At 39.5% G+C, this 71,492-nt stretch overlaps 3 protein-coding genes across 5 annotated transcripts; 2 read left to right on the plus strand and 1 right to left on the minus strand.

The window, feature by feature from the left end:
• Positions 1-1,484: 1,484 nt before the first annotated feature.
• On the minus strand, positions 1,485-32,598 carry PTDSS1 (phosphatidylserine synthase 1). Of its 2 annotated transcripts, none has more exons than XM_062568336.1 (13): positions 32,391-32,598; positions 27,933-28,024; positions 26,335-26,379; positions 23,903-24,027; positions 20,423-20,581; positions 16,829-16,980; positions 14,714-14,855; positions 13,755-13,867; positions 12,131-12,196; positions 7,007-7,106; positions 5,751-5,819; positions 5,143-5,212; positions 1,485-3,782 (listed from the first exon to the last, which is right to left on the minus strand). In XM_062568336.1, the coding sequence occupies exons 1-13, from the start codon at positions 32,567-32,569 to the stop codon at positions 3,673-3,675; spliced, it is 1,422 nt and encodes a 473-aa protein (XP_062424320.1). In that variant the 5' UTR covers positions 32,570-32,598; the 3' UTR covers positions 1,485-3,672. The 2 variants fall into 2 exon arrangements, with proteins under 2 accessions (XP_062424320.1, XP_062424319.1); XM_062568335.1 differs by having other exon boundaries at positions 1,485-3,785.
• A 301-nt stretch (positions 32,599-32,899) lies between these two features.
• MTERF3 (mitochondrial transcription termination factor 3) lies at positions 32,900-51,282 on the plus strand. Of its 2 annotated transcripts, none has more exons than XM_062568338.1 (8): positions 32,900-33,006; positions 33,519-33,876; positions 36,066-36,218; positions 37,234-37,423; positions 43,284-43,431; positions 44,479-44,550; positions 47,383-47,544; positions 49,752-51,282. In XM_062568338.1, exons 2-8 carry the CDS (start codon positions 33,543-33,545, stop codon positions 49,944-49,946), a joined length of 1,254 nt encoding a protein of 417 aa, XP_062424322.1. In that variant the 5' UTR covers positions 32,900-33,006; positions 33,519-33,542; the 3' UTR covers positions 49,947-51,282. The 2 variants fall into 2 exon arrangements, with proteins under 2 accessions (XP_062424322.1, XP_062424321.1); XM_062568337.1 differs by having other exon boundaries at positions 33,522-33,876.
• A 307-nt stretch (positions 51,283-51,589) lies between these two features.
• Positions 51,590-57,887, plus strand: LOC134136638 (cytochrome b-c1 complex subunit 7). Its single transcript, XM_062568553.1, has 5 exons — positions 51,590-51,612; positions 52,304-52,446; positions 53,661-53,732; positions 56,438-56,604; positions 57,647-57,887. The coding sequence occupies exons 1-5, from the start codon at positions 51,590-51,592 to the stop codon at positions 57,722-57,724; spliced, it is 483 nt and encodes a 160-aa protein (XP_062424537.1). The 3' UTR covers positions 57,725-57,887.
• The last annotated feature ends 13,605 nt before the right edge of the window (positions 57,888-71,492 follow it).

Consider the following 71,492-nt stretch of genomic DNA (forward strand, 5'->3'; position numbering starts at 1 on the left):
CTATCAAATACATGGTTACACCTGTGACCTCTTGTGATAACACAGTAAAAAGCAAGGTATTAACTGTTGGAACATCAAATGACTATCTTCACAAAAGACTAACCAAAGAACTATTTGAAATCACACTCCAAATATTTGATTAGATACTGTATATGATCTATACAGTAACTTTAATACTGGAATCCAGTACTCATGGCTAGCTCTTTATACCTGCACCTTAACTCTCCATTTCTACTTAATTCACAACTTAAAGTTCTTGCCACCACCCTCTGCTTATGCCATGCTGCCCTGAATTAGCCTCCCTTCAATGACTGACATTATTGATGGACAATCTCTGGAAGGCAAATTCAGATCTCTCGGTAGCAGAGGGGGAGATCACAAGAGGACAGAGACAGAGAAAACAACATTAGAAGCAGAAAAGTAAGGCTAAGAAAATGCAACAGAACACGTAGGTGAAAAGAGGACAGTGCCTCTGTGACTATTATAAAATATTGTTCAAATAGCAGAATTCATACATGGATGCTAGTTACTAAAGAGCTCAGTGATTTGTCATTTTAGGTGTTACATACATACAAAATTCAGCAACAGTGCAGCAAATGATAAAACTGGGATCACCTTAGATTTACAGCAGTGATCAGAGCACCTTTCCCATGTCTACCTGTGCAAAGTTTACTTTCAAAGAAGGTGGGGCAGAAAATACAGATGTCAGCAGAGGACTTGTGAGAACACATGTGAATTTCAACCAGAACTGCTGACAGAGGACAGAAAGTGCCATTTTCCAAGAAGCACCTGACAATTTTACTTAGCTTCCCCTCTCTCTAACCCTCCCTCCTTTAAAAGCAGTAAAAAAAGAATAATTAAAAAATAAAAAAATAAAAATAAAAAAATAAAAATAAAAAAATAAAAATAAAAAAATAAAAATAAAAAAATAAAAATAAAAAAAAATAAAAAAAAATAAAAAAATAAAAAAAATAAAAAAAAATAAAAAAAATTAAAAAAAAAAATAAAAAAAAATAAAAAAAAATAAAAAAAATAAAAAAAAAATAAAAAAAAAATAAAAATAAAAACATAAAAATAAAAACATAAAAATAAAAACATAAAAATAAAAACATAAAAATAAAAACATAAAAATAAAAACATAAAAATAAAAACATAAAAATAAAAACATAAAAATAAAAACATAAAAATAAAAACATAAAAATAAAAACATAAAAATAAAAACATAAAAATAAAAACATAAAAATAAAAACATAAAAATAAAAACATAAAAATAAAAACATAAAAATAAAAACATAAAAATAAAAACATAAAAATAAAAAAATAAAAATAAAAAAATAAAAATAAAAAAATAAAAATAAAAAAATAAAAATAAAATAAAAAAAGTAGACTATTATGGGAAATAGTTAAAAGGTGTTGTCAAACAACATTTCTTCATGGTCTGTGCTGTTGTAATAGCATTCAGAAGTCAACTTCCAACAAGACACTTTTCCTTTCCATATTTTCCTTTTTAATATTTTTAGGGTTTGATTCAGCAGTGCGAGCACTAGTCCTGCATTTACAAAATGTGAGCTTGTTCCCACTTTTCATAGGCAAGGACAGCACCTGCTGCACAGGTAAGCTTTGTATACACAAACAGTGCATATATACTTTGCAGTACAAAACAGGCTCTCACCTTTAAAAACAACAATACTTAAAATATCTAAACCTTTTAACTTCCAATCTCTTGCTTTGGTATCGAATCAATAGAAAGTTTACAATTAACCAAGACAATAAAAAAATATTAAGTTTGAATATCCAAAGAAAGCTACAAATACATTCATCAATACATAGAACACCACAAAGACAAAACAAAGGAACTGCTAATATGAATGGAAGTAGAACATTCGTAGGAAAGTCTGAAAATGTTCCTACCATTTTTCTCATGTAACATTTCATGTCACTTTAGCAACAATGATATAGCAGCTTCCACTATAAGTTAGTTCTGAAGTTGTACACAGTGTGTTTGATTGAAAGGGGGGATGGGAAACAGAGGGCCTTTGAAGAGTTCAGTAGCAACACAGTTAAGTGCATTGAAAATGTTGATAATCTGTGGCACATATGAATTTTATGGATTACATGGGCTACATTTTTCTATTTACAGTGTCATACATTTGTATAAAGTCTCTGCTGCATTATTTTTTAGCACATAATCTATGGCAAATCACAGTAACATTATTAATAGAAAAAGGAAAACCCAGTTTATTATGAAAACAAGTGACTAATGGATATTATTTATCTGTGCTTAACCTACCTCTCTGAACCCCATGAATCCCAAAAATCTAGTTGGCACAAAAGTGTTTTGATAACTAATACAAAAACTGATTGCTCTTGCATATTTACCTTTGACTTAATCACTACGTTCACTGCTGGAGAATTATCCACTTTGCTAGAGGTCAGAATTAGTACATTTCCCGAAAAATCTACACAAGGAAGTCACTTCATTGTCAGCTACCTGATTGCATGTTAGGAAATACTAAAACAACATGGTATATCACAGTAATATGCTATCTCTTAAGCACTGAACATGACAAGTCTTCACAGATTTGTTTACAGGAGTTTAGGAATTTAAGCAACTTAATTTCAGTGAAAAACTGCTCCTCATCAGGCTTAGTAGGGTATCAGAGCCTTCAAAGCAGTTTCTAAAAATCAAAGGCATTGGGATTTCTTCATTCCAGCTGATGCAGAGGCAAATCAAAGGAGAGTGGAGAGGAACTTCGCATAAAATGCAACACAGCTGAAAGAATGACACAGCTGGTAACCCGCACTTCAAGATGCAACACATACCTCAGTAAAACAACAAAAAAAACCCAACTAAATGACAGGACATCTGTCCCTGAGGGCAAGAGGTACAGCCCTCTTTAAACTCTAAAAAATATATCTGTATGAAAACCTGTTGGAAAGTAAAGAAATAGAATATGTAACAATCAAGCAGAAGGAAAATACAGAACAAAAGAACTGTTTTTGAAGATCAATCAGCATCCTTTGTGAGAAACATGGACCCGCTTCTTAGCTAGTAAAACCCTGTCACCAGATTGAAAGAGCCTTTAAATAAAAGTAAGCAGCTGCATGCAAGTATGGAATTTTTACCTACTTACTAACTGTTGAATGGAAAAGTTTAGTTGCCAGGCTGAGAAAGAAGGGCAGAGGTGTTTTTAAGTCAAAAGATCGCATACTTTTCTATATAACAACTAAACAAAAACACAATAAAATTAAAAAAAAAATCCAACCAACCATGCCAACTGCTTTTCAGTTTACTAACCTTTGTGTTTATGTCCTCAACTAAGATATTAAAAACTCTCTTACAAACCCCTGAACATAAAACAGTGTGTACCTGCTATAACAAACTTTTTCTTTCCAGCTGACTCTTCATTAGCTTCTGCTGCCACACGCTGAAGAAATCAGATTTAATTCAGTGAATGGCACATGACAGCAGGCAATGATTTGCAATACACTGGTGGCTCCATCTTGAAAGACACGAGGCCCTGTTCACTGATGGAAAGCTGGTTGCTTTCTTCAACAGCTCCTTTTCTAAATTTTACATTTAAAATCAGTCTCCCACTTGGAAATTCAGAGTCAGGTCCAATTTCCTCTGCCATCTCTAGTCACGCTGCAGGACTTCTTCAGAGACTATTCTTATTTCTTACCAATCCCATTGGTTACTTTTGATTTGGAGTGACGATTCCTCCTTCTAGATGAATGGCTTTCATTATTGACTGAATGTTTTGGTGGACTATTGTCAGCGCCTGCTGAGAAATAAATAGTTTTTTGACATAAATATATTTGACATTCCCAAGCTCTTGATTTAAAGACAGTAAGGTTTTCTTGAGCCACGACCTCTACAGTAGGAATTATCTCAGGCTAATACGAATTGGTTGATACTTGTACTCCATCTAGTGGTCTAATTAAAAAGGCAATTCTTAAGATTTTGTAAAATTCTTTTTTTCCAGAAAATATCAGAAGTTTTCCAGAGCAGAATATAACAGGGAAACATCCTCTGTTTTTAAGTGCCATCAATAATGTAAATCTCCAAACTTATTACTGACAGGCACTACCATTGGAAATTAAGAACTGTGAAAGTGCGGTCACAGATGCTGGAGTTTCTTATATGAGTACATTTCTTGCTTTCAATTTTTCATATCGTACCCCACATTTAATTTTGAGAAAGCAAAGAGAGAAAATGGGGGATGAAACAAGCGTTCAAGAGTAAAACACGAAAGAAACTGAAGCTTGCAAGTAATGAGGCAGCAGATAAAAATCAGAGAACAAAAATTTCCTTGGGTAGATTTGCCTGACCTATCAAATCTGGAAAAAAAAATACTTTGAATGAAAGCTTATTTTCTCCAAAATATAAAAATCTACTATCTTATTAAACAGAGAATAAATCAACAGCAGCATCTAGGAAAAATTAACATATGAAATACAAAGAACTCTGCCGTGTAGGTGCTTTTCAAGCATATAATAAATTGGAAATACTTTTAAACGATACAAATACATCTGGAGCATAAGCTCTGACAGAGGTAGTTTCTTGTTTTCTTCCAATAGGCAAGTCCACACTGAGGAGGTAAAAGGAGGAGGCAAACAACTTAAACGACCTCCAGCGTAAGGAGCAGAAGTCAGAAAAGCGGGCTGCCGTTGCTTAGGGCAGAGGAAGCTGTTTACGATCATCAGCACTGTGCTGCTGGGTAAGTGTCAGTAAGAATGTAAGTTGCAGGGCACATTGTTGACTGTTCCTTAACAGGCAGGAACAAAAGCATACTTCACATTCAAATGTTTACTTAAAAATCAAGCACACAATATTCAGGGAGAAAATCTGTTGAGAACTGTTATGCCATACGCAATCCCTTCACTCTGCAAGAATGGTCTGGAATAGCAGCAGAAAATGAAGTTCCTTCCTTAAAAAAATAAATACATTTTGAAGAGTCAGGAGAAAAAAATGCAGTAAAAACAGATAGCTTTATAGATTGTTTATCTCTGCAGCTGCTCCAGGGATTTTTAAGTAAAACAAGGTGTCTCCACAGTAAGTTTCTCAAGCCTCATTTCTTAGTGCTGATCCTTAATTCCAATACTACCACTTTGAGAATGTACATGTAAAGGTGCCAATACCTCTGCTGAATTTAGAATGAAGCCAGGAAGCATCTGGACTGTAAGGGCTGTCTTCACTTTCTGACAAGGTCTGCAAAAACCAAGAGGGACACACATCATTAAGATGCTGGTTCTTGTGATCAACGCTTCTCCTGCCCAGATAAAGTTTGTTATTAGACTTGGAAATTTAAACTATGGCAGAAGTCCTAATGAAACACTCAGCCAATACTTAAGTCTCTTTCCTTCCTGGTTAAGAGCTACAACATCAATGACACAACAAGAACACATAATTTGCCATGTGATCTGTTGTGTAACCAAGTGTTTTTAATATTCTTCTAGTGTTCCACCTATACAATGGGGACATTAGCTAACTATTCATCTCTGAATGCTTTGCTAAAATTACAGCCCCATTTTGAGTAACTAAGAAGACAGCATTCTTTAGAAGCCACAGTGTAATTTGGGATCTGTCCAATGCCTGCTGAATTCAGAGTTCTTTCCACTGAATTCAACTGGACTCTGGACCATCCCCCTCTCCCCGTGTACACCAGCTTTGGTAAAGAATTTAAACACGTAGAAGCTTTGTAGTTAATCTCCTACATAAAACAAAAACAGGCTTCCTAATAAAGTACCTTTTCTCGGTGGCCGTAGTATTCCGCATACCAAACCATACCATATAAACACAGGAAAGTTGTAAAGGCCTAAACAAGGGAGAAGGAAAATAAAAAAAGTCTGTAAAACATTTTACAAATTCTTTGCTCATTCAAGGTCATTTGAGTCTCTGAAGATTCAGCATTCGGGGACTTTCGTGCTTTGTTTCTGTCTTGTTTCTGTCTGCACCTTTATCAGGATGAGACAGACCTGTGCTCCAGGTTCAGGGTACGTATACACAGTGCCACCTTGGGGCATGCAGACCAGATCTCATCAGGAGTGTGAGAATTCATACAAACCACTCACATCATACTGACAGTGGATCCTGTATGTTTTTTTGCCCTCCCTTTCCCCCCACCCCTACCCCAGTGTACACTAGTCACCTATAAAAGCACTTGGTAACCAGGTTATCAGGAACACCAGGCTGTAAGGAAGAAAAAAAAAAAAATCTCCTTCCCCCTGCCCCATGCGTCACGCTAGAGTACATATTTAGTTTTGTGGGGCTCTGATCTGAGAAGCAATTCAATATTTTTTCTTCTCTGAAGTTTTAGGAATAAAATCACAATGCTAAATCATGGAACAATAAATTCCAACTCCCTGTTCAAACTGTCTACCTAGCTAGAAGAGAGAAATACTTATTTGTCAACCCACTGTAAATGCCTTATTTTTCACTGACCATTAAAAATGTGTTTGGTATCAGTTACATGTCTGGCAAAACAAACATACATTTACTATTACGAAATGGGCATTTCATGCTACATTTGCAGTAATCACACTGAAGTACAGAAAGCTGCAGGCTGAGCAAGAATAATTTGCCTGATAAAACAAGGTTGTTTATGCAATTTTAAGACGTCAGTATGAAACAACATACATTACTTATTAGTGCTACTCATTAGCACCAACTGGAAAGAAACCAGAGTTACTGGAAGCATCTCCAAAGTTATCCTCAATTGAACTGGTATTTTCTTTCATAAAGATAAAAGCTCTGTAAGCAGCATTTGTTTCATTGCTACCTTCCAAAGCACCGGTATATTCAGCTATGTAAAGAGAGGAGAAAATAAAGTTATTCTAGTTACTTCAAAGCTGTTTTAAATGATCTCACATTTGCTTTTTCTAGGGCGTGCATCTTTACCAGCATTCCCCCACAACGGTCCCCTGCTGTCATTGTTCCAAGTCATTTAGAACCTTTCAACTCTTTTGCTGCACTTTACGTTTCACATGAAAAAATCTCACTTACCACACAAAGAAGCCAAAACACAACATACAGTATTTGTGTTTTGGAAAAAAGATCTTGTCCAAATTTTATGCACACAATAGCTTCAAGGAAAGCAATAACCCTGTGGGTAAAGGAAGGAGAGGAAAAAAAGAAAGGTTACAAACACTACAGATGTAAAGCACACATGCACAAGTCAAATTCCAGATTGTCAGCTCTAAACAAGCACTACTCTCTAATGAAGCACTAAGTGAAATTCCTTGGGAAATTTATTTTTCTTTTTACACTTCAGCATAAACTGCATACAAAAAGCAATCAACTGGCAGTCCATAACTCTACGAGCCTCTACTTGTCCAGGGAAGAAGCAGGAGTGCATGTGCAACAGCAAAAGGTTTCTGTTTTCACCTACTACTATGCTTCAGCCCTCATGAGGTTTAAATCTCATTTCCATGCTGAGCAACCAATCGACTCCCTGTTGGGTCAACTAAAAAACTGATTTGAAAATTTTCAGTCAGATATAACCAACTTTTTTTACTACATATATTTACATATTTACTACATAGGCCTTTTGATGGTAGCTACTCTGGTCACATTAGATAGAATTAAGAAAGAAAATTAATGTGAAATGGCATCCCAGATCTCTGAGATCCCACACATGTGATCTGGTTTACTTGTAAAACCCAGGCTGGCCCTACAAGAACAGAGGATTTTTGAAATTTGAAAGGAAAATTGCAGTACTTACTTTCTTATCTGGCATTATAAGAATCAAAACAAGTATCTCCAGCCCTTTGATATCACCAGATAAATATATCTGTTGATATCAGTGGCATCTCTCTGATACCACCAAATACTTGCATCTTTGCAGGCTCAAAGATATGGACAAACATGTCCACATCTTCAAGTGGAATGGAAAGTTACAAATCCAAAGCTTCCATCTCCTGCCATGGATATATTCAGTCTGTATAGGTCTGTATAGGTCCTGGATTTAACATAAACTCTAGTACAATGTTACTTACTGGTGCAGCAGAAGTGTAGAACACTGACTCCTCTCAAGCTGAAGCAAATTATAAAGAAAACTACTTAACTTGAACTTAATTGACTTCAAAGTTGTACGTAACACACACATGTACACTCCCCTGCAAATCTGTGCACTTGCCACCAGTGCAAGTTTCCGGGTCTCCCCAGCTAGACACTGGAGGACACATTCCCTACCAGCACTCTCCACAACCAGGGAACTGCCTAAAGTAGCTCTACTGCTTAGCAGACAAGCCTCAGCTCTCTCTTGGTGGAAGAGGTATAAAAAAAAGTACATGTGACAACTACTAGTATGGTATAGATAGTCCCGAAGCAAGTAATACACTGCAGCTATTTTTGTGCTATTTAATACAAATTGCAGCATGCTCAGTGGGGCCTCAGGGAGGACCAGTGAACTCTCAAAAATGCCAGCTTCCAATCTGGTACGCAAACTTTGTCCTCACTGAGCAGAGAACTGGAATTACTCAACACAGCTGCCCTGGTAGTCTGCTCTTTTAATGGCTCTGAAGTACAAGACTGATGGCCCAATATGCAATGAAAGACAACTTCTGAATCTCAGTTTCCTGTGTGTTTATCTAGGATAAAAGCTATGGGGCATATTTTAAATTAAAATAGATAAATCAGCACAGACCACACAGACCTCCAGGGTTACAAATTTATAATAGCATAATCCTCCTTAAAAGCGGATTATTGAAGAAGAATGGAATTATTAAGTTCTACTTGTTTTACCATCTTATTTCCTTGCAAATGAGAATTCAGAAGAATAATTTTAAAGCCTCTTATTAAAAAGGTTAGGACTACCCGGAAATTTTAAAGAAATTTATACGTGTGAAATGCTGACTTCTACCGTCTAATATTTGTTAGAGCTTGAAGTTACCAAGGCTGAAAGTTAGAACCACCTTTCTGTGTTGTAAAGCTTTTCATAAGACATTTTAAATTATTCTTTCAAGTGCTTCTTGCCCAACTTTTCCCTCATGAAAACCCTTTCATACTACAAATCAAAAATAGAGCAGTGCAAATAGATCCAGAGGGGACTACAGAAAAACACTTTAAAATTGTGAAAGTAATACCTAATTGACCAATACTTCAAATTACTGAGTTGTATATTAATAAAGACTTGACAGCTGCAGTACTCTGTAGGGTCACCAGTTATTTTCCTTTCTTGGTTTTATATTATTTTTACTGATCTAGCTGATGAGGAAAACAAACAGTTAAACTAAAGTACAGTAACAGGAACAAAAAGACCACTACCAGGAAACAAACATACATGGATATGATACACTTGGAAATAGCCTATTGTTTTGTTTATTGCTTCAACAGAGTGGCTCAAAAAATTATACATCTGTTTGTATTTATGCATTTATACAATCTTCCTTCTATTTTTGTCAAGAACACTTGGGCTTCTCACTGTTCAAAAGGAGAGGTATATACAATTAAAGAAACAGTAAATCGCAAGACAGAAGAATGCCAACAGTGAAAGGTATTAGTGTTCTACTGAAGGTTGACAGGAATCTCCACATTGCTTTAGATTCCTATGCCAGAGAACTAAATACACAAAGTTTTTATTCAGCAGAACAGGTCTTTCAAAATCCTTGCAGGCAACCCCTCTGAAAGGCTTTGTCTTAATGAAAATACTGCAGTTTCCAGCAGAACTGCTGCAGTGGTTATATTCAGGCCTTAAGTCATTTATTGTCTATCTGTTGAGAGCTATATTATAGTGTATATATGGAAGCTGCAGAGTATACAGTTTAATATTAATGAAAAGCTTTGATTTTAATTATTCCCATGATTAGGTTGTTTCAAATGCAATGTGTGCCTTTAAGTGTTTCATGATTTGAATAAGTTTCCGTATCAGTGGTGTTTGGGGAAATAATATTATATACGCTTGCTTTTAACGGCTTCATAAATTAACTATTCAGGGTAATTAAATTACTGGAAGAGTGCTATTTTCCCATGATCAGCTAAAACTCCTAGCTTACCTTTGTTTTTTCCTAGCAGATTACAGAAACAAGCAGTATCAAGGAAATTACTCCATGCTCACTTCCCACCATCAGATCATACTGTAGATCAATATTCTATTGCAGTTGTTGTTATACAATCATAAAAAGATATTTGAGTATCTATTAACTGACATATAATACACTAATGTGTTCAGTGAGAGCTTTGTATCAATGATGATGGTTGCTGTAACCCATAACAATTTTCCATAGCCAGATGGTAAACGCTCGGAATCATATTTCCCCTCATTTTGCAAAAGAATAGTTCTACATTCTTTCTCTGAGATGGAACAAAAAAAGTTTATCTTTCTTGATAGTGCAGAACTTAAACTCTCACTCCAAAATTATGAAATTACTTAAAAGGTATCTTTTATAAGACTCTAAAATTATCATCTATAGTTGAGGAAATGTTCCTTTTTCATATGAATATCTTAATCCCTTAATCATTTGAAAACAAACTTCAGTGAAATATTTGCATTTAAGTGCACTTCTCTAAAATACTAATGTAATTGATCTGTAATTTATGCACAGAATAAGGTTATTTGGGTCTAATTGTACTTTAAGTTGTCATATAAACTTTGTGACTAATTAGCCATCTTCTGTGCTAAAATCCTTAAAGATAGGTTACTCTGCAATGATCATAAAAATGGCCAGTGTGTCTTTAAGGATTATGCATGATAGAGTCTCTCTTTAGGAATCATAATGCACTCTTTTGACTCTTCGGGGACAAGGTTAGGGAGGGAAGGTTCCTCCCTAAGTAAGGAGGTTTAGGCTTACAGAAAATATTCTTAACTCCTACCAAACACCAGCAAAACTAAATAAGAACAAAGAGTTACTACCTTTTGTATGTTCATTAGATGTTACGATCACAACATGAAGACAGTAATAGATCCATCCCAGAAGGTGATATGTCAGTGAAAGAGGTGAATATTTAAGTCCAGCCAAACCCAAGGAGACATGTGCCATGTTCTCCGGAGTACATTTAAAACAAGTTAGAAATCCCTTGAATTACATTGCAGGACACACTGCTCTCATCTCTATTAACTGTTGAGAAAGGGGTGCTGTTTAAGGTAGTGTGGTGCACCTGGAAATAAGCCTTCCTGTTCAGCGCTGTTCCTAAAACATGGCAACATCCCTGAGACTAACAGTAAAGATGAAAGACAGTTTGCACTATCTTTAAAGCACTATCTTTAAATTAGATTTGAGCATTTTATGGCTCACTGAAGTGCTATTCTAATTTAAGACAGTAATAGCTTCTTCTGTTAAACGTGAAAATAGTTCAAGCCATTCTGGAGATGAGAAATACACTGAACTTGAAAATCAAATTAAAACAGCTCTGTAAACACAAAATCATGCCTATCAGAAATAAGCTTCTTAAATAGAATATTTATACACAAACACACACACACACAGAGTTTATTAAGATTTAACATCATCTACGTTTGCCCACTGTAAGCTTTCCAGCCATAAATCAAAATGGACTCTGCTATATTGCTCATTTACAAGAAGCTTTTAACATACGACAACAGCATATGCTTCTGGTTTTGAGAACAGCATATTTTAGTCAAGGAAGTCGTTACCAGATAAAATCTTGCAGTCTCTTCATTTAAACCTCTCCTCTGAGAGCCCTGTTGAAAGAGACTGCAAAGTAACCACTATTCATACTGCTTCTCTCTTTGAGAATAGAACAGGAATAGTTTGTATCTGTGGTTAGTTTCAGCGTCTTTTGTTGTGAGTCCTCTAATAGCAGTGCCTACCCTGATAGCCAGGTAAGCAATAACCTAACAGCAGGTAAGGGGTAGTTGCAAAAGCTTTTCCCTTCTCAGATGACTTGAGAATATGGGTAGCAAGGCCAATGCTTCTCTGAAGAAGTCTAGCTTTATCCAGCAGTTTCTAGTTTTTCCTTCTTTTCTTCTCCTTACTCCTACCATCACTTCTCATGTTCTACCTCCAAATTTAGGATTTTCCTTTCCTCTGAATTTGCAGAAAAATCTGTCCATACCATTCTTTATATTAAAAGCAACCACATACAGGAACTGGCTTCATGCAAATCCTGTCCGTGCACGCGACACAATATTTGCAGAAGAGCTTCAGGTTTGTACACAAGAACACTTACCCAAACACCCAGCACTGAGTTCCTACCCTCTTGCACTGCGTATCTGTGAGGTAGGCATAGTACTGCCTGCAAAGGAAAACACAAGAAAATTCTTTAATGAAGTTTTAAGTTCCCAAAATATTACATTTAGAATACTTATGTTGCAAATGGATCTATACTGAAAATAAAATGCTGACAGTTGAAATCACATACAAACATGCTGAAGGTCTACCGGATAACTTTAGTTCTAGTAGGACAGATTATCATCTCTTTTAGAGAAAGTACAACAGCTTCAAAAGATTTAGAAAATTCCTCGCTTCTTCTGCAGTTTGTCTTTTAATCCAGTAACTGCATTTTCTTGATATGTGAGTTTGAATCTTAAAAGAAACTGAATCTGGGTTTCCCACATCCTGGGCAAGTGCTCTAATCACTGACACTTTATCCTCTCAAGACCAGAGCAGAATACATGCCTTATTTTGGAATTTGTCTGGATACCATTCTGGTGTTCTTTACACTCCAAAATGTTTTGAGTCTAGTGAGAGGAATCCCATGGATGAGAAACAGAAGTTCCTTTTCAGCCTCTGTCTCTCCGATTTCAACTGATATATGGGGAAGGCAAGTGTTACTAATCCAACAAAACAATGCTGGTTTAAGGACAGAGATTTCCACAGGTTGTGAAGTACCACAACAATGCTTAAAAGCTCTTCTATACAGAAGCTTTCAGGATGTTTAAGGTGATTCAGCTAACAATGTGATATCACTGCCCATAACTCAAGAAACCAAACAGCTATAAAAGATGCTGAATTTTAGAATAAAGCAACACAAGACTGCTGTTTCGTTGTCCAAAGTAAGGTCACTTTACTCTTGAATAGGAGCTTCCTTGGCTCTTTAACTTCAGAATTGCATTCATTCTGTCTACCTTCAGCCACAACACAGAAAAGAAATTTAAGAGGACTCTACCAATGCATAACTAACAGCACATTAATGTTTCCATTACTGTATACTGAACTTTGCTGGTAAAAATATAACATAAGCTTTAGTACAATTTAACTTTAGTCAACCGTAAGAGAAAGGAAGAACAAGACAACTGGCTGTTTTAATAAATGCTAACAAGCTTGCAGTCTTAAGCAGTCCATCTGGTCCTTCTGTCTTCATCACACATTATTCTGAGTAGCAGAAAAGCATATAAAGTAATGTTCTACCTTTTCTTATAACACCCTAGTATTTCTTACAGACAAGCAGAAGTAATGATCTCAAGTAAAAAAAAAAAAAAAAAAAACCAACTCTACTTTCCCTCATCTGGACTTTTGCAAGCATTCAATCGTAAACATGTATTTTTGCAAACAATCCTCACGGATGATATATTCAGCTAATTCAAAATACGGGCAGATGCTATACAAACAGATGACGAACAGACAGGTTCTATATACCTATAAAAACAGAATTTTATACAAATTTTACCTTATTAATATACTGGGCAGGAAAAAAAGCTTTATTGAAAAGTCATGGTTGTTTCACTATGGGTATGGCAACAAAAGCATAAATTTCTTGAAATATACTTATTTACAAACTATATGAAGTTCTTGGGTGCCTAAAAGTCAAAGTACTCCAAATGTAAGAAAGAACACCATGGAAACAAAATTACCTTACAGTGGGTGCTGTGATAATTCCTATGAAGAGAATTCTCCCCCAGCTTAAAGGGTGGCTTGCTTGGAACACAAAGATGTGTTTCAAAAAGAACGTATTCAACTCAGTCAGCTAAAAAGAAAACATCAGGTAATAAGGTTATATTTTGTGCTGTGGACATTTGTGCTCCACTGATATGATTCTTACAGAATTACTATAGAAAACATGTTAAGTTAATATAGTATCTACCTAACAACAACAATGTATGCTCTACTGCAGCACTGCTGGTTGGGCTGAGCTTTTCAAGAGCCTAAAATTCCTACTCTAGGAATATACTGATAAAACAAAATTGTTTGTTTTATCTCCCCTATGCACCTCTACAAAGTATTTGGTCTATTTCCAGAAGCTTATTAAGAGGCAAGATACTAATTCAAAACTTTTACATCCTAAATCAGATGTGAATAACTAAGGCAAATTTGATAAGGAGCAGAAGAGATTATATCCATAAAATTCAAACCCTTCTGTTTCTCCTTTTAAAAACTAAACTCAGTAAATTGAAAAAAAATGTTTTTAGAGAAGTCTTTCAGCATTTGCATGACTAAGGACATAAGCAGTTGGGATGTATTACTGGAGTCTCACTGGACCAAGGTCAGAAATCTCAGTATCAGTGATCCATCCAATAGTCAATGGAAGAAAAACCTGTCTGGCAGTTTCAAAAACTGTATCAGTTGCAAAGAATAATCTCATGGCCAGTATAGCAATCTGCAACATTTGTTTTTTCCAGAGATTCTGTAATTACACTCCTGAACTATCATGTAACTCATGTGAACAATGCCCTGACTAGTTTTGTATTATCAATTCATTTAATTGTGCATTTCAATGACAGACATACATTGCATTAGAGTATCTTCTAGCCAAACACCGCCAGTAAGTAACTGAGCTGATGGCAGCTTTGATTTCACAGAACTTATTTCCTACCTGCCAGATGATCATGAAAAGGTAGACTCCAGCCACTCTTTGAAATGAAGACTTCGGGTCAAACCAGCGAACATAGGTCCAGCTGGCTGGGGTGAACTGTAATACAGCTCTTTTGATTTTCCCTGTGGTTGTGTGAATGTCCCTAGAAAAAGAGAATGCCTGGGGTGAAAACAAGGAAGATGCAAGGGAAAAAAGGCTATACCTGTGTTACCAAGGTTTTAGAACAGTTTTTCCCTGTGCAGTAAAAAATCTTGACAGATCCAGAAGCATAATCTACTAGGCATTTCAAGATGCATTCCGCATATCTTGAGTCAGTAACTAAAAACAAAACATATCTACTGTTCTTTTCATGAAAGAAGTAGTAGTAAGGACTGCAATTCTTCAAATCTCTTGGAGAATCTGAAGGATATTTTTACTCCCTAGTCGATGCTGCCATTGCTCTTATCTAAAGAATTCCTCATTTCAGAGCTCACTGACACTAATCCTCTATGGATCTGTCAGATTTGTTATTCATCAAGTGTGTACCAGGTTGCCTACTCAGGCTTGAACATGCAGTATTTACAGCATTCCCAATCTTTGCTATTCTGATATTGGATTCATCTGAATCTTTTGCCTAGATGTGATAGCACTGTTAATTCCCCACTGTTTAAATTCCCCTTGGAAAGGGAATATGAATGGCTTTGCATCTGACAGAGTATGTTACAATGCTTGCTTTAGATAACATTAACTGAGATGAGTGACAGCAGCCAAAGGACAGGGAATTTTAAGGAAAATTCAGAGTTTTCTCCTCCAAAGGAGGCATAGCAGGGATAAAAATCAATTTTCAGCCTGCTATTTCATTGGCCATTCTGGGGGGAAAAAAAAGCAGGGGGGCAGATTCAGATTTCGTACTTCTAATATTTGTCTTTTGTTTTATTTTAGTAGTGGAAGGTTAGCGGGATGCCTCCCATCTATCTTCTAATCTTTAAGAACCATATTCATTCAACAGGGAAAAAAAAAGGCAAGGAAAAGGCACAGACAAAAGCTTTCCATTCTGTGCAGATACTCTTTATATAAAAGGGCCAAAGAGTTTACATATGCATTTAAAAGACAACATAAGGAAAAAAACTTCCATAGAGATAGCAAAGACTAATACTGCCACAGATATTACAGTATCTCTCTCAATTTTCAGTGAACTCTAAAAACAGAAGGAGCATCAACTCTTTAGTGCTCATCACTCCTCTTGAATTGAGATATGGGAAAACTGAATTGAGACTAAAGGCTGGATGGCTCGGAGCAATAAGTAAACTTGTCAGTAAAGGAAGGAAGCAGCACAGAAGCTCATACAAGGTGCAGACTTGGAAGTCAAGGTTTAAGCTCCTTTTTCATCTCTGGTATTAACTTAAGGCAATATACTTTGGCAACTCCTTGCCCTTGATCCTGTTTCACCTTTGCCACTGGTAATGCGCAGATAAAATGCTAACCATCTAGTGGGGGGGGGAGGAGAGGTGCAAAAAATGACAGAAGTAGCCATAACCGGAAGAGCTAAGAATGAAAATGTTCTAGGCCACAATCTGTTGCCCTTTACAACAGCAAATGGTACTTTATTTTGCAATTGCTCCGTTTATTTTAGAGAGCTGGCAACGGAATAAGGTACTTTACAACACAGGTACAATCAGTCTGATTCCTCTTTTGCAATGACAGATTGCCACACTAATGTCTCATCAAGCTGAACCCAAGCCAAGAGTTTAAAATGCTGTATAATGAGACAACAATTAAATTAGGTTGGTTCACTGCCTACTTGAAAGTTTCACTTGTATAAAATAATTCACTGAAAATGCAAATAGCTTTACTACTTTGTACTTTCATTTGGCATCAATGCTTGTAACTTAGATCACAAAGAAAAATTATATATACATAATCATATTTAGGAATATGTGCTATCCAGTAGCATCACGATGAGATGTGATTTTAAGATTTAAAGTAAACATACAACACCATTAGCACATACAGATTTCCCACTATTTCTACCACACATACATTTTACATAGGCAAAAAACGGTCTATTTCCCAAGAAACTGAATTTAATATTATAACATTAAACATTATGCTTATCAAGCTTTAATTCAGACCTACTTGAAGCTTGCCCAGTGATAGGTCCTCATCTCCAAGAAACGACAAACTACCATGCCCAACCAGATGCCACCTCCATTACAAAGCAGGATGTCCAAAATGACTTGATCCCACCAGCATTCAGCAAAATTAGGCAAAAGATGCATGAAGAAGAGCTACAAAAAACAGCAAAAAGATTCTGGGTGAGGATCAGCACAATATATACAGAATTCATATAAAGTTACTTTTTAAGAACACATTTAAAAATTACGTTTTTTTTTTTAGTAAATTTCACACTTTGTGGACATGAACAACAACCACTGAAATGTGACAGGACTCCTTCCACTGACTTCACAATGCTTCGGTTAGGACCATGCAGGACTTGAGAAGTATCCTCCTCACTGTTCCCTACTGCCACTATGTGGCATATAAGGATTTAGTGCAGCTTTTAGCATCTAAGAGGACCAAAATAGCTGCAGTTTTTGGAGGAATGACAACGTTTGGTGCTTTTCATTTTATTTTATTTATTTATTTATTTATTGCAAATTAGTCTGAAGTTTGTTTTCTAAACCAGCAACAAGATGAGGTAAGTGGAATGTATTCACATTTAACAACAGTCAATACTAAAACACATTGGAATTCAAGACTTAAGAATTGTTCTAATTTAATGTACATTTCAAAACTCTTTTTCATTCACCATTTTAAGGGAATTTTAAAAGACTAATCTAAATCTAAAAAGACTAAGAAGTCATCAGCATTTCAGACAACACAAGCTTTGCTTTCCTGCTATCTATGATCCAGAGTGGCTTAAAAAGAGGACATGCCACTCTCCTTTCCTTACCAAATGTCCCTCATAAGCACTAACTGTGAAGATGCTTTTAAGATGAAGATGCTGAAAAACAGGCCAGAAGCAAACCAACAACATATTGAAGAGTTTCCACCATTTGGATCTACCTTCACATATTCAGCCCCTTAAAGATTTCTTCTGGAAAGTATACAAATTTATTTTTGAAGCAATCTGTTCCTTTCTGAACTTAATCATCACCTTAGTTGAGGAATCAGTAAATCAATTAAAGGTATTTACAAAGTGGTGAGCTTATGTTTTTGATAGAGTGAGGAGGATGACTGCCCAGATGGCCAGAGTTAAAATTCCAGAAATAGATTCAGCTCCTTTCATCCTCCTTTAAAATAAAATATTTGTCTTCTCTATTCCATAAGAAGAAGGTGGGGGGGGTGGAACATAACATATCAATTCCCAAACCAGAGATTAAAAAGTTAGCTGTGTACTGGAAACCAAGAGGGCTGTATGTTAAGCAGCCCTCAAGGGGCTGTTTAACAAAACACACCACATACTAGATAAAATTTTTACCTCCCCAAAACACATTTCCAATTTTGTCATGTGATATATTTGTGCATACACGTGCACATGTGTGTTTACAAATAAAAACAGATTTGCATCTGTGAAAGATTACTAGCAGGGTTTTATAACAGTATCTTTTTGTTGACAAATGTATGAATATAATATCCCAAAAATTCAAATGCAGGGAAAGGAAAAGGAAGAATGTTTTGGTATAAAGCAAGAGTAAATCATAGTCGATTTACAATAAACTACAGTGACTGATACTGGCAATGACATTTCCCTTGAAAACCCTTGCAAAAGCAGAAGCATATCAAAACAGCTTGTTTTTCTTGATCAAGGCTATGCAAATTTCAACCTGTAGAAAGGAAAATTTTAATTTCTTTTCAGGATCCATGCTATATACTTTATCCTGCTACAAATGGTTTCCATCACAGGGTAGATCTAATGTGAAAGGGACATTAGGCTATGAACCTCAATCTACAATAGTCCAACCATAGACATCACAAGTTACCACTAATAAAGCAGCAAAAAAAACAGAGCACAAGTGTTAACCAGACCATCTCTAAGGTGTTCACTGTTCTCAAAACAAGAGAGCAAGGTCTTCCTGCATCCCAACTTTAATCTGATAGTATGGAATGGAGTCAAGTGTCTCATTTCAGAATGAGGAGCCAGCTGAAACCCATTAACGTTAATAGGAGACGCAGGGCTAAATCCCTGTGTAATTGCCCTGGTAACTTCTCTAGGTTTCTAATGACTCTCCTGAATCAACTAATTCATTTAAAAAAAAATACATCTGAGCAGTGATAAGCCTTCTATATGTTGAACCTTACCCAACACATTGTGTATTCTGGTAATCTGTCTTTCAACAGAGAATACTAGACAACCCACGTGGCGTCAAATAGAAGACAATGGTCATGCAATGATCTACTGAATGATAAGGGTGCGTGTGAAATATATTCAAATTTAAACATGTTTTCTTGAGGGAAAAATGAGTACAATAGCTAGCAAAGTTCTTGTACTTTATGGATAGCTATTTGTGGAATACCAATTTTTAACTGAACAAGTTCAGAAAGGCCTAGAAAAAAGAGATCATCCTTGAATGTCACAGAATAAAAACATACTTTGAAAATGAGCTAGTGGCACCAATATTTTCAAACCCAGCAGTTTAATTTTAGACAATTAGATCTTTATTTATGTTTTTTGAATTATAAATTCCTTGACAGATGGGCCAAGCATCCTCAAGATAGAGAACTTCATAGAAAACTGAGATTTTAACGATATAATTCAGGTGATTACATCTATACTTAGTAATCGAAGACTGACATTTTAGAATATGCTGTCCCAAAAACTGATAAAATTTGACTTTTTTTTCTGGTCTAAACTGTGTAACTGTAGAATAGCATGAACAACAGATCTAGCAATACAGATCTGCAGTCTGAGCAAAGTCAATTAGCTAAACTAAAATAAATATCAGTAGTTATTTAGCTGAAAGAGGATTTTAAAGTGCCAATAGTCAACTGACTTAAGCATGTGCTTGGGAGAACTCCTACTAAAAATAAGGTAGTGGTCCTCCAAACCATGGTGCTGGGGATCAGTCTGCACTGCGTGTGAACTAGCTCAGATCTGGGTCTAGTAAAACCCCATTTTTGTGTCAACTGGGCTTGTTGTGCATGATTTAACAAGAGAACATGGCTATGCACTTGGCCTCAAGACCCAAAACAACATACTGCATGATGTCTTGTCATTTCATATAGTCTTCTCCTCATGGGTCCTCATGTTTTCCTCAAGGATCCCACCTCCCTTCCCCCATCCCATTTTGTGGTATAGTACATGCATGATTACCACTCTACAAAATATTTAAATGCTGTTGTATTGAGGGCAGGTAGTAGATCACAGGTATTGCAAGGCAATAAAGGGAAAAGATTTCACTAACCAGAGGATACCAGTAAATCTGAAACACGAGTACTGAGCCCCATAACAACAGAAAAATAAAGTATAGATGGCACCAATGGACCAAATTAGATTTCCCTCCTACTTCAAGTATTAGTAAGTCATCACCTGCACAACTCCTCCAAATCCTGGGTGGCTGCTCTTCACTAATGCAACTGCACCAATTACTCCCCATCTGGTTTATAGGCTTAAAACATAAATCTGTACTGAGAACTATCAAGTCATCCTTCTAGTAATTTTCACACTTCCTTGCAGAACAAGTCAAGTCTCATACATTTTCATATACTGGAGAAAAGTGGGTGGCCTACCTCAGTGAGCTCCCAGGTGATGCTAATAGTCCAACATAACCCATAGCTGCGGATCAGCAAAGCCTTCATGGCCCAGCCCCAGAAATGCCCAAAAGCAAATATATCAAAGTGGCTGAGGATTCTCTCCCAGGTGATAACATGGCAGTTCACAGCATACTCCTGTTAATGATAAAAAAAACACGTAAAAAAGACAAAAAGCCTCAATGAACCAGTAACTTCAGAAACACTAGAACAGTGAAACTTCTATCTAGTGCAACAAACCTGAAATTATAAAAGATAATAAGATATGTATTACTGCCCTTCCTTTTCCTTCTGACCAAGGAAACCAACAGTATCAAGTGTCATTATAATACAGCTCTAACATGAGAGGAGGTAGCACAGATCTTGGAACCTGGAGGAGCACATATAATTTATGTGGCCAAAGAATAGGAGGAGCACTAAAACAAATAATTTTTTTAAAAAAACAGCAAACAATAATACTCTAGAAAATAGTTTTGTCTTGTGTGTGTGCGCATGGTTGTGACTTGAAATAGCTACCTTTACTCATTTTTATGCTGTCTGGTGGTCAGATGTACTCATCAGTGGCAAATCCTCATCAGTCTGTCTGAGACAAAGCCATATATGTTATTCATATCAATGTACATCTGAATATCCTTTTTGTCTTATTTTTTTTCAACAAAGCAACTTCACAGACCACAATCGTAATCCGAAGGTTTGCTCACATGGCTGAAGTAAAAATCAAAATGAATCTGCAACTGTTCTATTACAGACGAGTGGCAGATTCCTTAAGAATATTAATTAGTATTCTAGTCATTAATATCAAAAAATGTACTCTCTCATCACATTATACAGCAAGTGCTAGAAAGTACTGCCCAATTAAAAAAAAAATCTGTATTCCATCTGAAGGTTGCATCAGTGCAGTTTTGTATTGTCACTGGGCCCAGATTAAACAAGATTATTCCCAAATGTAAATTGAGTCTAAAAAGCTCTGCTCATCACCCTCCTAAAATATACATTGCCACCTGCAGGTGACAACACAGCACTGCTTAGTGCTGAAAGGATTCTTTCAGGCCAAAACTATTGCTAATCCTGCACAAATGAACCATGATCAAGCTGAGAAAGGGATGGCAGGAAGGGAGAACGTCACCCAAATAATTCTCCTATCTCCCAAACTCCCTATTAAGGCAGGTCAGTCCCACTATGAAACTGGAAGTACCCCTTGCTGTTGGTGCTCTCTGAAGTAAAAGTATGGTGCTGCTGCTTGTACATGCCAGTGCTGATGATCATTCACAGACAAATGTATCACTTATCTTAAGGATGTCGAAACTGCAGCTTTACTGCCTGTATCCAGAGGTCTGAAACTGCCAAACTTACTCACTTTATTCCCCACAGAGCTCTGGAATGAGGTACACTTTCACAGAGTAGAGGACAAATCCACATACACTAGAGCTGTCTTCCACATTTCTGCTTCATTTGTTTCATACGTATATGCAGAAAGAGATTCAGGTTCAAACCACAGGAAGCTTTGTGTAGGACTCATTTAGGCACCATGATCTATATGCACAGTCTTACAGTCACTGTGTTTCATTTGCTGAAGAAACAGATGAGAAGCACTGAATGTACAATGGAAGGTGCCGGCTCCTAGCAGTAGCATGGTATCTGAGATTCTTCCTATATAGAGTGGACACAAAGTTGCTCTAAAACTAAAGTTTCTTTTGTGGGGCTCTTGCCTTTTTGCTTTTATTATTTTTACCATGGCTTTCCCCCCATAACTCTTCTTTCCAACTGTAGTTCTGCCAGTCATACACACATAGAAACATGTTTAACTTCCTTTAATACTCAAGCAACTTTGCTAGCCCCATGCAAGATGGTAAGGTGTAGCCTTCATTGTTGTGCGCCTTTTCCCACACAAAATTTACTCCAACCTTAAATAACAGTATTATCAGGACTGTGAAGAAGTACAGAGCAAGTTTCTGCTGAATGCTACAGTGCCTTTCTGTGCCAGCAGTAATGCTAGTCCCGCCTGACTTCAATCTATTTATTGATAACTTAAATGTCAGGAGAACCAGGCGAGACTAACTTACAAATTCAAATTCCTCCTCATGCCAGCTCCTGTTGTTGCTCAGCCACGTCACAAACCCCCATGCTCAAATTCCTTCTATAAATTTGACAAGAAACAGAACTGCCTCATCTTTCCAGTGTTTTCCCATTACTCTACCCCTAGCAATGGGTTGCACACTCCTCCTCACCACCATACACCTCCTGCAAAACAGAAGTCCCAGTGCTGTCATACAGTTGCACAGCATGTACTACTGATCAGTTGAGGTGCAACACAAGCAGCATCCAGATAAGCAATCTGCATATAGCTCTCACTGTCAAACAGTTAATGCAAGCTAACTGCACTGTAAAGATCTGCATTCTCTTTTACATGCCACAGGGCTGGAGTTTGCAGCCACTGATAATTAAGTGTTGTGCAATAGTTGTCACATGCAGTAAATGGCTATTTGCAGGAGGTGGCCAGTGTATTTCCTTACCTTTGAGACAAGAGTCTGGAAACAGCACCCTCCATACAACATGTGATTGACAGTGGCTGTTGTGTGCAGACACCCAAACCCAAGGACAAGCACGCATGCTGGTCACACGGTAGGCAGTAACTTGCTGAAAGAGAAAGCTGGCTACTCTAGTCTCCCCCTGCAGTAGTCATCCTCTGCCTTGTGCTCAATTTTTTATACCCTCTTCTACCTGCATCTAGACATACCTCACATGCTCTTCCCATGTCTCCCTTCGCCAGCTCTGCCCCTTGTGTTAGGGTCCTTACCTGAAGGGAGTTCTCTGCACTGAAATCTCTTTGCAAGCTGTTTAACAGGTAGAAGAGCAAGTCTGGCTTTCAATACCACTCAAGATCATAGTTTGTGGATCTAATTTCCCAGCAGTACCAGAACCAACTGCTTAGCTGGGTGGCTGAAAAGCAGCATATCCCTGCAGTTGCTGTTTTTGGCCTTCTACCTACTTGGCAGCATGCCAGTCACAGGCCAAGTTCAAAACAGTAAGGCAAAAACAAAGTTTTTTTTTTTTTTTTTTTTTTTTTACAACAGCACTGTGGCAAGTTAAAAAAAAAAGATCTGAGAGCCACATATCATGCAGGCCTCGTCTAGATACTACCATGACAAATATATTTCCAATATCCAGGTTCATATCTATTATTTTAGGGAATCCAAAATTCATTCCAGTTCAAATATTTCTCATGCTCCCTACTGCACACCCATTTGAAAGCCTGCATTAGAAAGAACAGAGAAAGTTGATTTTCTCGTTCATTGAATGAAAACAAATAGCAGTTGATACAAAAGGCTTGTTGACTCTATTGAGTACAAACACCAACTCGTCCTGCTCACATAAACAAACTCAGATTTATCTATTCCCACGCATGTAAATCACATGCAAAGCAACCAAAATGTGCAATACAGTGCCAAAGATACATACCATAATATCTGCTTCCCTTGTGGCATATCGGAGATTAGGGTCCAGCCAGTACATCACCGCTTTTACTTGCTCAAAGTTAAGAAAGAGCACAAACACCAGGAACAGAAAATAGAGCACACTGAGACCTGCAAAAAGACTCAGTTTCAGAAATGTGTTCACTGACAAAACTCCGTGGAACCCAAAGAGTCCACAAAGCTGCTTTCAAGCTGGAGCTCAGTATCCGCCAAGTTTTCACAAATGAGCTTTCTACATAGACTGGCTACATGCAAAAAGCTTAGACACAAGCCAGGTGGTAATCTTTAAGCATTCAGTCCTTGTATTACATTTCCTATTTCATATGATGTTATATATGTTTTAGTGTATGAACCCAGTCAAAACAAAAAAAAAAAAAAGCTAAACAATTTAGACACGAGTAGCACAAGGTAGAGCTCAGGAAGCTCTTCAGTAGGAGACACATTAGGACCCCACAATTCTACTGGCTCTATCCCCTTGTTCAAATACTGTCAGTCTCACTAAGGCAGGTCGCTAGGCCTTTACGCAGATTTCAATGCAATGATCAGGTTTATAATCCCACCTGGCAATTCTGAGCTATGTGAGAGAAAAAGAATAGTAACAAATGCACTTAATAGTGTGGCATGCTGGAGTTACTTCTGTGAAATGGAAAATCTGCTGTCTGAAGCTTTTAAAGATGAAACAGCTGATGATATGTTTTCAGATCATTTTAAGTTCTGTAACACTAATACATTTGGGGCTACACCCTCTCTCCTCCCCATATATGAATATGGATTTTCTAAACTGATAAGAAGCAAGTAAATGTCCTAGGTGTGAAACTGTGGGTAGATGAAGCTGCTATTGGGAGCACACTTTTACATCACTGGCACGTTCACAGATCAACTCTCTCTCCTCCCCATTGCAAGTCTAATATTAGAAATTCAGGGGATTCAACCAAGACTATATTTGGGAGTGGCCCATAAACACTGACACCAAATCCATATAGTCCACCATTCACACTTTCTTGTGCCCTGCAGCAATGCCATGAAGGCCAAAAGGTTAACATGAATAAGCTTATTATCTGCCATTCAAAATAGACTATAAGAATTCTAAAGAGGAATTAATACACTGTAAACAGAATCAAAGTATTATTAATCCTCAGCATATGCTAAAGAACAAGTTCTGTTCAAGTCCACAGACATGTACAGAAAGTATACGCTGTCCTCTGCAGAGCAACTTAAAATCACTTCAGGTAAAGAGATAACAAGCTGCTAGAGGCAGTACAACCTGCCAAGAAAGACACAGGCTACTTCTGCCTTTCGTCCACTGCGCAGATCCGAGATTTCAAGCATGGCAGATATCTGCCACGCCGAAGGAAAGCAAATCACAGAGGGGAAAATCTTGCTCTTGATTTCGTGTGCAGTCTTTTTACAAAAGCACAGGGGGTCCAGCTCTGAACCTATCAGCACTTTTAATTTAGTCACCGTAACTTGAAACCAGCAACAGGACCCATCTCCTAAACTTCACAAGCAGCAGGACTCCTCAGAAGAGTACTCGCTAATCAGCGCTATCCTCTCAATGTCAACAGATGAGTAACCAGCTACTTTAGGAGGCTAGCTATTTTTAGCTTTACAAGGTGATGGGAAAGAGAAGTATTCACAGTCCTTCTAAGAAGAAACCAATCGGGTTTTAAATCAAACATGCCTGATTCTCTGACAATATGCTTAGAGGCTGGCCTATACTCTGTGAGCCTTGAATTATTTGAAAAAATAAAAAAACGTTTCCTGTGTTTTTGCAACGTAGTTCTGATGTTTAATGAGTATCATTTCACTCAGTAATTTATGAAGTTAATGGAATTATTTTTCCCAATTATGAACGTAAATAATGTTTACAGTAACTTTGCTGAAAGGATAAATTAATAATATGAATAAATTCACATTAAGAATATATAAATGTATGTTAGCTATACAATCACTTTAATAGAGCAACAGTGTATTTTCACACAAAATGAAAAACAGCATCCAGTTAAACTGGACTTAGTTAGAAGTCAGTAAATATCTGCAGTAGTTATAAAAAAAATTAAAAAAAAAAAAACTTTTTGAGGTGAGAATAGATGGTAGTAGGAAGGGTGTGATGGCAGTTGGGAAGCACAAATACAAAATAGGAATAAAAAGCAGTATCAGAATGAATGCTCCCTGTCTGGTAATTTAAATTATACCATCCTGACAGAGAGGAACTCCAATGACGTTCCCAAATCTAATTAAGAACAGATTATGATCAAGTCATAATTGAGTGATCAATTATGGAGGTGGTAAGGAAGAGTTAGTTATTCACAAAGTTTTGATGTGCAGTTATGTTTCATGACAATTCCGTTCATCTGAAAAAAAATGGCCAATCCTGCAGAAGCACAGAACAAAACAGAAATACAATTTAAAGCTTACCAAAAACCATTCTCCATAATGCAGGATGAGGGCGGGTAAAAGGTCCTGTGGACAGTTAAAAAAAAAAAAAAAAAAAAAAAAAAAAAAAAAACTATTAGAGGACAGTTGACAAGAATCACAGAATCAGTTTTTAGATTTAGCTCAAACGAAGAGTATTTGACATAAACACAGATCTGTTCTCCATCAAACTTTATAACACATCCAAGGTTCTTGGGCCTTTCTTCATCTGTTTAAAAAAATGGTAACAGGAGATTTGGGAGGAGAAAGAGGGTGTCAGCAATCACTAAGGTGTAGACAAAATGTTCAATTATTTCTATGGGAGTTGTCTACAGCACAGTACTATGGTGTTTTCTCAGCAGACACCATGTCTCAAGTGTCACCTGAAAATCTCTTCATCTGGTTTCTAGACCACAGCTTAGTCTAGCATAGCTTGCTCCAAATAAGGTTATCAAATTCAAATTTCACTGTGTTGGCAAACAAACATTGTGCTTAACCTTCAGATGGCTGTGAACTGTTAGCAAACATGCATCCTGAAACTTCCAAATTGAATATCACATATCTAACAGGATGCAAGATACCAGTGCCCTTTATCATCATCAACATGTTAAATAGACAGAAAATAAACTGACTTTATTAGAATAAAAAACCTCTTATTAATGCAAACAACAGAGGAGATAACAGTCTGGTGAAAGCAAAAAAATTCAAACATGAATCATATATTATGTACTAAGAAGTGGCTGATATTTTCAGTACACATTGTGGATTGCTCTTTCATCCTAAGCATGAATTTCATTCTTCTCTCTCTGACATTCAGCTTTTCAGGGAGCATTTTGCAAAAACTATCAATTTATGAAGTTTAAACGTGAGAAAAACACTTCACAACTCAGAACTAAAAATCTACCCTAAGTATAGTTCATGTTCATCTATTCCTGAACAGTGGAAATCTTGACATGGTATAAACTTGACTCAGAAATTATATTCATTGCTGACTGCAATAAGTAAAAATTAAAAAAATAAAATAGGGAAGGCAGCATTTCATCTGCAGAATTTTAAGCATGACAAAGGCTTTGCTCTTTTCACACTTTCTGCTTTCCATACAGTTATTAAAGCTTTTGTTAAATAAATTTCTATTGAGCAACTGCAGTTTTACATCACAATGTGATTTAGATTTAGGCTCTGTATCCAACTCTGTCACTGGCTTCTGGTACAGTGATTTATGTAAGGTATTGTATCTCCAAGAATCTCTATAGAATAACACCTCTGTTTATTAATGCTTTAAAGGAATCTTCTTCAGTGTGTTTTAAAGCACTAGACATCATCATTACTTCACAATTTAAGCCACAACTGTGAGCCTGCAAATAGAGACACTGCGATTTTGAAGGCCTGACTTTCTTGTTAGATACAAACAAGCTATAAATAACTGGCATTTTACAGATATCTCCACTCAGTATGATTTTAGGCCGTTCCTTAACAATAATGGAATGCAGTAAAGAAAAAATAATGCATTTAAAAAGGGTACTTAAAAAAAAATCAAAATAAATATAGTGACAATAAAGAGAAATTTACATGTGAGAAAGTGAAGTATGAACCTTACTCACCATTAGGAAAAGCTAGAACACTGATGATTAGAAAGAAGAAAATCACAGAGAGGATACCCCTCCAAATATTATCCTCTGGGACAGAATCATCCCTGAAGAGACAGACAATATCAAAGCATTAAAGCATCATTTTGAGGATGAAGTCAAAAGGCTGTCAAGATATCATATTAATTAAATAAAGACTACATGGAAATAAGTATAGGAAATAAGCATGCTGGTTGTATATCAAATCAGAATAGTTATTGCACTGAATGGTTTTCCCTCTGTACTTCTGGATATTGTTTCTTACAGGAAGGGAATTAAACATAATATAACCTATACATGCAAGCCATGAGCCGTGACAGTTCAACAATGATTATAACAACATGAAAAATGATCCTATTTTAATGTTTACAGAAACATCATCAGAAAGTACTTTTACCTATCAGAGAGAGACATAGACAGAAACTCTGGAAGCCCGGATGCAGGGGATAAGGGAAATGATTCCAATTAGGTTTTAATATTTTATCATCCCAGGCTCAAGCATCCCAATTAAAATTCAGAGACCCTCTATACTAGGCAGGGGCGAAATCTACAGAACAGTATCTTGCCTCACATAATGTATAATCTAAGTATAACAGAGTGACAGAAAAACTTAAAAGAACCAAAGCATAATATTAAAGTGCTTTGAGGTTATTAAGGCAAAGCCTGAATAAAATAACAGTTATTAGTTGTGCCACTGCTGTATTACAGCCAGAAGAGTACTATAGAGTATACAGGTGAAGTGTTGGCAGGGGAGGGGAGAGAAGCAGAAGGGGACAGAGAAGACTTACGACAACATAAATGTGCCCCACATTATGCATTTGCTGCAGTGATAAAATATCTCTCACTTTGCCAAATTATTTCTCTTTCCCTCAGATATGAGCCACAACAGCTCCATAGCAGACCTTTTCCATTATGAAGCATCTAAGCACCGAATTAGTTCTACTGCATACAAAGAAAAAGTAAATTGAATGCTTCTGGACAGTCAAAATCTCATTCCAATAAGCCAAATGACTAGTAGAAGTATTTTATTTTCAGAATATCCTGGAGATACTTTTCAAAAGGGCTAAACGTCTTATCTTCTTGCCAGAAGCAGGTAAAAAACAGGTGGGAGTGACAACCTCATTACTGTGCACCAGTTAGGATAAGAATTACAGCACTTCCCTGGAAGAGCTATTTTGGAGAACCCCAAAACAAAGAGAAAAACAAAACAGCTGTTAGAGGAAAGATGCACTCTGAATAAGCTGCAATCAAGAAAATGTGCTAAATCATCTCCTCACTGAGCCTTAGGAACTTTGATGCTAACTGTGAAATATAAAGATTCATACAGCATAAAGTTTCTAATGTTTGCGTGGGAGGGTAGAAGAGAAGAGAATTATCTAAATATAAATCCACTTCACCAATGCATTTTCAAGTCTGTGGCTTTCTGGAAGAGAGAGATAAAAAGAAAAAAAAAGAAAAAAAAAAAGGAGCTCACAAACCCCTAACCCGTTTCCCTCTCTTGATCTTCTCCCTGCTCCACCGCACTACCTTACACTAGCACATTGCTAAAAATTAAACCAAAGTCCACTATTGCATCACCATTAAAAAGAAAAAAGAGCTTAGCTGAATTAAAAGCAGTGGGGGCAGGGAGAAGGATCTACCATAATCCCCCCCAAACGAACCTAAATATACGATCATGCAGCTTAATCAAAACTATTAATCTAGAGCTTTGAAAGAAGACAGTCCTGCATCCTCATAGGTTTTATTCCTGCTTTAATAAATCCCTGAAGCTTCACACCAGAAGCTACAAGTGTGTCACTTTGCTCAGTTCTGCTATTGTACTCTACAAAATAATCCCTCCAGCAGCCATCTGCCCTCTTCCTGTTGCCTCATGGCTCCAATAAAGCCTCATCCTCCAGGGAGGAAAAGGACAGGGAAAGCTAGAGCCACGCAGCGCCTCCACTCCAGGGCACAGCCTTGAAGGAAGGGAGTCTGCATCTGGCTCATTCAGCAGAAGAAACCAAGGCAGCTGCAGTCACTGTCAAAACCATTAGAGAGATGTGCTTTAAAAACAAAATTATCCCTACCTTAAAATGCAGCAACTAAACACAGCATTGGCACTTCTTTTTCTGCATTACTATTATTGCTACCCAAACATTATTGCTATTTGAGGTTCAGTTTCATCCTCATTTGCCAGCTCAGAGACAGTTTCCTCTGCTCTTGTTGATCCCAATGGAGACCCAGCCCCAAGCTGTGGCTTGGTGCATCCAAGGGAAGAGTGTTTCTAATCTCATGTGAACCATTACATATATCTAACACAAAACAATTATAGAAGAGGCAAGAAAGACATTAAGGGAAGCAGAATTTCCTCTGCCTATGCTGAAGTTCCTGAAAAAAACAAAATATACTTAACAAAATCAGTATGAACGTATTGCACAAAATCCCCTTGTTGTGGCTTGCGCATCCTTACTTTAATCAGCAGAACTACAAAGCAGGTCAATTGCACAGAAGCAGCAAAGAAAAATCACATCATACTGGGAGTTTATGGTGCACCGTGCCCAGGAAGTGGAAATAAAGATACCATTACTAGAGACTCATGTAAGCAGATGGGAATAGGAAGATCAGACCTCGGTGTACATAACTGGAAGCATCTAGGGAACTACCCCCTCCCATTTGGCTACTCAAATGGCACATATGGTTTGGGTAGTGTCCCAAATGTGGCAATGGTGGCAGCATTCTGGTATCACCTTGGAGGTTTAAGAAACTCCTGTGATAGTTGGAAATAACAGAAAATGAAAAAAAAAAAGAGACTAGCTTCCACAATCTGAGAAGAGGAGAAACAAAGAGTTAAAGATAAGTCAATTGGTATTTAAACACGGGAAGTGAAGCAGAGCTGAGACACAGACAGGGAAGAAAGGGCAGAAAAAGGAAACAAATCCTCAGGGAAGAAAATGAAAAGAGAATCAGAATTAGAAAGAAAGCAAGACAAATCAAATAAAAAGTTGGCAACTCTCTTGGAAGAAAACCCAAAGCATCCCACAACGGAAGCAATGTTCTTTGGATGTAGAAGACTCAATAGTTTTGAATTTGTTTTTTGGCTCATCCTCCATGTGGATGAATTAAAGGCAAATTCCTTTCCTTTTCTGTAGTTGAATGATCAATTCCATTAATCCCTCAGAATTAAGTCTGGATGAAAGGTCCTTAGTACCTCACAAGCTTGAGCCCAAACTATTTCAATGGAGAGAAAAGTTAGATGGGGGCAGAACAAGAGGAACAATCGCAACAGAGATCTTTAACAAAACATTAAAACGAAGCAAAGAGTTGTGTCCAATTCATGAACTAAGGATCCCTAGGACATTCTACTTGAGCTCAGATTTTGTCACACGAGGAGAACAAGAGATGTATTTACTTGGGGCCAAACACAAGTAAAAACAAGAAAAGGGAAAATTCAAACCATTTGTAGTAAAGCCATTTTTAATTTTCCTTCTGCTCCTTTCTCAGCTCGTTCCATGCTTGACTATTATTACTGTAATACAAATATTTAGTTTGTACGAATTCCTGGAACAAGATGCAAGATTACATACCGAATTGCACATCAGCCCTACAGATAAGCAATGATGCTCTTCCATCAAATGCCGAACCTGACAAATCCTGTTAATTCTGTCAAATCTTTAATCAACAAGGCAACTGCAATGCAAGACTGCATATATACAGTGTCACCAAACTGTAAACGAGTCCAAAACCTGATGCACTAGCACAGCCAAAACCTCTCAGAAATCGTTCTGCCCGGAGACTGCAGGATTTGCTCTAAATGAGTAATCGACACCATCGGCTTCACGGCCTCATTCAGCAGGAGGCAATGCGAAGTACCCACAAGCGAGACAAACTCTGCCAGGCAGGCACCCCACACACCGCGTGCTGACGCGCCCCTGGCTTACAAACGCGGCCCTGGAGAACTCTCCCGCCTGTTCTCGGCTGTACCTCCACGCGTGACTGCAGTGGCGAAGCCCGCGAAGTTGTTTCCGTGGTGCAGGCGGCACGGCTAAGAGCACCAGCACCGGGACCCAGGCCAACGCGCACTTAGCCTAAGCTAGCACGTGTGGAACAGAAACGATGGCACGAAACAGTCTCTCCCGCCCCGCGGTGAACAGTCCACGGGCGCGACGCCGGTGCTGGGCTTCTCGGCCACCCGAGAAAAGCCACCCTCAGCAGCGCTCGAAGCAGGTGCCCGCTCCCGCAAGGAGTGCGGCGGAGAGGCACGGGGCCACCAGCCAGTCCCAAGGAAACGCAGCCCGAGAGCACAGCGCACCTCTGGAGGAGGCGCTCTCTCCGGCGAGCAGGCACCGGCACCGCGCCCGGCCCGCCGTGCCTCCCTCGGGAGAGCCGGGCCGGGCCGGGCCGGGCCGCCGCAGCCGCCCGCCCCCGCCGCGGCCCGGCCCGGCCCGGCCCGCGCACCTGGTGAAGGCGAAGGCCATGAGGCTGAGGATGGTGAAGCTGAGCAGCGTGATGGTGTGGGGCCGATAGAAGAACTCCAGCGTGATGTCCTCCACCTGCTGCTCGTTGATCATGCGGAAGTGCAGCCGGTAGTTCACGTCGTCCTTGCTCAGGGTCCGGCTCCCCACGCACGACGCCATGGCGCCCCGTGCCCGCGGCGCGGCGCGGCGCGGCGCGGCTCGGCGCGGCTCGGCGCGGCTCGGCGCGGCCCGGCGCAGGGCAGGGCGGCGCGGCCCGGCCGCCCGCGCCCGCCTCCCGCTGAGACGAGCCGCTGAGCGGAGCCGCCGCGCGCGCGTGCGCGCCGCCGCCGGGCTCGGGGGGGGGGGGGGGGGGGCGGGAAGGGGGAGGGGGAAGAGGAGGAGGGGGCGGGGCCAGGCCTGCCGCTCCGGCGCGCCCCGTACTACGCGACGACGGGGAGGCGGGGGGGAGAGGTGGAGCCTGGGCGTCCCCTGCGCGCCAGCGGAGCAGAATCTTTCGCCCCGCCACCCCCCTCCCTGCTTCCGAGTGGTCTCGCCTGGGTTGGTGGGGAGAAGCCACGTGGGCTCGGCGGCGTGCGCGGGAGCGGTGCGAGGGGCAGGTGAGGTGTTGCCGGGCCCCAACGGTCTTTAACGGTCCCAAACAGCCTGCAGCGGCCTCCCCGCGGGCGGTGCTCGCGGCTGTGCCCCATCCTCCCGCGGCCCGGCCGGCATGCGCGCCCTGAGGCTGCCGGCCTGGAGCGGCCTGCAAGGCCGGGCAGCCAGCGTAGCCTCTGCTCGCCTGGTACCAGGTTGTGCGGTGCTGCTCTGCACCGACTGCCCTGCCCCTTGGGTTGCCTTAGTGGGAGCATTTAGGTCCTTGCTCGATTTTCTCCTCTGCTCCTTGTAGCTTGCCTATGGGGATGGCTTTCATAAGAGTTGTGTTGTCAAGAGCCTGCTCTGCTCAGTTATGTTTCTTCCATTTGTCTTGTATTTAAAGCTCTGAAACAGCTACTTAATGTTTTATAGCTTGTAACTTATGCTTTCCTGCTTTGGGAGCTAATGCACAAACTCCCTGGCCTGTGGGTGAGGTGAGGTCAGCGCTTGCTTTACTCCTTGGTCTTTTGCCTTCTAGCAGGATGTTGTACTGACGTGGAAGATGGCGTTGTGGGCTCGCCAGGTCTCCCGGTGGTGGTGGTGCTCAATGAAAAGAGCCCATGCTACTGAATTTCCTCAGAAACTGAGGAGTTGCAGCAACACGACATGGAGATGTCATGCATTTTACCATCTGGCTTTGCTGCCTTCTGAAAATGACTTTTCCTTGTGGAAACTGCAGACCTACAGACTTTTATCTACAGGGAGTTGTTCTCAGCCCTCCAGCTCCGACGATGGATCTCTTGCATCTCCTGAAAGTAATTTACCTTCAGAGGTAAACCAGAAACAAGAAAAAGCAGAAATGTTACCTGATGTGAATGCAGCAATACCGTATGAAGGTAAGAAGCCTTAGGAATACCATTTCTTCTAAATCCACAAATTGTGTGTTCAGTATTTTTTTTTTTTTTTTTTGCCTTGCTTAGTTAGAGTATTTATTTGAAGTTTCTGAATTTTACTCGGTTTTAGCCCCATAGTTAATGCAGCCTGTGGTAGCTCTAGGAAGTAGAGCACCTTTAAGCAGTGATATAAGTATGATCAGTTGAGTGGAAATGTTGGTCTGGAGCTGCAGTTCGAAGAGCCTTACTTTTCATAGCCCTACCTGCAGCAGCTAAGTATTTGCCTTCCTCTCCCAGTTGTGTTGGTGCAGGAGAAAGGTGTATGTTTTTTGAGCAGGGATGGAGGAGGCCACACTGGTCCAGCTTGTGCAACACAGCTGCACAGCTGAGAGAGGATTCTGAATGATGGGCAGTAGGAGGCAGCAAAGTGTGAAGCCTGCTTATGCACTGCCGTGATGAGAAATGCTCATCAAACTGTTCCCTGAGGAAATGGAGATAAATGCAAAGTCTCCTTAGTGTTGTCACCAGAGCAAATTGCCTCACTTCCCTGCTGTTGTAGAGATAAATGAGAGTAAAACATATCATCCTTTGAAAACACTTCTGGTATGCTGAGATGCTGAGAGAACTTTCTTTGGAGTTATTGAGCAGTTCTTTATGCCTAGATTCAGCGCTGAGCACTGCCAATTTGGATGCTGCAGAGCTTATTTTTGGGGTGGTTCAGAGCTGCAACTGAGCTCTGTATGTTTGTGCAGCTGCTTCTGGAAGAAGTGCTGCTCTGGAACTGACAGGCCAGCGAGCTCATTTGCATCAGCACCTGCAGTGCAGTTTATTTATGTGCCAGAATGTTATCTGCTGGCAGACTACTCTGTGTGTTTGTGTAGCACTTTACCCAGTTGGCAGTAATATGATTGAAGAAAAATAATTGTTAGCTGTTTTCTGAAGATCTGTTTTCGAATAGGAGACTTAAGCAACTTGGAGCTGAAAAAATGTGCATCTGTGCTACCAGAATGGCTAGTGCTGTATATTGGTTTGGTCCTTAGCAGGTTTAAAGGAAGTGTTTCATGTCTATATAGATTCATGTAGAGCTCTTTTTGCTGTTAAGCTGTAAGTGTCACTAAAAACATTTTACTGTTTTGTTTTTTTTAACTGAAGTTTTGAGAAAAAGATAGGCTAACTCAACACCTGTGGTGGTGGCTCTTGTCAGTTCTCCTATGCAACTCTTCCTAGTATGAGAGATTCTTCCTGCTTATAGGAACTTGGTAGTTGTGCTTTGGTTTTGTCTTTTTGATGAGGAATATTATTACCCTTGTCTCTAGGAAGCCCTGGTCATTATACTAAGGTACAGTATGGAGAAAATTTCCATCCTGAAGAGTTTATAATTAGGGCTGTTGATCAGTTACCAGTTTGATAACTGAGGTGAATACTATAGGTCAGCCTGCAGAACAGCAATCTTGATCTAGCTTCTGTGAGCTCCTGTCAATAGCTGAATAGGTAAGTTGAGTGTTTCTAAGAGAAGGTGGCTTTGGACATTCAAGGGAAAACAAGCATAATGGCACTCATTTAGAAACTTTATTGAGTAGGAAATGGAGTCTGGTTTCCTTAGCTTTCAGGGGTGATGGGTGTCAGATGAGATACTCATCTCAGTTGTATATTGCTTAGTAGGAGATTGCTGTGAAATACCTTAAAAGTTAAAACAATTGCAATTCAGACATCAGAATCAGAAGGGGGAGGAGATATGAGGGGTGTCAGGTTATGGAAAACTATCTTTGCAGTTGCTTTTGATCTGAATATGATCAGGCAATAATATGTTCATGAAGATGAAAGAAGACCCTCTTTTTCAAGAAAGTGATGTGATCTGTTGTCCACAGTGGTCAGAGTGGGAGACTGAAGGCAGGCTTGCTGGGGACTAAGTTCAGAATTTGGTCATGTGATCAAGAGTTGATAGGCAGTGTCAAGGAGATGTGACAGAGACGAACTTAGGTTTTTAGCTTGTATGGGAAGATGCATTTGAGACTGAAAAGTAGTAACAGAATCTATGGTTTCATATATTTTCAAATGAACGTATATTGGCTGTTCATCTCTTACAAAGTGTTTTTGCATTTTTGAGATGGAATTGAAGAAATCTCTTATGTTGGGGGGAACAACTTTATCCTTCACAAAATGCATCCAACTCTTCTATCTTTTTTTGTTAGACTGGGATGACATCCCACCTTCATCTGCTTTGGAGGAGATATCTGAGGAAGAAGCCATGCAGATCATTGCAGAACCACTTCTTCCCCTTCAGTCTTCCACGCTCCGAGATTATGTTGACCACTCAGAAACCCTGGCAAAACTGGTACATTTAGGTATATGTGGGCGGGGGGAGAGGGGTTAGGTGATTTGCCTATACCTGGTGCTTTGGAGATTCTTTAGTTTGTGTTTTGTACTTACTGATTCCCTTGTAAACTTGAAAATTGGAAACTTTATAGGAACAGCAATCCACAGCTAAGGGCAGTGGAATGATGTACAGGGTAAATGGAAAGAGGAAGGGGACTGCATGACTCACTAGCAGTGCCATATTGGTTAAAGACAAGATTGGCTACCTTAGCCCCTTAGTCTTGTGGATGCTGAAAGATGCATCTCCCACAGCTTCTAGGAGGGTAGAGAGCACCTTGTGTGATTTGACTGGTCTTTTTTTCTTTTTTTCTGAGAAAGGATGTTTTAATTTGCTGCAACTCTTCCCTTCCTGGAAGGAAGGAGAGCTGTTGCTCTGCAGAGCCCTCAAAGTAGGGTATAATAAACTGGGGAGGAAAGAAGAAAGGAATGGGAGAGTACCTTAGTGCTTATCAAAAAGCACTTGGGTTGTGTGAGAAGGATGGTTGATGTCAAAGCTACTGGCCCCCTCCTTTTTTCCCCAAAATGCAATGAGATACCAGAAGTAGTGGGGAAATCTGACCCAGTCCAATAGTATTCAATTTGTGTGAGCCAATAACTGAAGGGTACTTTACTGCAAAATTGTCTCCTTCCATCATATGATGGATTTGGGAGTTCCCTTGGACATATACTTCTGTGCAATACACTTAAGTCTATGCATGTGGCAAATTCTAGTGTGCTCGGTTGCTCACACACAGGATTTGCTGCAGTAGTCCTCTTACAGAAAATAAATGTAGCAGTCACCTTTAAAACTATCCTGTTTGTTTTATCTGGAATCTTTCCACAATATACAAGATATTGTGACCTTGCTATGTTGAGCAAGTGAAGTATGCTAAATCAGTGCAAAAAAAGGAGAAGCCCTATAAACTTTAGCATGCCTTTGTGAAATAGTTGTAGGAAATAGGGCATATGCCTAATTAAAACAGTATCTGATTTTATTTGTTGTAGGAGTTGATTTATCCCAGGTGGAGAAGCGTCAAAAGGCAGGCCAACTCTTACTGACTTTGGACTTTGAAAAAGATGTAAGAAAAATACTTCTGTTTCTTAAGGATGTGGGTGTAGAAGACAATCAGCTGGGATCATTTCTGACCAAAAATCCATACATCCTTGGTGAAGATTTAGAAGCTCTAGAAACCCGGTGAGCTTTCAAAATAGCAATAGATTCTTAAATCCGTTGGCTCAACATCTAGTTGAACAAGCGGCTTAAGCCTATCTCAACTTGTGTTGTTGCTGTTTCCTTCCTCACTTGATCCGTGACTCTGTGTTCCTGTTCCTTCCTATAGTTCAGCACTAATAGGTGGTGGTGGTGTGGTAAGTCAAGAGTGAATTCCCCGATCCACCTGAATACTGACCATTAACAAATTTTACTGCATAAGTTTTAGTCAGATTAGGGAGCTGCATGGCCGTGTACTGCTAGTGTCTATGCAAGGGATGAGAAGGAACATACTTCAGGAGGGAGGAAGAATGGGATAACACTATCCTTTTTGGTGACAGCTTGGACCTGAATTACCAAGGACACTGCTTCTGGAATAATTATTACCTAAAATTTCATGTCTTTATTTGCCCATCTTTAAAAATGTGTTGGAACCATGTTAGATCTACTACTTAAATGTGCTAAAATCCTGGATGTGGGACTGTTTAGCCACCCCTCTCTGTGCACTCCCCATGTACTGTTGGCCAGTTAAACTGTATGGTAGGGTGGGTTGCAATGGGAAGATCATTTTAATTTTTGGAGAGCTAGGTTTGTTCCGGTGGGTGTGGAGCTGTCAAGAGAGGGAGGATGTGGTCAGCTCCTCATTGAGTATAGAAGGACAGTGGAAGGCATCAGTACTGCTCTGCATGAGGAAGAGGGAATAACACATCTTAGTGAGCCCAGCCTCTGCTGGCATTCACACCCTGCACCTCTACCTCCTTTGGTCCCTTTGTGAGGAGCCTGAATGTTTATGAGCTCAAAAGTAGGGAAGAGAGATGGGCCAGGGCATGGCTAGATGGGGAGCCTTCTGTTGCTATGCAGAAAAGAAGGATCAGGGCCACCCCTGGAGAACAAGTCTCCTTGTCTGCAGTGTCTAGAGGTGTAATTAATTGCTGCTCCTCAGTCTGATTCTCCCACCCTCTGTGTACACGTATGCCTATACTTACACTGCAGCAGTACCTGTTGTCCTGTATCACTGCCTACCCTTGGTAGCATTGGGGTGCAGATGGGCTGTTTAAAGTGGCTGATCTCTGTCTCTCTGCCATAGATAGGGGGAAGCAGCTTGCCATCCTAAGCTGCTTACTTTGCCACTATCAGTTTTGGTTCCAAAATGATGGTCCCCAAGGCTTTCCTTAAAGGTTTGTAGAACCATGACCCCTTTGTCAGGCTTGACTGTATGTAGTGCTTTGCAAGAAATGTTGATGACTGGCAGTGGTTATCTAGCCTTTACCAGTCATGTTTTAGAACTGCTCTTCTAGATTAAATGTCTGCCTATACCTTGTGAATTCTGCAGCAAGAGAAGCAGATCACATCTTTTCTCTTATTTATAACAGCAGCAGAGGGTTTTGGAGTTGTGATTTTTTTTCCCCAACTGGAACTGAGAATGAGACCACCATGAACTAATTTTTTTTGTGTTACCAGCTGTATGACATTAGACTGTCACTTAGTGTCATAGAGTTTATCTGCACATAAGGGTAAATACCAGTCTTTTAGAAGATCTCGTAATATCTCAGACCAAAAATTATTTGGTTAGGTATTTTCTGGAGTTTGTTTTTAAAGATTATTCTTTTATGAAGGTGGAATTATTTATTAAAAAAAATAGTCATGGTATCTATGGGTGTTTCTCCTGAGACTGTAGGAGGGAAAAAAAGCTGTTTTCTTCATGTACTAGTGTAGTGCAGATTGTAGTTAACGCAACTAATTAAAGAACTCTTAACTTCTAAAAATGCTGCATTCTGAGTGTAAGGGCTGCTTAGACTGAAAGTATGCACTGAAAAAATATGATATGTATACATATATTAATCTTTCTCCAGCAGTGATATGAGTTACATCTGAAGTTGAGTAAAGTCTGATTACTGCTTTCACCAGCTTCAGTTTTGTCTGAATTGGGCTATTTAATAGCGTTGCTCTTTCTCTGCCTCTGGTAATGTTTGCCGACAGCGAGTCTTTCTCTTTAATGGCCGTTATTTTATTAACAATTCTTTGTCTAGTAAGCTCTAGAGATAAAACTGGATAATACTGGTATGAAGTAGTTTTATAAATCTGCAGCTAAGTTGGAGGACTAATGGTGGTCAAAACAAGAATATTGAGATGTAGCAGATCTTCCTGGAACAGTCTAAGATGTTACTGATAGCAGCTGTCCATTCTCCCTCTCAGAAATCAACCATCATCATAGTGTTTGGCCACATGCATGTGCAGGTTTTAACTGCTTGTGCAGTTGGCTTAAGCTAGGATGTTGGACTTCATATTGCAGTGTCTGAGATATCTATACTGATGTCAGTCTGGCTGAGGTCTTACAATTGTAACCATGCATATTTATTTGTAGAAGTGTGTCCCTAATGTTTTTGCATTGTTAATTTTGGAGGAATGGAGGATTTTTTTTCCAGAGTTTTAAAGATAGGTGTTACATTTGTGGCAGAAAGGCTTTCACTTTTAAAGACCCCCCCTAAATTTAAATATCCTAAATTTAAAATATTCAAGATCTTTAAATGATGTATTCTAAAATACTTGTGTTGTAAAATGTGCGTGCTAAAAGGCATAAACCTTTTTTTTTCCCCCAAAACTATTGCTCTCTGAGTCTTCAATTATCTGCAGTAACTGACCATAGGCTTTGAGCTTATATTTTTATGAATCCCCAATCACTTTGTTGCTTATGCCCTTTGCTGTAGGGCTGGTGTGATGGCTTGTAAGTGCACTGCTTCTGCTCTTTCTCTTTGTTGGCTTTTGAATTCACAAAAGTTTTCCATATTCCTTTGCTGCACTGCTACCTGGGTGTGTGGGGGATTTTTTTCTGTTTGTTTGTTTTTGGTGGGATCCCATTAAGGCATGGGATACTCAAGGTACTGATACCAGACTGTGGGAGGTCCTTTTTCTTTCTTTCTTTCTTTCTTTTTTTTTTAAACTAGGCTGTCTTTCAGTCATACAGATGTCTTAGCGTTTTTATACCCAGTTATATTCGTTTGTCGTGTAGCTCTGATAACACTTCTGTGCAGAAGTACTTTTTTGTTTCTCTGATTCGTACTTTCATTAGGTGCATTGATTGTGTAAATACTGCAATAGGATGGATTTCTGTTCTCAAAAATAGCTGAGAAAGGCTTGTATTAATTCAACAATCATCTTGTACAGAACAGCTGGATTTTAAGCATTCTTTGTAATGAACTCAAGCCATCTCAGTATTTAAAAATACCAGAAGAGAAAGCCTTGCATGTAGTATCTGCTCAAGACAGAAATCTGAAAGTATAGCTTTTTAGAAATAGTCACATTAGGAGGCTCTTACCTAACATAGACCTGAGTTTTTTTTTTTTTCTTCATCTTTTTCTGTTCTTTCCATCCTCTTATTCAATAGTGACCTTTCATAAAAAGAACCTGAAAAGAATCTTATTTTGAAAATGTGCAAAAAGTAACAGTAAATTACTCCTTGAGTCCAGATTGTCTGAGCTGCTTCTATTTTTCTGAAGAGAGAAGTGTGTGTGTGGTTTTCGGTTGGTTGGTTGGTTCATTTTTGCTATCATAAAATTCTAATTCTACTGTGAAGTCAGATTTACTCTTCAGTGGCTGCCCTGTGGCACTGTCTGGTTAGTGAAATAGAGGTTGAACAGGGCAATCCAAATTATTGGATTGGAATATTTTGTTGATTGATTTCAGTAAGTGTATCTGTGTTTGGCATTGGTGAATGCTTTTCTGCAAACTTCAAAGTTTTGTGCTGCAAAGGATGTATAGCAGGCTATAAAGTAAATGTGTTTCAGATAGCTATCTTCTGAAAGCTGACTATACCTTTGCACAAACACTTAAGTACAGATGGACGTGACCACAGATGGATGTGCTATTGATTACATCATTCTGGAATGTTTTATTGCTATGGATTCCATGTTGCCAGGAAACAAAACACAAATTTCAATAGATTTGGCATGTGACTTCAGATAAACACTGTAAAAGTCAAAACATTCCATAATTCATAACAATTCTGACAGTTGCAAATCAGTCTCTGTACTGCAGCTGCACCAGTTGCTTCATTTTGTCGTATCACTAATGATAGTGGTTAACGTGCTGTATGGAACTGCTGACCCTTGTACTAGGATGAGTGATAACCTTCATGGCAACACTTAGACTTATCATAGACCTTTGTTAAACTGGTCGATTGATTGTGTCTCTTAAACATACCAGCTTCTGGACTCAGGTGATCAGAATCTTGCCATCCCTCTTAAGTCTCTTGTCTTTCAAGGTTGTAAAAAATATATGTATATATATTTCAAGTGTGAGTCTTGATGAATTGTTGACAGAAGACAAAGAGGTGGAGTCAGGAGAACCAAAGGATTTTTGTTATATTTTTAAGCTGCTAACATTTAGTTTTGTTTCTAGGCTAGGATGCTTGGCAGTTGTGTACTTGACCAATTGAGTGGAAGAAGCACAGTGGAGCCAAGCTGCAGTGGTTTAAAACATAATGGGATAATTTTCAAAAGAAAAATTGCTTAGTTCTATGCATTTCTTCTCCCCTCTACCCCACCCTGGTCTCTGAGGTTCCTGCAGCCAGTTCTGTTAGTATTGTTGAGAGCCTAGGCTGTTATCTTCTGTGTTGGTTTACCTCCTCAGTTAGAAATGGGTCCCCTAGAGCTTGTTCTTGGATCTTCTGTCTGACTTTTGGCTTATGATGATATCTTTCTTGAGGGTTTGCTGGGGAGGGAGGTGGTTGTATCTGGAAGGTATTTTTATTCTTTCTCTCCCCAAGACATGATTTAACACTCCTCCCCCTCCCTCCTTTTTTTTCCTTCATTGCAAGAGCAAGCATCTTTTGCTGGATGTCTGCTTCTGCAAAACATTCTGCAGTCTATTTAGTATCCTAATTACTGTTGGATAAAATCAGTTCTTGTATACCCTAAGATCATCTGACAGCAGATGCTTCTGTTTATGCTCATCTATAATCAAAGGAACCTCTTCAAATTGAAGTACTTTTTTTTTTTTTTTTTTTTTTTTTTTTGGTAAATCATGGTACATGGATTAATTGTGTTTCTCTTCTGTGGTATTTCCCCCTCCATTCCTTTTTCTGGGAGCTATGGTAATAATCTACTGCAAGTAGTACTTGAAATAAGATTTTCCAAACTTTGTTCAATTCAGTGAAAGTGAAAAGTCTTAAGTTGGAAAGAAAGAAACCTCTGTTAAACCTAAAAACCTTGATCAGTTCTTCACCATTCTGACAACCAGATGTTTTGCAACTAAATACTTGGACCAGTGACTGAAAGTAGGAATCTGTTGTAACAAGAGTAAGTTCAGCTGATTTAGAAATGTCTTTTTGGATGGTGTCTATACATGTGGCATTGTTCTATGGTATTTCTGCTCCAGTGCTATTGGCAAAACGGAGATGTATGAGATATAATACTCTATTCTTTCAGCAGTAGAAATGGAATTCATTAAAATAGCAAAAGGCTGTGTATATCTTCATGGCCGTAGCCTGTGACGATCTATTAAAGTGTTCGCAGTCTAGGAGACAGGCTAGTTGTTAAACATAGGTTAACATAGTTATCTGCTTAAGTACAGCTGGAAGGAATTAAAATCTGTCTTCACTATTGACATTCTTCTCTGAGGTTTATTTTGCTTCTAATTAATTGGAAGGGATGGTATCTTGCTTTTATGATAACTGCAGATTTCCTCCCCCCTCCCTCCCTGCAATTATTTTTGGCAGAGTTGCATATTAATGCTAGAACATCTGTCCATTTATAAGAGATCACTGAGGAATTTAAACAAGTACTGAATAAATGGAGGCAATAAAATTTTCATCACTGGATTTTTTTTTTTTTTGTTCTCTTTCTAGAGTGGCTTACCTAAAATCAAAAAAATTTGATAAGAGAGAAATTGCTCAGATGGTCTCAAGAGCTCCATATTTACTGTTGTTTTCAGTGGAAAGACTGGATAACAGACTGGGTTTCTTCAAAAATGAACTTGGCCTCAGTGTAAGAAAGGTAAAAACTATACATCAAAGGTGCTGTGTCAATGACAGTAGCAAGGCCTTGGAACATAGAGCCTTGTGATGACCTTCAAACACTTGTACACAAATACTGCTAAAAACAGGAAGCAACTCCTTGACTTCTAGAAAACTAATTGGCTTTTCATCTCTTCAGGATACTGTAATGTACTAAAGTTATCAGTGAAAAATAGTTCAATGAGCAAATGCCATATCCATCTACATGCTACCTGCTCAACTCACCAAGATTAACCTGTGGATTTCCTGGTGAGCACTACCATGCTAAGTGCTTAGCAGGTATTTTGCACCCTGCTTTGGGATCTTTGTAGGATCTAGCTTCCTGGAATAAGTGGGAAGTGTGTTAGTTGTTTCCCTACAGTGGCTGGTGATGCCCATAATTATCAAGTTCCAAGTGAAATCTTACATTCTTCTATTAGCTCGTCTTTCTTAGGCTTGAGGTAAGAGTCTGCTCTGGTAAAGTGTTTAGTCACCATCTTGTAGTCAGGGTGGACTACAAGTACTCCTGGGGTTCAGCAGATGTGGGGTAATTTCTTATATTACCATAATATTATTGTGTAACCTGAGGGAGAGAAATAAAATACTGCATTTTTTTTAAAAAAAAAAAAAAAAAAAAAAATCTTTTCACAGCTTCTATCAGGTAGTGTTTCCTTTACTTTAAGGAGCTAGAAAGAAACAACCCAAAGACTAAAAAGAGTAGACACTTCAGTACACTTTCTACTTTTGGGGTATGCTGTTACTTCCTCTTCCCAGCTGTTTTACATTAGTGGATTTTTTTTTTCTCTCTCTCTTTAAAAGGAATATGGCATTTGAGTAACTTTGTTTCTTATTAAATTGCTGCTTCATACAAATTCATCTTGGGCTAGAGATAAAACGAAATGCAAGAGAAAGTTTGCCTCCAACTAGAATCAGAATTCAGCAAAAAGAAAATGTTAATGTGAGGTCTGTATCTTTCAGTGCTTGATTCACGACATGCTTTTCTAATAATCTTTTTTTTTCCTATGTATTTTGTTTATTCTAATTGCAGACAAAGGATCTGGTAATTCGTTTTCCAAGGCTACTGACTGGCAAATTAGAGCCTGTAAAAGAAAACATTCAGGTGAGCTTATTAGTATATGTTAAAAACAGTGTACCCACACAGTTTAAGAGTCAGAAGGTAAAACTCCTTGTAGGAAATCCTGTACAGAAAGAGTTTGATGAAATAATTATGTAAAGATGTAAAATGAATTTGAGCATTTTGTCAGGCTAATTCTTTTCCTCTGTAGGAAGCTTACAGCAAGCTTGGAGCATACATGGAATAACATCTTATTTTGTCTTCTAGTCTGATGTAGGTTAGAAACTTCATCTGGGCCCCTTCCTCCTGAAAGCTGCTGTGTTGACACAAATGGTTACCCATTTCCTTATAGCGAGTGAAAAATAGGGCCTGCTCCCTACCCCCCGCCTTTTTTTTTTCTTAATTATTGTATTTTGCGAACTTGGATTGTCCCTGAGGATTTAGGAGCAAGAAATGTGCAGTCAATTATTTTTCTCTTGGCAGGTAGATAGTCTGCCAAAATGTGCATTTGACACTTATTGTCTGATAGCAGATGGTCGTTATTAACAACTGTTGGGTAAATAACTTCAGACCCACAGGGGCTCCTTTTCCCTTTGAAAATGTAACTGTGTATTGCTTTAATTATTGTGCTCTAAAGCCAGTTAGGCCAAACAGTGTGATATAGTGTAACAATTTGAGAAATCCCATTATCCTATGATGCGTTACTATGAATTAAAATATGTAATTTTAAGATAGACTTACTGTTCTGAAATCATTAATCCCTGGGAATCTTACAATCTGGAATGTGTGTGTGGTAAGGGAGGAGACTGGAAAGTAGCGGACTGTTCCAATTAATAGTGCTTTCTTTTTAATGAACATTGTTTCCACGGGCTGGGAGTAATGTGTTTTTAAGTTTTAATGTTTTAAGTTTTTAATGTGTCTTTAAGACCCTCAGTACTGTGCAACTATCTTGTCTATCAAAAAGTATATACTTTTTGTCTACCATTCTTATTTTTAACAAATGTTATGGAGAGAGAGGAAGGATTTTTAGGTCCTTGCTATTGGAATCCACTGATACATAGAAGTTCCAGCTTCTCTGGAGGTTGGATGTCTCACACTTGGTCAGGATTCTGTCCTGTATGTCCTAGGCTGGTGGTGGAAAACTGGTACTTTGCAAGTGAGATCATGTAACAGCAATTCCAAAGTGATCTGGTAGAATCCCTTGTTCTGAGGGGGCTGTTAGCACTCAGAAACCATTGCTACAATTGATACTGGTTGTCAGAAGATACCAATTATGGACTAAATGAGTTCAGGGATGGATTGTTCCATCCTTTATAGGTCTCATTAAGTCCAATTAGAGATCCACTGATAAAGTAGAATTGGAATGTTTGCATTGCCACTGTCTGTGCTAATAATTATGCAGACCATGTTGAACATTGCTAGGGCTTATGCAGTAAGAATATCAATATACACAGTCTGGAGAGTTACTGAACATTCTGCAAATTATTTAATAACGAAGAGGGTGTAAACCTGAGCTCCAGGTCAAGTGGGAGAATTATTGCTGTCTTGTTTCACAGAGCAGGAATTGAGGCACGTGGAAAGCTCAAGAGACTTGCCACAATGAAGTCTACATTAGGGCAAGCTATATGTCTCCAATGATTTAACATCAGGTCTTACTCTGTTTTCAGTGTAGGAAGTTATGACTGCCAGATCAGATCTGTCAAAAACACCACAATGGGCAAACATATCTCTGTACTCCAGTGTTAACTGTTCATTAATATTTCTTGTGATAGGCAAATATTTTTAAAGCAGATAAGGAAGAACCAGTAGCTGAAAGACCTGAATATAATCATCTGTAGAAACAATTGCCTGTACAGGCCTGGAAGTCCTAAGGTAGCTTCTAAACCCAGATACCAAACCCTTCCCTTCGCATTTGCCAAGCAGTCTAGGAAAAGAGCTTCAGTGGGCAAACAAAATGTACCACCTTCTTGCCAACTGGAGAAGCACCTGAGTTGCATTTGAAGTCTGGTTATGTTGACGTTGAGCATATTGGCTTCAGGACTAAAAAGCTGCTTGTAAATGTCACTGGAGGATAGAAGAAATGGATGAATTGCCAGACAGACACTTTTGAATGCTAAATTCCTTTCTCTGCAGCTCAGTGAACTGCTTGCCGTCCTGCATTTGGGAGGAGTACTCATGACTTTATTGAAAAAATGTGTTATATTTTTCTTTTGGGAAACTGTAATTAAAATCAGGGCAGTTTCTGAACAAGCAGTCTTACCTCAGGCCTTAACCAACTGTAAGATACATAGAACACCTTGTATATTCAATGCGTCTTTCAGGTTGAATGGACTACATGTCTAAGACTACTGGATTGAAATTACACTCCTTAATAAAAAAAAATCTGACTTGAATATATTAGAAAATAAATAGCATATTAACAAAAGTAGTCATTAGCTATTTTTCACTGATTGCTGCATTTCACTGAATTCAACACCTCCACAACCTAAAAGGTTAGTCACTTTTGACAGCTTGGTATTGAAATTGATATGACTTCTCCCCAAAGAATCTTTTATCCTTGTAACTGCCCTGTGTACAGAGACATAGCTATTCTGTTTGTATATCAGACAAACCAAAAAACAGATGGCATTCATAGAAATCATCTTTACTTAAGAGATAGTCCACAAATGAACTACACTTTATCACCTGGAGTGATAAACAACTTGCATTCTCTGGCTTCAGAGAACTGGAATCGCAGATACTGTTGTGGATTGTAATGATATTGCTGAGTGACAAAGGGTAGAAGAATTTTGTGTTAAGTTAGTTTAAAGAAAACCATTGAAATAAACTAAGTTTGCTGTAGCTGACTTTTGAAGATAAAATTGTGTTCTTTTTCAGATATGTCAGATTGAACTTGGTTTTCAACGTAGTGAAATTCAACACATTATGTTTAAAACCCCCAAGACTTTAACTGCAAGCAAAAAGAGGCTCAGACAGACATTTGACTACCTGCACAATGTCATGGGCATTCCCCATGACATGCTTACTCGATTTCCTCAGGTGAGCTGTTAATCTGGGGATAAACAGTAGGTGCTTTTTGCATAAGTGCTTTACTAGTTCAGTGCCATAGGAGGATCCTCACTATATGTGGGACACAAGTTCTTCATCTTGTCTGGCTGTTAATTTTAATTTGGATAACTTTTACTAGCAACTCACCAACTATTGTAAATTCCAGTTTGAAAGTTCTCTTTGTTCCTGTAATCTAGTGAATATTTGTTTTTATCATGCTGATCTCTTCTGGAGTCATGCAAGAGCGATTTAGTGCCTGCTTATACATTCCTTGTCCTCAAACCTTATGTCTAGGTAAGAGAAAAGAAAGAAAACATGGAGCTCATTAGATAGCACATTTATAAACAGTTCTCTTTCAGATCTGCCTAGTTGGAAGTTAAATTTTCCAGATTCTAGGATCTTAAAATATCTTATAGTTTAAAGGTAAGAAAACAAGTTCTCTCCATGAGACAATAAGATTCTCACTGACCTTGCTACTGCAAAGGCTTAAAAATAATCACAAGAATGAAAATAGTTGATATTCTTGATGGCTACTTTGTTTTTTCTGTTTTCTCATTACAGTTATTGCCTTGCAAGTCAAGTTGAAAGCATTAGTCACTTTATCCAGTGCTGACATGCAGTCACAGTTGTGTAGCACCCAGTAACTTTACAAGGGAAAAAAATAAAGCACACATTACAACTTCAATATTGCAGTAACTTTCTTAAAGGAAATCTAACAGGGAATCTAACTGGCTAAAAAAGCGATGTATTATATGGGGTAATAGGACTGCTCTCCAGAATTTTGATTTCTTGGATATCTGATATATCTATCTTTACTTGACTCTTTTTTTTTTTTTAATACCAATCCATGTCTTGCTTTTGCCTGCCTTGACTTGTAAGTGAACATAAGTCTTGCTCGTTTCCTTCTCAGTTTTACTGTTCTGACTTTGTGGTGCTTCACCTCATTATTTCTGTCCTTTATTTGGGAGGGGAGGTGGAGAGAAGCCTTGATTTCTCATTCTTGCTGCACGCACCTTTCTTCCCTTTTTTCCCCTTCCATCCTGAAAACCAATAGGTTTCAGAAAAGGCTTCTACAATTCGGTCTGCTATATGGCTTGTCATCCACATTGGTTGATGGCCAATAATGCCAGAAATAAGAGGCACCCAGGATTTTTTTTTTTTTATTGTTAAGTCATCTCTGCTGCTACAGCTGCTGATCATCCTTGCTGTTAGTTAAGTCCATGAGCAGTGATTAGAGGTTCTTCCCCCTGCCCCAACCTTCTTCTGACTGTCCTTTGAAAAGCAAGCAAGGCAGAGGAGAAGTAAGTTTTGTTCTCTGTCCCATTTCAGGTTTGTGTGCATCCTTAATAGTTCTTGCTTCAATAGTTCAGTCTTCCCTTTTTACTAAAAACTTTGCTTACTTTCACTCTATCTACAATTCTTGTCACTATGATTGGCTCTTAAGCAGCTTCTCTCTTCAGTTATACTGCACATAAAAAGCAGAGCTCTAGCTCTGTATTATCTTCCCCATGACTCTCTCCTTTCAGCTGTGTCCCACTGATTTCTTCCTTGATTTCCTTATACCATTGTTCTTTCCTTTGACTACAGTTCTCTTGGTGACTAATGTTTTCAAGGGTAAGCACTGTTATGCAGGAGACCAGTGGTTGTTCTGAGCTAATAAACTTAGCCTTTTGGCTATATTATAAAAATAGATGCAGCCACTCGCTTTCTCTGTAGTTACTATGCAATTCACTGTTCTGTATTATGTCATATGGTCACCTCTCAATTTCCACTCCATAACAATCCCAATCTGAAGCTGTATAAGGACTGCATAAGGAAGTGTTTCCACCTATATATGCAAAGTGCTCAGTCATTCCTGCCCCCTGTTCCTGAACGTCTCCTCTCCACTTTCTTTGCTGTGATCACACAAAATAATGCAAGTAACTGTCAGCTTATAAGCTGATATGCTCAAGAGAGTTATATTTTTCCCTAAGTTTTTATTTCAATATAATTTAAGCTTTAACCTCTTTCTGATGTTTGGCATAAATGAGGGCTAAAGGTCCAGATTGTTGATAAAACTTCAGGTTGTTGGGTTTTTTTAAAAAAAAAAAAAAAAAAAAAAAAAAAGAGAGAGAGAAAGAAAAAAGGCTGACATTTTAGATTCATCAGATTCTGACATTTAGACTACCTAAAACTTCTCCCTTTCCTTCCTTCCTTAGGTTTTCAACTCAAAACTATTACGAATCAGAGAGAGACATTTGTTTCTTAAGTTCTTGGGAAGAGCCCAGTATGACCCAGCGCAACCCAGCTACATCTCTCTGGACCAGCTAGTATCCTTACCCGATGAAGTGTTCTGTACAGAGATTGCTAAAGCCTCAATACAGGACTTTGAAAAATTCTTAAAAACACTTTAATTAGTAACACATGTAAAAAGGAATAGATTAAGTTATGAAATAAACATTTTTTCTAAATCTACTCCCTTCTGTCATCTCTTAGCTTCTTAATTACTGTTTTAAGAAGTTTATTCTTAGCTTTTATGCACCACAAATGTTTCATAAGCAACAGTGTTCCTTATGGTGACTTTAAAAGTGTATTTCACAAGGATTAAGCAAGTACATGTTGATTTCTATGGATATAATCCTTGTAGTTAATTGCTATTATTTAATTCAGAGTGAATGATGCACTGACAGAAAAGTAAATTAAGGCAGATTCTTCTACTTTTTTTTTTTCCTTTCAACAATTTCAGAGCTTTAGGAAAAAATGACTGATGACTGACTGCTCTGCCTCCTCCTCCTCCTTCCTCCCCTCACCCTGCCTCCCTCAGAGGAACCAGCGAGTGCAACAGCAAAGTAGTAGCATGATTACATGTTCTAATCTCAGCAGCTAATAATGTAATTCTTTTCCTTGTAGAGAGAAGTACACCATTACATACATGAAGCCCCTCATACAAATTGGTGTTCAACAGCTTATAACAAGGATGCTTCTTTGTGCAGCTGGTTGCTGAAGTTAACAGCCAAAAGGCTGTACAATGAAACTTGGTTTGAAACATAAAGGAAAATCAGCCAACTGAATCCAGGCAAAAATAAATAAATAAAAAACTCCCTCTAGATTTCAGGGACTTGTCTAGTTTTACTTTTATAACTCACTTTCCTCTCTGCCTCTTGGAGGGGAAGAAAAAAAGAGTAGTTTTGCTCCATTCCTGATATGATTTGTATGGCTTCTGTATACAAGTAACCATAAAAAAAAAGTAGCAGTGTATATGTAGTTGACATAGTTATCTTGCTCAGTTCTAACAGAAGTAGATGGTAACATTAGGAATTGTTAGAGTACTGAAAGTGGTTAATGCTATTAGTAAATTAATTTTATTAATACACTGAGGGGTATTTTGTAATTCTGTATTTGGGCAACATGAAAAAAATGACTAAATCCGAATGCAAACTGCCTAATAGTTCATTGTTTAGAAGTTTCCATTCTTTCAGTTAAAATAGTTTAAGAAACTTAAATCCAGATGCTTTCTTTTGAATTTAAGCTTATGTAATGCAAATGTCTCTCTTAACATTTTAAAAAAATGTTCTTGATGGAGAAGCACAACAAATTCCATCTAAAGTGGTGGTCTGAAATTTGATGGGTAAACACTTCCCACTGCCTTGCCTTCATTTGCTTAGATTTTTGACCTTATTAAAGCAAAAGACAGGTTAAGGCTAATAAGCTGTAATTTTCAAATGATCTAATAAACTTATTTTTATAGCACAGTGTGTGAGTTTATAATGCCAGAGTGAAGACAGTTTCCTTTTCCAGACCTGCTCTTCTGTCCTTAGCTACTTTATTGCCCTATGACAAGGCATTAAAATTTAAACAGCATTACATGTAATATTTTCAATGTCTTAAACTCAAGCTTTTAATTCCTTTATGTTTAAACGCAAATATGATTGCTGTCAGAACTAACCAGTCTCATTGAAATTTTAAATGCATGTGCTTATGCCAAAATATTTTCCCAGAAATACTACAAAGAAAGGAAGCAAAAGATTTTACAGATCTTTAGAAGTCTTTAGAAGAAATGCTTGGCCTAGGATTAGCAAAGTATTGTAGTCTGTTCTTGATAAAGGCTAGAAGCTTTTGATTAGGTTGGGTATGTTGAGCAATTACAAGTATCTGCCATATTGTATCCAACAAGCCTCAGCCTCTGGAGTGTACTCTTTGCCTGCTTATCATGTTCAGCTGCATGCTTCAGTTGCCTAGTGTAACATTATTTCCAGAATATACTACTACCTCAGGCTTTTTTTTTTTTTTTTTTTTTTTTTAAGTGGTCTATTTTCTGAGAGAATTGTTGGGGAAAGGCAGTGATCTGTACTTCAGAAAACAGAAGTGCTGATCCGATAGCAGTGCTCTCCAATAGCTAGCCATTTCTGCTGGCGAGAGGTTTCCCTACTCCTTTCTGTGACTGGCTTAATGCTTTGCTGTACTTTACAAACGTAATTTTAGCAACTGTTGACCTCTAGCCCTCCTTTAGCAGGTGCTGGCCCCAAGTGCTTGCGCAGCCCTCGGTTATAGCGCTCCGGCTGCCCTGTTTACCACGGGCCGTGGCCTACGTGCGCTCCGCAGGCTCCGGGCCGGAGCCCGGGCTGCGCCACGCGGGGAGGCCGGTACCCGGGTATCTCTGCCTCGTGCTGTTTCCGTGCTGGCTGCCGTGAACGTCCCGGCTCTTCCCCACCCCGCTCGGCTTCCGCGCGGCGGGCCCGGGCCCCTGAGGGACGGCACCCGCGTCCCCTAGAGCCGGCCCCGGCCCGGCGCGCGTGCGCACCCGCCGAGCCGCCATTGGCGGGCCCTCCCCCGCCCGCGCCTCGCGGGCACGCCGCGGCGTTACCCGGCAGGCAGTGCGCCTCTCCGAGGTCAAGATGGCGGCGAGGGCACCGGGTGAGGCGTCGGTGGGCAGAGGTGGCGGCCGCGGGGCCCGCGGCGCGGGGCTTCCCCCCGCCTCGCCGCCGCCCGCTGGGGAGGCGAGGAGCCGGCGGGCGCGGGGAGCTGCGCTGTCGGCGCCCACGGCGGTCGAGGCCCTGCCCTTGTAGGGAGGGGGGGAGGGGGGCGGCTCTGCCTTGCGCTTTCCCCCCCTGTGCGGCTTCCTAAGGGCGCAGGGGCAGAGAGCGCTTGGGTGCTGGGGAGTCCTTGCTAACGCCTGCAGCGCGGTGGAGGGCTGCGGGGACCGGCGTCAGGCCGTAGCGCTGGCTTCGAGCTTAAGGTGTTGAATGTTTTTCTTGCTCAGATATTAACTGTGTGAAGGATAAGGCCTGGTGAGTTAATGTGCCGGTGATATGCTGCAGTCACATGTAGCACTGCTGTTCTGAGTTGACTCAATAAGAAACTCACTTAAAAATATAAAAGGCAGCTTGCACGGTATAGCCCTGTTCTGCTTCTGGATTTCTAGATATATTGGTTTAAGTGTATTTAATATTGAACAGAACTTCATTGTCCTGATCTTACAGCTTTTCTGTGTCCTTTGCTATCCAGAACTTGTAGCTAAGAAAAGATAAATATGCTGTTGGTGTGGTATTTTTCTTTAGAACAAGTGGGTTTTTTGAGGTAGTCAGTGGTGCCTTTCCAGTTACTTTGGGGAGGTCTTGAAGATGTAGGCTCTAGAGTAATACTTAAGTAATTGGAGAGGGGAATGAAAGGCTAACAACATACTATGGTGGCTGTGAAATCATACCAATGCATAGCGAGAGCTATGAAACTTGTAGCTATAGATAACTGATTTGAAAAGTACTGTGGCTTTTCTTTCTGTAAGGGTATTAAGTTCTTAGCCCAGGTAAGGCTTATGGATCTTAAAAGAGTTGTTGCCATCTTTGATTCTGGGCTTTTAGCACTGTTCCAGGCTTGGAACAATCTAATACCCAAATTTAATGGAAACAGAGGTTGAAAATTTTGTATTTGCTAGTGCTCATGTTGAATGTTCATTGTCAATTTAAGAACATGGAGAATGGGAGAAGCCAAGTCATATATGGTATAGTGCAAACTTGACATAATGTTTTTACTGCATGTGAGGGAAGTCAGTGAATACTGGTATGCTGTTAGAGAAATGTGATAAATGTTGAGTTCTGTCTTGCTCGTGAACTAATAACAGTTACTTTCAGTTTCAGGAGGTGGCCGCCTGTTAGAAAGCATTCGTAAATGGTATTACAATGCGGCTGGATTCAATAAGCTTGGTAGGTATTATTTCTGCGTGTTTGCATATGCAGAAATTCTCACAACCTAGTGTTAGTTCACAACTGGTACACACCTGTTCATTTAACATATGTCTTGTTTATTAAAGTTAGCTACTATTTTTGTTTGTAGAAAAATGTTAGCAATAGTTTCAGTCCTTGTGATTGCTACATAGTAATAAATCGCTGTTTTATTCTGTCTTTTTCTTGTTTTGATTTTCTTTTTTTCTGTGTTCGCTTTTATTTTCAGTGAGGTAACTTATAAGATTAAACTGGAGCTATTGGAATTTTTTTTCACAAAGGGGATCCTGAAAGCCTGGAGACCACCCCACGCCAAATCAGTTTCAGTGGTATTTTATATTCTTGTTACCTCTCCAAAGGCTGCCCTCGAAACTGGGGATACTGCCACTGGTAGCAGTCAATATGAATGGGATGCTTTTTCTTCCTTGGACAGTGTGAGGGTAAAGAATGTGTAGAAACTGTGGTTCCTTAAGTAAAAGAGAATGCCTTGAGGCCTTTAACTTGTAAATCTGCCCCAGGGAAGTTAAATCTTTTTTTTTTTTTTTTTCCTGCCTAAGTTTACTTGTCTATCGATGTCTTGCCAGTGCTTGGTTTCGGCCCTCTTCTTACCTGTCTGCTAAAATTCTTGAAGATACTGGATACTTCTTACTGCTTAAATACTGATTAAAAACCTGAAAAGAAACACCTAATTTAATCTAGAGATTAAACTAGCAACTGTGTAGCTTATACTTTTTTTTTTTTTTTTTTTTTTTTTTTTTTTTTACAAAACTGAATTTAAGAATATTAGCTCAGGAAGTGTGGGTTAGATGAGTGAACAGCGAGGTAGATTGAGAACTGACTGAGAGGTAGAGCTCAGAGGGTTGTCATCAGTGGCGTGGAGTCTAGTTGGAGGCCTGTGGCTAGTGGTGTCCCCCAGGGCTCAGTACTGGGTCCCATCCTGTTCAACTTCTTCATCAACAACCTGGATGAGGGGACAGAGTGCCTCCTCAGCAAGTTTGCAGATGATACCAAGCTGGGAGGAGGGGCTGACACACCTGAGGGCTGTGCTGCCATTCAGAGAGACCTGGACAGGCTGGAGAGCTGGACAGAGAGGAACCTCCTGAGGTTCAACAAGGGCAAGTGCAGAGTCCTGCACCTAGGGAGAAAGAACCCTAGGCACCAGTACAAGCTGGGGTCTGACCTTCTGGAGAGCAGCTCTGCAGAGAAGGACCTGGGAGTGCTGGTGGATGACAGATTGACCAGGAGCCAGCAATGTGCCCTTGTGGCCAGGAAGGCCAATGGTCTCTTGGGGTGCATTGGGAAGAGTGTTGCCAGCAGGTGGAGGGAGGTGATCCTGCCCCTCTCCTCAGCCCTGGGGAGGCCTCATCTCGAGCACTGTGTCCAGTTCTGGGCTCCCCAGTACAACAGAGACATGGAGCTATTGGAGAGAGTCCAGCGTAGGGCTACAAAGATGATCAGAGGGCTGGAGCACCTGCCCCATGAGGAACGGCTGTGAGAGCTGGGCCTGTTTAGCCTGGGGAAGAGAAGACTGAGGGGGGGATCTGATCAATGTGTACAAGTACCTGAAGGGAGGGTGTCAAGGGGACAGGGACAAACTCTTTTCAGTTGTCCTGTGTGACAGGACAAGAGGCAATGGGCAGAAACTGAAGCACAGCAAGTTCCGCCTGACCGTGAGGGGGAATTTCTTCCCTGTGAGAGTGATGGAGTGCTGGAACAGGTTGCCCAGAGAGGTTGTGGAGTCTCCTTCTCTGGAGATCTTCAAGGCCCACCTGGATGCAACACTGTCTAACATGCTCTAGGTGACCCTGCTGAACGGGGAGGCTGGACTAGATGATCTCCAGAGGTCCCTTCCAACTGTACTGATTCTATGATATGCGACTCCCCAGATGTCTGTTTAAGGGGAGACTATTGCTAGCTCAGTCACATGAGGTTAAAACATTTATCCATGAACCAGTACATGTACTCATAGCCCACATCTATCTTGGAATGTTACTGAAGCAAAACAAACTTGTTTGTGTGTGTGTTGTTACTACTGAAACCTATAGCAGAGTTGATTATGAATTCCAGAAATGCTTTGCTCCAAAAACAGTGTGGATCTGGTTTTGGCTTTGAGAAGACTAAATTTTTCTCCCTGTGTTAACTTTTGATAGGAAAACAAATTCTGTCAGAGGCATCTAACTTCAGGTATCCATAGCTAGTTATAGCCTTTGGAAACTTTGGAAATCTAGTCTGTTTGCACAGTGGAGTTTAGAGAACAGTTCTTTGATACTAAAGTAGCCACAGCTGCTTGAGTCACTATAATATAATTGGAACTTTTAAATCCTTAACCTAGACAATTATCTTAAACACAGGGGTCTAAATTTGGTGAATGTAAGTGCACCCTTCATATCCAGGCTAGTTATTCTTCTGTAGGTATTCTGAATACTCCTATGCAAGTTATCAAATCAAGTATCCATTTTTTGCTATTAATTCTTAAGAGAGAGCACAACACCAAGTAAGTCATATATGTACAAGTCAGTGCATACAGTTTGTTTTCTGTAAGCAGGTAGTGATTCTCTTCTCTTGGGTTGGTCTGTTTTCACATTTTATTTTTTGTTATTCCAGTGTTATATAAAAACACCTATGTTAATTTTAAATGTTAACTAGTAGTGTTTGTTCAGTGATGTTGTAAAATCTTGCCAATACAGGATTAATGCGAGATGATGTGTTATATGAAGATGATGATGTAAAAGAAGCACTGAAAAGGCTTCCAGAACCCCTTTACAATGAAAGAATATTTCGCATGAAGCGAGCACTTGACTTAAGTCTGAAACATCAGATTCTTCCAAAGGAACAGTGGGTGAAATATGAAGAGGTATGTGCACACAGTGTTTTCAGGGTGGAGATCTTAAATAGCACTAGTACTATGATCAGTGTTTGGGACTTTCTGTGTGAGGGAGGTATATGTTTACATATTATTCATAATGAGTAAATATTTTAGTCTGTCTAATAGGATATCTTTGAAAATCAGAACTTTCAATCCCTGTTTAAAAATCTGTATTTTGCAGTGGAAGTTCCTTTTATAACACTTTGCTAAAGACCACGAAGGCTTAAACTGTAGATCAGAGTCCTAGCACTTTCATTTCTATTCAGATGAAATATTACTTCTGCCTTGTCAGGTGGGGTAATCTACTGCAACTAGCTTAGAAATTCTTACAAAATATCTCTTCCTTTTCTGATGAGCACCTTGATTTTGTAGAAAATCGTGAACCAAAGCTTTTATTCATAAAAATATCAAGGAATAGTAACTTAAATGAGAACCTTCGTTAAGTTTGAATAACTGCTGCATTGATCAACTGATTGCTTGAGTTACTTGAGCAGCAGTTTGATTTGTGGGTGTTAAACACAACTGACTTCTTCTGTTGAACCTGTTTGAAGTAGTATTTAGAACTAATGTTCAGAGAAAGTTTCTCAGGTGGAAAGAGTATTTCTGTTGGACTTTGACCTAAATGAAGTGGAACTTGCACATTTCCACATCTTAGAGTGGCCCCTGATTCAGATACATTTGTTTGTTTTGTGAGTTTAGTAATTTGAGTCTAGCAGTCACTTATGTGTCTTGGAGTTGCAGTTTGATGAGACTCCTAAATCTCATGCTTGGAATATTTGGTAAGAGCATATTATTTCTGAAGGTGCAGCTGAAAGCATCACTGCTTGTTAATGCTTGTGAGATAATAGGAGTTAGGAGTTACTGCACTGCTATTTGCAACATCTGCAAATTAAAGCTTGTCTTTTCAGAGTAAGCAATGTTTGGTTGTTTTTGTTGTTCGGGGTTTTTTTGGTCAGGTCTGAGGAAGATGAGAGGGAGATTATACACATACATACATATATATATATATGTGTGTTTTTTTTTTCTCCAGGATAAACGTTATCTTGAACCATACCTAAAAGAAGTAATCCGTGAACGACTTGAAAGAGAAGCATGGAACAAGAAATAACTATTGAACTACATGCAAATGTCCACTTCTTTCTGATATTTTTAAACGTGGTTATAGAAGAAATATACTGGAGGCAAATATGAGACTGAAGGCTTACATAGCTCAACTTGTTCGTTGAATCTCTTCATCCAAGTAAAATAAATGTGTCAAAGTATAAAATCTACCTGTGAGACTTGTTGGTAAATTTTAACAAGCTAATGTTTCCATACCATAGTGGTATGCAGTCTTCATTCCAGCTTCTTGATTCATACTCTTTTCATAGTATAACTGTTTCTGGCAGCTAGCAGGGTTGGTAAAATAAAGTCAAGGCTGCTGATGCTAGCACCTCTGTTTTATAAAGGTGATGCTTATTTGCTTCAACACCTCTTTCTCTTGGAGGCAAGAAATACTGGAATTTAGATTACAGTCGCATCATGAGACAGCATCATGTAATGTACTGTGTATCTAAGTAGATACAGTATTGTAGTGGCAAACATAAATGATTTCTTAATCATAAAATCAGGAACTGTTTCACTACCTTTTTATATCGTGTATATTGTTAATGATAAAGTATATTTTCACATAAATAATGACTGTCTCACTTCAGCTTCTTGAGACAGTCTAACCTTTTAAAGGGTGGAAATGGTATATTGGTACCCTTTCTACAGTATAATTAATAATCTTTGGATAGCTTTTTTTTCTGGCCTAAAGCATATTGTTGTTTACAATGATTGGCTTGAAGTATTTTAGTCTGTCAGGGAAACAGGCTTAATGTCATTAGAGATGGACATGGAGTCAATCTCTGCTTAAACACAGAAGCAATTCAGTGGTATCCAAGAAGTGCTAGCCATTGTTGGCTATAGACCTTGAATTTAGTCTTCTGTAGTTGAATCGTAGTTTTGAGACAGCCTTTGGTGTTACACACAATTGAAAATATCAGGCCAGAATCTTGTGTGATAGTTGCAAATTAGGGATTTTTTTGAGGGGTGAGGCAGAGGTGCTTTGGGGGGGGTGTACACCTGCTTGTCTGCCAAATGCAAGAATACATAGATCAAGAACCAGAGCAGTTAAAAAATGATTACATAAATATGGAGCAAACCAAGTCCCTAGTTTGAATTAATGTGGTAAGACAGCATACTGGGTTAGAAGTTTGAAAAGAAACGTTCTTTTAGCTTTGCAAATGACTGTGCCTAACTCTAACATCTACTTGCTTTATGATTGCTTACATCTGTAGAATGAAGAGAGTGGTCCCTGGTTGAAATGTTTATTTCAAACTTCATAGACTGGTGTGATAAAACAAAATGTTGCAGAAATCTGCATCACCAATATTCATTAACAAATTTAGGGGAAACTACTTTAAGAATCTGAAGTTTCTTTCATCACCTACAATTCCTTGCAAATCTGAGAAAATCACTTTTTCTTGCTTTATAGTAGAATCTTGCAGTTGAAACAGGCTAAATATTTCATGTGTAGGTTTAGTGTCAAGAGCTTTCTAATCTATTTTTTCCAGACACAAGTAGGACCTGAAAATTTCACACTTCTAAGTTAGATTTATTAGAATACTTTGTTATCTCATGGACATTGACTTGGAATTTGTTCAGCAGTTGAAAACATTTCTGCAAAATCCTGGCTTTTATAGACATTTGACAGAAAGATCTCATTTGCTTATTTGACTACAGGTTTGGATTAAGATTTATGTGGTTCAAAGATTTTTCAAAAATATCTTGGGTTAGAGAAAAGGATGTTGCTGATATCAGACACTTTAAAGTAGCCTGACCTTTTTGGAAGGACACTCTGCCCTGAAATTGCTGACTTCTTTATACTCAAGTTTAACATTTTAATAGTCAGGGGCAAACAGTAGAAGTTGTTAAAATACAGAACTGATCTTTCAGGTGGTCTATGTGACAGTTCATGGGCTGGAGCAAAGGTGAAACTGTCAGAAGCTGACCTGTTCACCATAACTGAGATTGTTTGACATCTTCCATTTAGGCATTTTCAGATGCTTCTCTCTTGGACGGATCATTTTTAGCTTTAAGATCATATAATGTGCAGTAGTCTCCTGTTGAAGTATGATGAAAAATTTCAGTGAAGACTGTTCCTCAGAACTATTTTGGAGAGGAAAATGTAGTTTTTGAATTCTTTGAGGTATTTAGGCAAGGAGGTGTAAGAGAGGGATATCAATGGCCTGAGAACTGGAGATTGTTGTAGCTTTGTGTTACAAACTGTAAGCACTTGTCTAGATTATATGATGCGAGATTTGAATGCTTGTTACTGGCTAATAGTTGGAAAAACTTGGAAGGCATTTCTGTTTCATCCTCTGTTGTCACACTGTATGTGCTCCAAGCTACTAGCATTAATCTGTAGCTAGTTGAAACACAGCATTAATATACTTCCCTCAGTTTTCTTTGTAAAGTACTTTGCAACTACTCAGGGATCTATTTTTATCACCTCTTAAATTACACACTATGTTCCTGCGAGGATTTTGTATTTAATTATCAATCACCATGAAGCTTTTCTATGCTGGAAAGTGTTGGTGTTGGATCCTTCAGGATCTTAGATGCAGTCACCAGCATTGTGAGGTAATGCACCCTCAACTTTCTTTGAATGAGGTATATCAGATAGTGTAAAAAGATATTAGTCATAACATACATAAATCTACAAGATCTTTCCTTCCCTGTTTATATGGAAGGTCTGAATCCTGCTGGTGACAAGATAGAATGTCAATGTGATTTCCATTTTTGAATCTTTACTTTTCTTTCTTAAAAATGCCTGGAATGGGAAGGAATGGGCTTGCAAAAATAGGATCGTTAGACTTATGATATCTTTGTAACGTTTCTGCTTCTGTTGTACAGGATCCTGCTGTATTTGTTGTGCAGGCTGTGCACTGCTCTTTGGATGATATAGGGTCGGCAACAATCAGCTCATTATCTGAAAAATTTTAAGCTACAAATTTTAAGCAAAATTATCTACAAATTTTAAGCAAAAGCTTAAGAATGGGTAAAGAACAAATTGCTGGAGAAAAGGTAGTCTGATACCAAAAGAAATAGCTCTTTTGGAGAACTGGATTTTCTTCCTATTTCTTTCATAATATTCTGTAACACTGAGCAAGTTGCTTAGAATTTTTCAGAAGCTTACTAAACATTTTGCTAAATGCTCAATATATGGTGCTTGAGGCTGGATCTGCAAAAGCGTGGAGCGATTGCAGCTCTGTCTGAATTCAATAGTTATGAGAATATTAAAAATGTTGATATTCATCTGTTTACAGACCGAATGCTACGGATGGTGGCAGGAGAATAATCTCAGCTTTTGACAGCTTTGAAAAACGTTTCATTCTCATAGTAAGTTGAGAAATACTTACAATGAAGCTGATATATTTGTCTTGCACTCAGTGCAATAAGACTGAGCTATGTATTTAGTAAGGAGAATGAAAAGAATTACTGAATAGGAAAGAGGAAAAATGTGATTCTGTAATTTAAGATGTCATCTCACAAGGCAACAGTGAATTTTCCATTTTCTGACTTGACTTTGCAGCCTTGATATTCATTAATGTAGGTTTTTTGGATAGGAATTCTTTACGGAATCCATAAATTATTGAAGTCTTTTTGTAGTTTGAGTTCACAACATTTTTGGCACAATATTATCTGTGTGTTAATTTGAGAGAGCTTGAGTTAAGAGTTAACCTTGCAATTCGATAGTTTTAGCTTGAACTAATTTTCAGCACTTCTAAGTGAACCTGCATTTCACTTGAAGTTATTTTGTTAAACAGTGAAAAAGAGTGTTGGTTGTGAAGATCGTAGTTGTTGCGGCAGACTGATCGTTTTTGAATTTTGAATCAGTTAAACAAGAAACAATTTTTGCAGCTCTGTAACAAGAAACATGTGTTTCTTTTACATCCAACTTCCATCCAAGTGAGAACTAAACATATAAATCTCATAAGAATTCTGACAAATCATGCTTGTCATGATGATCGAACTGTTTTAATATGGCAAACACATTCCTACCTAAAGTGTTTTCTCTCTAGATAGCGAAGGTAAAAGATTATCATAAGGATTTCACCACTAATGCTGCAGTATCTTTCAGGACAATTTTCACGGGCTGAAACTCTGCCGTGGTAATGGCTGCCTTTGCAGAGTGAAGCAGAGGAAACTTGAGCTGCCAGTGGTTGGTGGTGAGACCAGTACTGGATCTCAGTGTCCCTCCTGGTATGCAGCTGACTTAAATGCCTTAACTTCTCTTGGTCCTTTTCCCCACTTAGTCTAAGCCCCAAAGGGCTAAGATTTTGAAAAATATTCAGGCAACTAGCTCCATTGTAATCAATTTGGGTTAGCATCTAAATGTCCTTATAAGATTGGTCTAATCCCAAAGCTCAGTTCCTCTGCAGGCCATGCAGATGTGCAGGTTTTTCTCATCAAAATTTTGTAAATGCCTTAGTGTCAAATAGCTCTTGGCTTGCCCATGAGCTCTGTGCTAGCAGTGCTGGGACTAGGTGACAGGCTAGTGTGACTGCTCCAGGATGCCAGAAACTATGAGCACAAACTAGCTTCCTTGACAGATGAGTGTTCTCAAAGCATGTATGGAGAACGAGTCCTCAATGCCTTTCACTCACTAGTGACTGAACACTTGCTTAGGTGGGTAGAGTGGAATTCGGTTCCTTTTTTCTTCACAAAAAAGTGTGAATCCAGAGTTCCCTCCATGAATGTTCTAATTCTATACTTATGCTGTTTGGTGTGCAAGTGAGGTCTTCAGTCCCTTTGACTGAATCTGTTCTGTGAAAGATACGATTAACTGTAGCAGGGAGAGACCATGTCTTCAGCAGGTTAGAGCAGTTCCATAAGCTAGTTTACCAGTTGCTTCAAAATAATGGCAATGCCAACTTCTGCCTGCATAGAGGCACTTCCCTGCTCAGACAATTTCTGTTCATCAACTGGTTGTCTTCTCTTATGGCTTCTCTGTTCAGTTTTCTGCTGTAGTATCTGAACCCTGAGCCACCCCAGGCACCTGGACCCCTGGTCCAGAAGAAGGAGGAAGAGCAAGGAACATAAGGTAGGTGAAGAAATGGGATAGGTCCAGGGTTAGGAGACAAAGGTCCCTTCCTACCTTACTGATTCTATGAATGTGTTGGGACTTGAAAAAAGTATGGAAGGGATAAGTTAGCCTCAGTCTCCTCTGCCTGCTTTGGGTTGCGTGATGAGGGATGAGGCTGGGTTGGGGTATTTATGTGTAGATTAAAAATAGGCAATGGGAAAAAGGAGAAAGAAAAAAATGAGCACTTGAGCATGTTTTGGGACCACTGAGTGCGATGGTGAGGAAAATCATGTCTCCCGCGCATGGTTTGGCAAAGACAAGGGAGCTGGTGCTTTGCAGGCCACTATGGAGGGCGATGCCTGAGTGCGCTGACACTGGGAACACCCGGTTCATGGCACTCAGAGGCTTAAATCTATTCTAAAGAACATTTAAGTACCTTCCGCTGAACTGGATCAGGGTTGGAGTCCAAGTTGTCCTATTGCCAGAATGCCCAGATGCAACCATAAGTATCTGTCTGTTCTGGCCCAGCTTCATCTGTTTCTTTCCATGAAAAATAGAACAGCTTCAACAGGGTATCTCAATAGTTTCAATGCAGGTCTAGCTTCACATCTCTGTAGTGGAAGAAGAGAACTGGATCTTTCTCTTCCAAATCCTAAGCAAATGCTGTAATTGCTGTTGCTGTTTTATGAGTATGCTGCTTCAGTTCCTACCCTGGGAATGGATCTGGGGTTTGAAACTTGATCAGAAAGAGGTACCTTAGCACAGCTGGACTATGCTCTCTTCAACATTTCTTAAAGTGGTTCCCTGCTGGCTTATGTGGATCTGGTTCTTTGTGTCTAAATCTTCTGGATTGCATAGGGAGCCTGGATAGCAAGACATCAAACTAAATGCTGCTGTGCTCAGTATTACAACACCTAAGCCCTTTTATGAAGCCCCATACTCCCACTGCAGCCCAACAGATTGAAATGATTGTTTATTAGCAGCAAAGTTCAGAGTCTAAAGCACAGATCTATTCAAGGCACTTCTGAGGGTTTTTTTTTGTCTGCAAGTTGTGCTCCCTGGTGGAGTATTAGCTTTAAAAGGTATTATTATAGAATAGTCATAAAAAGAGGCAGATATATTTGATTTACTTCAATTAACTAAAAATTCTCCAAATCCTTAAAGATTCTCAACTGTACTTTGTCATACTAAAGAAGACAGAGGAAAACTTTAATTTTCCATCAGTGTATAAGCAGGCCTCAACTGATGTTCAGAGCCAGCCTGCCATTAGAATTAGTGAGACTGTCACATAGGTGTGAAGGTGACTCTGATAAAAAAAGTAAAATATATTCTTCTGCTAGGTGAAGTTTGGCTTACCTCTGCTCTGTGCATTGCAAAAGCTGAGTTACCACAGGAAAGGTGAGATCAGCATTTTAGAGCTTTACTGAAGCAGTCCTAGTAGGGTAAAATCAGAACCTGAGTCTGTACTGGCACCATAGAGATGCTTTATTTTTCTCAAAATACAGAATAAAAGATACTACAGGGAAAATATAGCAAAGTATATTACTTTCAAATAAGTGCAGCTGTCTTGCTGCTATTCTGATTATAGGACTAATGGTATAATTAGACAAATTAGATGCTTAGTATTTGTAGCATAATGTTTGCTTGTGGTGGCCCAGGGTCACCTGGCTTACCCCAAAGATCTTTGTTATTTGGCCTGTCTGTTGCCCAGGACTTGAGGACTTCATTCACTAGGACCATTGCCTTCAGCTGGGTTGGTTTGTAGGCTGTTTGCAGCCCCTCCCAGGGCTGATTTTTGGCACATGGTTTGGGGTATGGAGTACCTGGCTTTGCACAGCCTTGTTCTTAAGTGATTGCAGGCCCCTGCCTGTTTCTCATGGAAAGAAGGGGTGTAGCTGTCTCTACTCCTAGAGCTTTGTGGGATTTCTTTACTTTGTTTTTATGCTTAGCTTTTAGTACATTGGATATACTTTGTGGCTGGACACCTTCAAAAGAGCAATTTTATAATGATTTAACAGGCTATTTCAAAAGGAACTTGAGGAAGTAAGCTTTGAAAGGGGACTTCTCTTCCAGCTGTTTCCATCCAGTACTTTTAAAAACACATAGGATACAATAAAGCACGTGTTGACATAAGTGATCATCAAAAAAATAAAAAAAAATCTTTTGGATTATTCTGAAGGAGTATAAACACACGTGGGGAGTGTTATCATTCTTCACCCAGCAAAACAATTACATCAGTGAAACTTGGATTAGGATCTGCCTTAAGATCTCCCAGATGTTGCAGACAACACAGTTGTGGATCAGTTGCTCTGTATAATTATAAACTGTTAAAAGAAGGAGGGGAGGTTTGCTTTCAGAGAAAGAAATGTGAAAGCCTCCTGGGCTATGCAATAGAAGATCCACTGCTTATAACTGATACCCAGAGCAGCAACAACCTCTGTTTATGCCTGGTTTTGCCAAGGTAGTGGCCTGATTGACTCTACCAAGCCCAGCTGTTCTCTGCAGCTGGGATGATGCCCTGCTCAAGGGTTTGCTGTGGGGTGACCCCGGGTGCAGAGAGCATAGGGCTGCTTGGAAAGGCTGCGTCTCCTGCCTGGGGAGAGGGAAGTGTCACCTGCCCCACGGAGCAGAATATGGCAGGTCCTGAGGTAAGGGCTGGGAGCTGCTCGAGGCTCGGAGCGAGGGAGGATTCTGGAAAGCACCCGTGGCTGGTGTTCCCCATAGCGTGACCCGGATCGGGGTGCTGGTTCTCCACAACCCCCCGCCGAAGACCAGCGGCGTTCAGCAGTGGTGTACTGCCCCGAGCCGTTTGCCCTTCAGCCTCCTTGGGCAGTGAGGCATGTGGGGCGGCCATCTGCCTCCCCACAGCCCAGGGCACCCGGCCGAGCTACCGGCTTGCATCGGCTGGCTTCTGAGAGCATGTTGGGCCGTGAACAGTGGCGGGCGAAAATTGGAAACACCACCATGCTGCCGTGGATGACGTAGCCTCTGGCAGGGGACAAGCAAGGCGGCTGGGGCAGCGACCTCCTCGGATACCTCGGCTAAATCTGTCAGAGATTGTGAGTGAGAGCCTGAGGTAGCTAACTCTCCCCAGGTGCTGCGGGAGAGAAAATACAGGCACCTAGCCCAGGGCTCTGGGTTTTATTCCACTTCACTGCCTTATTAGGGCTTGCCTAAAGAGCCTTGCTTACCTCCACTGCAGAGAGGCGATGGGTGGTGGAGCGGGGTTTGCACCTGGGGGGTGTATTGATGCATATGGGTCTACAGGTGCGTAGGTCTAGATGGGTACTCTGCCCGTCGTCCTCTCAGGACCTTCTCACTGCCAGAGTCAAATGCGGGTTCAGCAGTAGGTCACGTGGGGGGCGATGAAGCAGGTTGGTTAAATATAAATGAACCATTAGTAATGGAGTCCTCTTGGCGCTTCAGCTTAAAAACAGGTGGGTTCATCCTGGGTTAGATGGCAGCAGCAGGGAAAAACATTGCTGGACTTGGCACTGCTAGAGGCCCATCGAGGCCAGCTCACCCTGACACCAGGTGGGGCTATGTTTTAACGTTACGAGGCACTACCAAAGTATCCTGGCATTGTCGTCTTTTTCTTTTTTTAATTTCATTTTTCAGGATGACAACACTTTAGAGGTTTATGGCTATCAGGAGAATTTTCTACTAAGTCATATACTGATGTAATGAAATCTAATATATGCTGTGTAATGAGTTATGAGATGTTATTTAGTTTCAGGATTTTATTACTTCAATCAGTTATGACCATATTTCCTTTTATATGATTGCTCACTCTTTAAACATACCAGATGACTGTATAAAGAACACCTAATAAAGTCTGGAGATGTTAAAATATAAATGTTTTAATTTTTGCCATAAATTTGTTTTAATTTGACCAATAATGGCTTTTGCGTTGGAGGCAGTGCAGGCATTGTTAGAAGTGCAGACCTGGCTAGTATTGTCTTGGATCCTTTAGGGGACACAACTGCATGACCCCATTTAATTATATCTGTTAGAAATCAGAAATAGCCACCTATGCTCGCGGTTGGTGATAATACACAAAAATCTAAAGGCTTTCAGTATAGAATGAGAAAAGCAGAAAACATCAATTTATAGTAGAAGTTGTAGTCTTAATTATGTTCTCATTTTTATCAGTATAATCATTCCTCAGTTCTACTGCTCTTCAGAAGAGGAGAATCAGGTTTTATGCTCTATCATCTACTTCAAAATCAAATACATGAATGTTCTTTCCATGCATGCCTTGGTGATGATCCTCCTAATTTTCCCACATTTACGCATTGTATTTAAAAGTTATTCAGGGTAAATTCATAGGAGTGGGATTATATAGTTGTGAAATAAGATCAGAATAAAGTCTCGAATAAATCAGTGTTGAAGGACTTTACTAAACAAGAACAAAATGGTGTAGATTCCCACTCTTGACATGTTCATCTTGAGCACTGAATTTTCAAAGAACATTTTAAAATACATTTTATAGTGTTAATAAATCTGTAATAGAGAGAACTTGTATGTTATTACAGATTTTGCACTACCCCACAGTATTTATAAAGACTGCAGGTATCGTACAGCTCTAGCATGCTGCTGCTTCCTAGCATGGCACACGCTCTGGGCGCGCTGGGGTCTGCAGCGCTGCTGGTTGGGGCCAGCATGGCCACCAGCCATCTGGAAGGTCTCTGGGCACCTTTATTAAAACGCTCTGATTTTCTCCCCGCTTCTGAACCAGGCTGCATTGCACAATTTACTTAACTCAGTTAAAGTCTCCGCTGCCTCTGCAGCTGGGGCTTGGACTCCCCTGCTTTGGGCTGTATATTTCCACCCAGGCTGGATGCTAGTCTGAGTGCCAGGAGGAAGGGGGATCGCAAAGCCTGCGGCGGAGGAACGAGGAGGTGACCCCCTCAGTCAGCAAAAATTTTACATGGGTTTAAGAGGAACAGTGAACAAACCATTTTACATGAGACCTTAAGGACAGTCTTTGCAGTCAGGTTGCTGTATCTGCTGTTCTCGTACAAGACCCAGGGCTCCGGTGCTGAGCTGAAGCTGCTCGGCAGTGCAGTAAGAGATGGGCTACAAAGTGCTACACTGAAGGACTAAACTGCTGCTTTCATGGGGAGAGGAGTGAGCAGGGAGGAAAGGAGCCTGCTAAAACTGAGCTTGTTGTAGATGCTTGTCTAACCTGCTTCAAGTGAGGGGAAAAAAAATACCATTTAGCTGCAAATAAATATAGAATTTGCAGCAAAAATATTTATTTTCAATATGTTGGTGTGTTGAGGCTGTGGCTACCTTCTGTATCGTGACCAAGAATGGTTTTGACATGGTCCCAGCTATTCTATTGTCTGCACAGAAGAATGCCAGTGGCCTCCTCTGGTGGAGGTCCTCTACCTCTCCCCTGCCCATCGCAGCCTTTGAGCTGCGTCCCCGGCCAGCCTGGTCCTTGTCTCAGGTGCGGTTATTGTTGCTGCTGTCTATAAACTTCACCCTGCAGTTCTGCAAGTTCAGCACAATATCTATCACAGAATAGTTTCTCTGTATGCTTGGTTATCAATGACATATTTTTTTGAATTGTTCGTGTCAAGATTCTGTAATTCTCTTAGAATTTATTCAACTATTGATAGAGAAACTAACAGTAGGTGAAAAATTTTAAAAGATCCATTTTGTTTCTCCCTTCTGTTACTACCTCTATCAATAATTGGATAAATTCTAAATTCTCAAAGAACTGAAGCAAGTATGAAATAAAGACTTTATTATTCACAAATCCAGGATAATAATTCAGCTAAAGAGAATTATACTTTAAATGAATGGCCAAGCATACTTAAAATATGTCTTTGTATAGTAACAAGGCACAATTTAATCCCATTAAGAAAATGTTGGCAGTGCCTCAGTAATTGGGAACTTGCCACTGAACTGTCCTGCTGTAACCTTGCATGTAGGAAAAGTTGAGACAAAGCAGTGTACTGGATTTGACACATCTTTGCCCTTTAGGTCCTTAATGATGCAACGAATTACTAATACGTTTAACATTATTTAGCTACAGAAACTGTGTTACATGCAGAAACTAAGCAATAACGTGCGTCCTAAATGTACTCTAGTACACTAGAGTACACTAGTTCATAAGTAGAATGTATTTGTGTACCCATAAAATGCAGATCTCTGAAATGTCTCAAAAGAGTAAGCCCATATATTATTTTAATTTGCAAGAAATGAACTCTATATTCCACATATTTCACTTCAGAGATAAAAAGACAGGTTCCTCCTAACCAAAAACCTAAAAACATTGCTTTCTTCCCAGGTTTTATTTTTCACCCTGGTTCCTTTGCTTTACCCATTTTCAGTAGCATCCAGAGTACTTTTTTTTTCCTCCTCCAGGTACTTCAGCTGCTACAAACTCAACTTCTGTTCCATTATTTCTAATTAAGAAGGAATTAATATGTACTATAGAAGAGGAGATAGTACAGCTAGATGTCTTTCTCATGGCCGCATATTATCCTTGGAGGCTTAGCTACAGATCTTGGAAAGAATACTGTGCAAAAAGTTTAAAGTGTTAAATTTTCAAGACAAAATCAAAACTGATGATGTGTAATGTAAGCCTGGCAGTGCCCCAGACGGTCAGCACATCATAGCACTGAGGAGCAACACTCCCCACCTCTCTGCAGCTCAGCGGGGCTTTGGTCCTGCTCTCCTCATATAGTTTTTGCGTGTGTTTTGATCCAAGTGGCATGTATGGCACTTCCTCAATTTCTGTAAGCATGGAAGGAGAATGAGTGCTTTGACTAAATAATGCAAATTAAAATATGCAAATATTAAGACTCATAAGCATTATTATTCAACACTGTCTCCTAATCCTCTATGGTGGCCTTGCCCTTAAAATATCAATATTGTGGATTTCCTCCACTGTTATTTGCAATCTCATTTTGTTCTGCTGAATGAACTACTTGCCAGCGTCTTGTGTCTCTTTCTACTGTAACAGCTTCTATCAAGATTCAGACTGACAGTTCCTATAGCAAGGCGTGAGGAAATATATTTGAATAGTGCATGTGTTCTATGGCGTAAGATCAGAGTATACATGTATCATAGATTAAAAAAGGGAACAAAAGAGTAACCATAGATATATACGCACACACACAAGCATGAGTGATAGTTTTGTATTTCTTGATCCATTTACCAGTATTCAGCACCCAGCCAAAAAACATCGCTGCCTCTCTGTCCGTGTGATTGCAGAATGAGCCTTCACCGCGCAGGACGAGGCTCGGAAACCGCAGAGAGCAGCGAGCGTGCCCCACAGTGATGCGGGGGCCCCTTTTGCTCGCCTGGGCAGCGGTGCCGAGGACGAGCCCAGCTGTGTTCGGCGGGGGCCGTGCTCCTCTCCGAGCCGCGACCAGTTTTGTTTTAGATGTCTATAGGGGCTGAAGCAGAGTCAAAAGCTGTATAAAGTAAATATACCTGAGGTGGGTTTGGTACCAGTGGTGTCCCCCAAGCAGCTCTCTGCTGTGGACAACCTTGCGTCGATACTGTGAGGGCAGCTTGTTGACAGCGGAAGCAATGTGACAAAAATTTCATAGGCAAGAGGGATTAAAAAACGTACAATCATGCAAAATTTGTTAAGCTCAATTACATGCGTCAGGAACCAGTGAAGTGTTCGAAGACCTGGAAATAATTCCAATTTGTCATATTGAGAATGCTCCTTCCCAGAAAACGGCTGTGTAAGCAGAAGCAAGTCCACCATATGGAGAGCAGATGTCTCGTGGGAGCTGAAAAGAAGATACTTTGCTAGTACTAAAAATATTCGGTACTAGGAGGTGATAACAAGTGCTTCTAAAGAAAAAGCAATTATTTATCTTTAAGCAGACAATTTTTACTGTTTCCTAGAACACAGACCTATACACTTAAATAATCCAGGACCGTCACAGTGAAGAGGCACTGATTCACAGCTGAGGGCAGATTGCATAATAATAAACAGATTGCATGTCTTAGTTAACTGTGTTGCTTTTTAAAGCATATTTTATCACAGGTTGTATCACAGTGGAAAAAGTAGGGTAAGAAGAATAGAGTGAGTTACCCACATCATACAATTATTTTGATTTACAAAGCAGTATGGTTACCTTTACCACTTGCTGGTTTGATATTTTACATTTAGCACTTAACTTCGGGATGGTGTTGTGGGGATTGACTGACTTTACAGCCTCAGACCTATAGTCATATTGTTCCTGTGAGAACAGCCTCCAAGCACCGAACCTGCTTAAACCTCAGTAAGGAGGCTTGCAAGGAGAACTTCATCGCTGCTTCAAGTACCTTAGAAGGTGTTTTAAGGGAGGATCCCAGTGAGCAAGGAAGCTAAAGTACCAGTTGAGGTTAAATGGTGCTCTGCCCACTCTGTAAACAGAGTAACTCAGCTGTGGATAACGCTGTGTAAGTATCAGCCCTACAGTGTGGCCATGTTACCCACATCCCAAGTAGGGGTTTGTGTTTTCCTCCCACTGGAGTTGTTCTGCCTCCTGAGTACCAGACCAACAGCTACAGACATGGCTCCCCCAGCTCCTGGAGAGCTCCAAGAAGCTACTGCGGGGACAAATAAAGTGAAGGAAATCCCAGCAATCTAAGGTGGTATGGTTTATTCCCTGGTGCTGAGGTGAGACTGGCTGTAGTAGAACCATCCCTGACAGATGTTTCTCTGATCTGTTCTTGAAAACCCCTAATGGCCATGCTTCCCCAGCCTGCATAGGTAGCCTGCTCCTAAGCTTATCTTGGCTTATAG

This window comes from Rhea pennata, chromosome 2 (genome assembly GCF_028389875.1).
Source record: "Rhea pennata isolate bPtePen1 chromosome 2, bPtePen1.pri, whole genome shotgun sequence".
In the NCBI taxonomy this organism is placed as follows: Eukaryota; Metazoa; Chordata; class Aves; order Rheiformes; family Rheidae; genus Rhea; species Rhea pennata.

Bases quoted from the DNA above. Each gene is read 5' to 3' on its own strand.
- PTDSS1 (XM_062568335.1), bottom strand. From the start codon at position 32,569: ATGGCGTCGTGCGTGGGGAGCCGGACCCTGAGCAAGGACGACGTGAAC. The intron at 16,981-20,422 runs GTAGGCCACCCA...TGTTTTTTGTAG, and splicing joins TCACCTGGGAGCTCACTGAG to CTCTTCTTCATGCATCTTTT. The intron at 13,868-14,713 runs GTAGGAAATAAG...TTTTCTTTTTAG, and splicing joins TTTTCATGATCATCTGGCAG to CTGACTGAGTTGAATACGTT.
- MTERF3 (XM_062568338.1), top strand. From the start codon at position 33,543: ATGGCGTTGTGGGCTCGCCAGGTCTCCCGGTGGTGGTGGTGCTCAATG. The intron at 36,219-37,233 runs GTATATGTGGGC...TATTTGTTGTAG, and splicing joins GGCAAAACTGGTACATTTAG to GAGTTGATTTATCCCAGGTG. The intron at 43,432-44,478 runs GTAAAAACTATA...TTCTAATTGCAG, and splicing joins TTGGCCTCAGTGTAAGAAAG to ACAAAGGATCTGGTAATTCG.
- LOC134136638 (XM_062568553.1), top strand. From the start codon at position 51,590: ATGCTTGGCCTAGGATTAGCAAA. The intron at 53,733-56,437 runs GTAGGTATTATT...TTGCCAATACAG, and splicing joins GGCTGGATTCAATAAGCTTG to GATTAATGCGAGATGATGTG. The intron at 56,605-57,646 runs GTATGTGCACAC...TTTTTTCTCCAG, and splicing joins AGTGGGTGAAATATGAAGAG to GATAAACGTTATCTTGAACC.